Raw genomic sequence first — 72,089 nt, 5'->3', positions numbered from 1 at the left:
TTCTGTCTGGCATATAGGGTCATTGCTACCATCTTTCTAAATTCCATATATATGTGCTAATATACTGTATTTGTGTTTTTCTTTCTGACTTACTTCACTCTGTATAATAGGTTCCAGTTTCTTCCACCTCATTACAAGTGATTAAAATGCATGCTTTTTAATAGCTGAGTAATATTCCATTGTGTATATGTACCACAGATTTCTTATCCATTCATCTGCCATGGACACATAGGTTGCTTCCATTTCCTGGCTATTGTAAACAGTGCTGCGATGAACATTGGGGTATACGTGTATCTTTCAACATATTTTCTGATCACATTGCGGAAAGATTAGATGTCAATTACAGGAAAAATGGAACTATTAAAAATACAAACATATGGAGGCTAAACAACACAGGTTTCAGTAATCAACAAATCACAGAAGAAATCAAAATATGCATAGGAACAAATAAAATGAAATCACGAAAACCCAAAACCAATGGGACTCGGTAAAAACAGTGCTAAGGGGAAGGTTCATAGCAACACAAGCATACCTCAAGAAACAAGAGAAACACCAAATAAATAACCTAACTTTACACCAAAAGCAACTAGAGAAAGAATTGATGAAGAACCCCAGGGTTAGTAGAAGGAAAGAAATCATAAAAATTAGTTCAGAAATAAATGCAGGGAAGATGGTGGAGGAATAGGACGGGGAGACCAGTTTCTTCCCCACAAATTCACCAAAAGAACATTTGAACGGTGAGTAAATTCCACAAAACAACTTCTGAATGCCAGCAGAGGACATCAGGCATCCAGACAAGCAGCCCATTGTCTTCGAAAGGACGTAGGACAAAGCATAAAAGATAAAAAGAGAGACAAAAGAGGTAGGGATGGAGCTCCATCCCGGGAAGGGAGGCTTAAAAAAGAGAGAAGTTTCCAAACACCAGGAAACACTCTCACTGGCGAGTCTGTGGCGAGCCTTGAAACCTCAGAGGGCAACATAACTGGGAGGAAAAAGAAATAAATAATTAAAACCCACAGATTATGTGCCCCATGGTAACTCCAAGCAGAAAAGCAGCGCAGACGCCTTCATCCGCCACTAGCAAGTGGGGGCAAGGCAGGGAGGCGCTGGCTCCATTGCTTAGAGTGAGGACCAGGCCAGAATGCCATGAGGGCAATCTGAGAGAGCTAACTGGAGATAGCAAAGCAGACTGTGGGATAGCTACCCCACGAAAAGGTGAAAAACCCTAACCTAAGACTCCACCAGACCCACTCAGAGAACAAAGGACTGAGCAGAGCTAGCCGGCTATGGACCAGCCCATTTCCCCATCCCCCGCTGCAGACAGTCAAGGGAGGGCAGCCAGAGCTGGAAGGGCGCAATCATGGGCCCAGAGAGGCATCCGATACCAAACTGCAAGCAGGCTTCATTGCTAACCAAGACTTCTTGGGTTTCTGGCCGGTCAACATCTACCTGAGAAGGTGCGCCGGGTGTACACCCAGAAAACACCCTGCCAAAAAGAGCGGCAGGGACTGGGGACGTGATAAGTCGCAGCGACTCCACTTGCCAAACACCTGGTCACCTGAGTTGCTCAAAACAGGGAAGGGGACAAAATGCAGGCCCAGCTAAGTCTGGCCTTTGTGGAGTACCTGACTACCTGAACTTGAATGGCTTAGACCGGGTATGTGCATGCAACCCAGCGCCGGCCTCAGACAGTTCCCGGGAGAGCAACCTAGAGCCTGTGCAGTGTAGACTGGGACAGCACACAAGCCGTGAGTGGGGGCAAACCCAGTGTGGCCGGGACACTACGAGCACTTCCCGCAGACACCAGAGATAATTGTCTGCAGCATTCCTCCCTCCCCACAGCACGACTGAAGAAGTGAGCCTTAAAAAGTGTCCACCACCGCCCATTAGTGTCAGGGCAGAAATTAGACACTGAAGAGACCAGCAAACAGAAGAAGCTAAAACAGAGGGAACCGCCTTGGAAGTGACAGATGGAGAAGTCTAGAGGCTACTGCAAGAATAACACTGAAAGCCAGAAGCAGGAGGCTTACGTCCAAATCCTGAGAACACCAGAGATCTCCTAACTCCAGGGAACATTAATCAATAGGAGCTCATCAAATGCCTCCACACCTAAACTGAAACCAAGCACCACCCAAGGGTCAACAAGTTCCAGAGGAAAAAATACCATGCAAATTCTCCAGCAGCACAGGAAAATAGCCCTGGGCTTCAATATACAGGCTGCCCAAAGTCACTCCAAACCCACTGACATCTCATAACACATTACTGGGCACTTCATTGCACTCCAGAGAGAAGAAATCCAGCTCCACCCATCAGAACACCGACACAAGCTTCCCTAACCAGGGAACCATGACAAGCCACCCATCCAACCTCACCCACAGCGAGGAAACTCAACAATAAAGAGAAATCCACAAACTGCCAGAAGACGGAAGGCCACCCCAAACACAGCAATATAAGAAAGATGAAGAGGCTTAGAAATACCCAGCAAATAAAGGAACAGGATAAATGCCCACCACCCAAACAAAAGAGGAAGAGATATGGAACCTACCTGATAAAGAATTACGAATAATGATAGTAAAAATGATCCAAAATCTTGAAAACAAATTGGAGTTACAGATAAATAACCTAGAGACAAGAACTGAGAACATGCAAGAAAGGGTCAATAAGGACCGAGAAGAAATAAAAAAGAGTCAATATACAATGAATAATGCAATAGATGAGATAAAAAACACTCTGGAGGGCATCAACACTAGAATAACGGAGGCAGAAGATAGAATAAGTGAGTTAAAAGATAGAATGGTAGAAATAAATGAAACAGAGAGGAAAAAGGAAACACAAATTGAAAGAAATGAGGACAATCTCAGAGACCTCTGGGACGATGTTAAACGACCCAACATCCAAATCATAGGAGTCCAAGAAGATGAAGAAAAAAGAAAGACCATGAGAAAATACTTGAGGAGATAATAGTTGAAATTTTCCAACAAATGGGAAAGGAAATAATCACCCAAGTCCAAGAAACACAGAGAGCCCCAAACAGGATAAACCCAAGGAGAAATACCCCAAGACACATATTAATCAAATTAACAAACATCAAACACAAAGAACAAATAATAAAAGCAGCAAGGGAAAAGCAACAAATAACACACAAGGGGATCTCCTTAAGGATAACAGCTAATCTTTCAATAGTAACTCTTCAGGCCAGGAGGGAATGGCAAGACATACTTAAAGTGATGAAAGAAAATAACCTACAGCCCAGATTACTGTATGCAGCAAGGATCTCATTCAAATATGAAGGACAAATCAAAAGCTTTACAGACAAGCAAAAGCTGAGAGAATTCAGCATCACCAAACCAGCTCTCAAACAAATGCTAAAGGACCTTCTCTAGACAGAAAGCACAGAAAGAGTGTGTAAACCCGAATGCAAAACAAGAAAGTAAATGGCAACGTGATCATACTTATCAATAATTACCTTAAATGTAAATAGGTTGAATGCCCCTACCAAAAGACAAAGACTGGCTGAATGGATACAAAAACAGGACCCCAAATATATATTGTCTATAAGAGACCCAACTCAAAATGAGGGACACATACAGAATGTAAGTGAAGGGCTGGAAAAAGTCATTCCACGCAAATAGAGACCAAAAGAGAGCAGGAGTAGCAATACTCATATCAGATAAAATAGACTTTAAAACAAAGGCTGTGAAAAGAGACAAAGAAGGACACTAGATAATGATCAAAGGATCAATCCAAGAAGATATAACAATCATAAATATATATGCACCCAACATAGGGGCACTGTAAGACAAATGCTAACAAGTATGAAAGGGGAAATTAACAATAACACAATAATAGTGGGCGACTTTAATACCCCACTCACACTTATGGATAGATCAACTAAATAAAAATGTGACAACGAAACACAAAGGTTAAATGATAAAATAGACCAGTTAGACCTAACTGATATCTATAGGATATTTCACCCAAAACAATGAATTTCACCTTCTTCTCAAGCGCACACAGAAGTTTCTCCAGGATCGATCACTTCCCGGGCCATAAATCGAGACTTGGTAAATTCAAAAAATTGAAATCATTCCAAGCGTGTTTTCTGACCACAATGCAGTAAGACTAGATCTCATTTTAGGAGAAAAACTATTAAAAATTCCAACATATGGAGGCTGAAAAACACGCTGCTGGATAACCAACAAATCATAGAAGAAATAGAAAAAGAAATTAGAATATGCATATAAACGAATGAAAATGAAAATAAAACAATCAAACCTTTGGGACACTGTAAAAGCAGTGCTAATGGGAAGGTTCATAGCAATACAGGCACACCTCAAGAAACAAGAAAAAAGTCAAGTAAATAACCTAACTGTACACCTAAAGCAACTAGAAAAGGAAGAAATGAAGAACCCCATGGTGAGTAGAAGGAAAGAAATCTTAAAAATTAAGGCAGAAATAAGTACAAAAGAGACCTTAGCAAAAATCAACAAAACCAAAAGCTGGTTCTACGAGAGGGTAAATAATTTCAAAAACCACAAGCCAAACTCATCAAGAAACAGAGAGAGAAAAACCAAATCAATAAAATTAGAAATGAAAATGGAGAGGTCACAACTGACAACACAGAAATACAAAAGATCACAAGAGAATACTATCAACAATTACATGCCAATAAAATGGACAACTTGGAAGAAATGGACAAATTCTTAGAAAAGTACAACTTTCCAAAACTGAACCAGGAAGAAATAGAAAATCTCAACAGACCCATCACAAGTACGGAAATTGAAACTCTAATCAGAAATCTTCCAGTAAACAAAAGCCCAGATCCAGACGGCTTCACAGCTGAGTTCTACCAAAAATTTAGAGAAGAGCTAACACTGTCCTACTCAAACTCTTCCTGACAATTGCAGAGGAAGGGAAACTTCCAAACTCATTCTATGAGGCCACAACCACCCTAATACCAAAACTTGACAAAGATGCCACAAAGAAAGAGAACTACAGGACAATATCACTGATGAACATAAATGCAAAAATCCTTAACAAAATTCTAGCAATCAGAATCCAACAACAGATTAAAAAGGTCATACATCAGGACCAAGTGGACTTTATCCCAGGGATTCAAGGATCCTTCAATATCCACAAATCAATCAATGTAATACACCTGATTAACAAAATGAAAAATAAAAACCATGTGATTATCTCAATAGATGCAGAGAAAGCCTTTGACAAAATTCAACATCCATTTATAATAAAAACCCTCCAGAAGGTGGGAATAGAAGGAACATTCCTCAACATAATAAAAGCTATATATGACAAGCCCACAGCAAACATTATCCTCAATGGTGAAAAATTGAAAGCGTTTCCCCTAAAGTCAGGAACAAGACAAGGGTGCCCACTCTCACCAATACTATTCAACGTAGTTCTGGAAGTTTTGGCTACAGCAATCAGAGCAGAAAAAGACATAAAAGGAATACAAATTGGAAAAGAAGAAGTAAAGCTCTCACTGTTTGCAGATGACATGGTCCTCTACACAGAAAACCCTAAAGACTCTACCAGAAAATTACTAGAGCTAATCAATGAATACAGTAACGTTGCAGGATATAAAATCAACACACAGAAATCCCTTGCATTCCTATACACTAATGATGAGAAAATAGAAAGAGAAATTAAGAAACAATTCCATTCACTGTTGCAAAGAAAGGAATAAAATACTAAGGAATATATCTGCCTAAAGAAACAAAAGACCTATATAGAGAAAAATATAAAACAGTGGTGAAAGAAATCAGAGAGGACACTAATAGATGGAGAAATACACCATGTTCATGGATTGGAAGAATAAATATTGTGAAAATGAATATATTACCCAAAGTAATTTATAAGTTCAATGCAATCCTTATCAACTACCAGCGGTACTTTTCACAGAGCTAGAACAAATAATTTCACAATTTGTATGGAAATACAAAGCAATCTTGAGGAAGAAGAATGGAACTGGGGGAATCAACCTGCCGGACTTCAGGCTCTATTACAAAGCCACAGTCATCAAGACAGTATGGTACTGGCATAAAGACAGAAATATAGATCAATGGAACAAAATAGAAAGCCCAGAGATAAATCCATGTACCTATGGACACGTTATCTTTGACAAGGGTGGCAAGAATATTCAATGGAGAAAATACAGTCTCTTTAACAAGTGGTACTGGGAAAACTGGTCAACCACTTGTAAAAGAATGAAACTAAAACTCTTCCTAACACCATACACAAGAATAAACTCGAAATGGATTAAAGATCTAAATGTAAGACCAGAAACTATTAAACTCCTAGAGGAGAACATAGGCAAAACACTCTCTGACATAAATCACAGCAGGATCCTCCGTGACCCACCTCCCAGAATATTGGAAATAAAAGCAAAAATAAACAAATGGGACCTAATTAAAATCAAAAGCTTCTGCACAGCAAAGGAAACTATAAGCAGGTGAAAAGACAGCCTTCAGAATGGGAGAAAATAATAGCAAATGAAGCAACTGACAAAGGATTAATCTCAAAAATATACAAGCAACTCCTGCAGCTCAATTCCAGAAAAATAAATGACCCAATCAAAAAATGGGCCAAAGAACTAAACAGACATTTGTACAAACAAGACATAAAGATGGCTAACAAACACATGAAAAGATGCTCAACATCCCTCATAATCAGAGAAATGCAAATCAAAACGACTATGAGGTACCATTTCACACCAGTCAGAATGGCTGCTATCCAAAAGTGTACAAGCAATAAATGCTGGAGAGGGTGTGGAGAAAAGGGATCCCTCTTACACTGTTGGTGGGAATGCAAACTAGAACAGCTACTATGGAGAACAGTGTGGAGATTCCTTATAAAACTGGAAATAGAGCTGCCATAAGACCCAGCAATCGCACTCCTGGGCATTATACACCAAGGAAACCAGAATTGAAAGAGACACATGAACTCCAATGTTTATAGCAACATTGTTTATAATAGCCTGGACATTGAAGCAACCTAGATTTCCATCTGCAGGCGAACGGATAAGAAAGCTGTGGTACATATACACAATAGATTATTACTCAGCAATTAGAAAGAATACATTTGAATCAGTTCTAATGAGCTGGATGAAACTGGAGCCTATTATGCAAAGTGAAGTCAGCCAAAAAGAAAACCACCAATACAGTATATTAACGCATATATATGGAATTTAGAAAGATGATAATGATAACCCTGTATACGAGACAGCAAAAGAGACACAGTTGTATAGAACAGTCTTTTGGACTCTATGGGAGACGGCGAGAGTGGGATGATTTGGGAGAATGGCATTGAAACATGTATATTATCATATGTGAAACGAGTCGCCAGTCTAGGTTCGATGCATGATACAGGATGCTCGGGGCTGGTGTACTGGGATGAACCAGAGCGATGGGATGGGAAGGGATGTTTTAGAGGGGTTCAAGATGGGGAACACATGTACGGCCAGGGGCAGATTCATGTCAATATATGGCAAAACCAATACAATAATGTAAAGTAATTAGCCTCCAATTAAAATAAATTTAAAAAAACAAAAGGGGATAAAAAAGAAAAAAAAAAAGAAAGACTCCTCCTCTGATATCCCTAGCCAAAATGAAATAAATAAATAAATAAAATTTTAAAATTCCTTGAATGACCAAATTTCCCATAAGTAATTCAAGAAGAAAGTGAAAAACTTAAATATCCCTAAGTCTCTCAAAGATTTGGAACAAAAAACTCCAGGTACATGTGACTTACCTAGTGAATGTTATGAAATACATAAAGGAGAAATATCACCAAGCCCATACAAATTCTTTCATAAAGTAGAGGAGATTAAACACTTCTCAAATCATCTTATGAGTCCAGCCTTCCAAAATACCAAACTTGCATGAAGACATTGCAAGAAAAGAAAACCATTGACCAATATTCTTCATTAAGCACAAAACATGAAATATTAGCAAATTTAATTCAGCAGTATATAAAGCATTATGACCAAATTAGATCTATCCCATGAATGAAAGATTGGTTATGCATTAAAAATCTCCAACCAGTGTTATTCATCATATGAAGAAAATACAGGATAAAAGCCATATGATTATTTGGATAGGTGCCGTAAAAGCATTTGCCAATATTGGAGAACCACTACCTTAAAAACTCTTGGAAAACTAGGACTACAAACTGACTTTCTTAATCTGATCAAGGTCACCTTAAAACTCCTGCAACTAATGTGATAATGGAGGGAAATCTAATCCCTCCACTAGGGGTGGGGAAGGCTGCTGGCCTTGGATTTGGAGGGCTGCTGAGAGGCCTATCCAGCCAGGAGGCGAGGATCAAGTGGACTGATTGAAGTACCTGCCCCCCTCTCGGGCAGTGGCCCAGATCCAGTCATCTCCCATGGCACCAGTGGTTCCCTGCCAGACACACACCACCTACCAGATAGTCGTGCCCCAGCCCCGTCATCACCCCTGGCTGCACTGTGTCTGTTGACTTGACCCCTTCCAGACACAGAAATAGACCAGCACCCAGCAGGCCAGCAGACACAGGGTCACCTCCCAGTTCAGGGCTCCTGGAAGCTACAGCCCTCTGGAGAGCTGCAAGACCTTTTTCCTGGAGAGGGAAAGCCCATGAGAGTTGTGCCAGCAGAGGCCATGTGACTAGGGGTTTCCTGGAGGGCATTGCCCTTCCGGCAGCCCTTGTGTGAGGCTGTTGCCACCCGTGCTTCTGGTGGGCCTGGGGTAAGCCCCTAGCCTGGATTCCATGCTCTCTGTGTGCCTGCAGCTCCGAGGCCCATCCCCATGCCATCTCCAGTGAGTCCAACAGCAGTCCTCGCTTCCTTCCCAGGTGGCCAAGCACAGCCCACTCTGCATCCCTAGTCTCAGGACTGCAGGACCAGTTCCCAGTCCACCACCATGCAAAGGCACCTGCACATGAACAAAGCACACAGAGATTCCAATGTGCATGCCTCTGACACCTGCTCTCTTTCAGACACACACACACACACACACACCCATGTGCATGACCCTATGCACAAACACACTTACACTCCTATGTGCATGCACCTGACCACATACTCTCTCACACACAGGTACACACACATGTGCTAGCACCTGTGTACAGGCACTCTTTCTCAGGCACACACACATACAGACATGGACTGGCAGATGCACAAGTGTTGCACCTGGCTAGAGACACACGAACACACATGTGAGCTAAGTGTGGAACACCAGAGGGACAGACCAGGCGTGACACAGGGGGGCAGAAACTCCCTTCTGGAAGTTGATGACAAGTACCTGAGCTCAGCAGGATGGTCACCTGTGAGCGTGGCCGGGTTGGCAGTGGCCCAGTCTTAGAGTTGCACAGGGACCGTGGCTCACTTGGGGTTTGCAGGCTTGGACCGGAAACAGTCGCGTTCACTGAGGAGTGTGGCAGTGTCTGTTTGAGCATGCGCACTGAGGAGCTACCCTCCCCCACACCAAGACGCCTCACCACTAAGCTGTTTACCAGGTTTCTGGTCCAAGGCAGGGCTGACTTAGAGCACCCAGACCACATGGGTGTGTGTTCACACAGGAGGAAGGGGTCGACGTGGCACACTAACGCATGAAATTTCAGCAGGGGCCGCCCATTGCCAGAGAGCCTGCAGTCATCGCGGGAATGAATGGTCAGTGGGACCCAATTGAGAGGCAGGACCAGGGTGTGTGTGCCCAGGTGCTCTGCCTATGCTGAGCTGCAGGTCGAACTACAAGCCTGGGTTCTGTAGGGAGGGTTCACTCTTTCCCGCTGCAGAGGGAAGGGGAGAGGGTTCAAGATGGAGTCCGAGGCACACGGCGGAGGAGCCACCAGGGCAGCCGATGAAGACCCAGGTGCCGTGGAATTTGCATAGGGCACAGCACGTGGCAGCCACAGTGTGCCGGGTGGTGCAGGTGGCCAAGATGACCCTGGCGACCCAGCTTGCCCTGGTGATACCTTCAGTCGTGGAGTTCATGGAGGCGCTGGTGACCTGGCTGATCCCAGAGGCCCCAGCACTGCAGGTGAGTTAGGTGGCGCAGCTGGTGCCATTCCACAGATCCTGGGGCCACCTCACGCTCCAGGGCCTGGTGGAGACACTGCACCTGGAACCGCAGTTCTGAGTAACCGAGCCCTCCAGATGTATCCTATTCCAGGAACCCCAGTGAGCCAGGAGGCTGCGGGGTTCAGGGTGTTGGCTAGGGGTGATTTGGGGGTTGCAGGTGGTGCTAAAGTGTAGGAAGAGGGTACTCTGGGGGTCTGGACGATATGGGTCGGGGGGTGGTCTGGCTGCCAGGGGAAGATAGTGAGGAAAAGCAACCTGAAGGGAACCAGAGAGTCGGGCGGTGGTATCCAGGGTGTCTGGAGGTGGCCTTGTGGGAGAAGGCGTGTTTCCATGAGCAGGGAGCCTGTCATACAGGCAAAATGAGTAATGTGGATGGTGGTGGTGAGGAAAAGCAACCTGAAGGGATCCAGAGTGCCATGCGGTGATATCCAGGGTGTACTCAGGGTATAGGTTGGGAGGTCTGGACTTTCTAGGTGGCCTCCTTGTGGGAGAAGGCGTGTTTCCATGAGCAGGGAGCCTGACGTACAGGCAAAATGAGAAATGCGGATGGTGCCTTAACCATATGTCCACCAGCAGACTCACTGTGCCTTTCTCATTAGACACAGAAGCAGACATTGCCCACCACTTCCTGACTCCACGTACTCAACTTCGAAGGCTGATTCAGAAGGAGCTCGAAGTTAATGGCTGCATGCTGGTTCTGTCAGTTCGAAAGGGGGCCAGGGCCAGTCTGGGCCCAGGAAGAGCTATAATGGACGGTTAAGCCTAAAGGAAAAGTGTGGTGCTCTGGGCTTGTTGGTGTGCGGGAACAGAGGGAGGACATGATCCTCTTCCTCCTTATTGGTGGGAACTTGAATTTCATTTTCCCTCCCTTTAGCCAATTGACTGCTGAAGACCCTGGCCTGCTCCAGAGGTCCATCGCTTTCTGTCTGGAGCAGCTTTCCCTGGTGATGCGGTCCTTGCAGCAATTTGGGGCCCCCGTTTCTCAGCACAGAAGAGGGGTTTAAATCTAGCCTATGTTCCCTAACTTCAAGTGTCCCTCCCCAGGGCATTGCTTTCTGCAATAGTTTGATCGGGCTTCATTTTATGCCTGTGCTGCTGCTTGGGGCTCAGTGTCTACCTAGTTTGTTTGGTGATTGTTAACTGCAGAAAATAAAACTGATCTACTGTGCTGTCTCTGACTTTATTTTTAGCTAGTGCACTTCCTCATACTGCATTTGTCTTTCAATCGGAGGGGAGGTTCTGAGATCCAGGTATTCAAGGAGTACAATATAATTGAAGAAAACGTAAGAAGGGGGGAGAATAAGAAAGCTGTATACTGTCATTCAGTATTAATTTTGGAATATTTTCTCATTTTATAGTTATATTAAATGTTAAGATAAATTACCAGAGTCCTTCCCTGGTGGCTCAGATGGTAAAGAATCTGCCTGCAGTGTGGTAGACTTGGTTCAATCTCTGGGTTGGGAATATCCTCGGGAGAAGGTAATGACAATCCACTCCAGTATTTTCCCTGGAGAAATCCTGGGCAGTGGAGCTTGCAGGCTACAATTCATGGGGTTGCAAGGAGTTGGACTCCATAGAGCAATTGCACTTTTCACTTTTCATATAAAACCTGAACGATGTTGTTTTCCAGTCTATAATTCATGTGCAACTATTTGAGCCCCCATGGACGGTAGCATACCAGACTCCTCTGTCCTCCACTATCTCCTGGAATTTGCTCAAACTCATGTCCATTGAGTGGGTTATGCTATCTAACCATCTCATCCCTTCTCCTTTTGCCTTCAATCTTCCCCAGCTTCAGGGTCTTTTCCATTAGTTGGCCCTTCACATCAGGTAGTCAAAGTATAGGAGCTTCAGGATCAGCATCAGTCAGTCCAATGAATATTCAGATTTGACTTCCTTTAGGATTGACTGGTCTGTTCTCCTTGCACCCCAAGTCCCCTCAAGAGTACCCTTGTATCCTGAAACCTTGCTAAACTCACTAATTAATTGTAATAGCTCTTTTATACATCCCATTGGACTTCGTACATAGATAATCATTTTGTCTGTAAATAAACACACCTTTCTTTCTTTCTCAGTGTTGCATTTTAACTGATTTCTGTTAAAATGAAAGCTCCAGCACTTTGGCCACCTGATTTGAAAAGGTAGCTCATTGAAAAAGACCCTGATGCTGGGAAAGTTTGAAGGTAGGAAGAGAAGGGGATGATGCAGGATGAGATGGTTGGATGGCATGACCAACTGGATGGCCATGAATTTGATCAAGTTCCAGGAGATGGTGAAGGACAGAGAAGCCTGGAGTGCTGCAGTCCTTGGGTTTTAAAGAGTCGGACATAACTGAATGAACAGCAACAGGCAGAGGGAAGATGCTGGTGGGTTGTGTCGTTCGGCCCCTCACCATCTGCTGCCTGTGTCTAGTGAGCCCCTTCTGTGTCACACGTTGGAGAAGTCAAAGCTGCATTGTGGAATGTGTGTTCCAGATGGGTCCAGGTTGGGCCAGCTAGTTACCCTTGTGCGTGGTGTGGGAGGCAAATGGGATGGGAGCCTGGGTGCCCTTTTCTGGGAGGCACAGAGACTCAGGGTAGAGTGCCTGTGTGTGGTGAGAGGCAGGTTGGAGCCCTGGGGGTTCGCTGCTTATGACAGCTGACCGGGAGCATCTTTTTGTGCAGACAGGTACTCGGTGGTGGTGGCATTTTGTTGGCCGCCTATAGTCAACTGTCCTGGGAGTGTGCAGCACAGAGATGAACAAAGGCAAGGCCCATTCTGTGTGTGGAGATCCCATTGTTAAAGCTCCACCAGCATCACAGGAAGCCCAAGGGTTGGAGCCTCTTGAGTGACACCTGCACCTCTGTGCAACGTCTAGGGGAGGGCAGGGCTGGGGACAGCCCCTCAGGTGGAGGAGTGGCCTGAAAATAGGTGAGAAGATACTAGAGCACCCCTGTCCTCTCTTGGCCTTGAGATGTGAGGGTCAGTGTTGGCCCAGGAGAAGGAAGGTCCACACCACTGGCCAGGACAGCAGGGGAATCCTGGGCTCGCTCACCCAAAAGGGAACACAAGGAGGGGAGGGCACCTCTGAGCGGAATTGTAGAGAAAGTAGAGTGACCATAGGTCACCACAGCTGGTGTCACCTCCACAGCCCCTCTGATTCCAGGAACTTCCTTAGGGCACATGGCTTTGTCTTGCTTTAACGCTGTTATGTCAGGAAGCCTTACTTTCCTGTTTCTATCTGTCCCTCAGCTGGGACCTTTGTGGATTTGGCTGTCACACCTGTCCATATAGCTAAGGTTTATTATCAGGCAGGAGAGATGTGGCTTCTCTGCTTGGTTTGGTCAATCACTGTCTCCCTACTGAAAAGGCTCATGTAAGCATAGGTAGGGAAGCCAGTAACACTGGCCTCTGGACTGAGTGTTCGAGTCCCCTTCCACCCTCAGTTCCCATATTGAAGCCCTAAGCCCCAGGAGCTGGAGTTTGGAGATGGGCCTTTGGGATGTACTAGGGTCTAGATGAGGTCCTGAGGGTGGTGCCTCCATGGTGGGCTCAATAAGGACGCCCATCAATCCAGACCCCCCAACTTGGGGAAGACCCCTCTTGTTGGAGGTCCTACTCTTCCTCTGCTGCGTGTGTTTTACTTTGAGTTTTGTTGTGGGGAGGTGTTGGAAGGTGTTGGGGAAGGACATTAACACTTATCGCCTTGCGAAGATGTTTAGGAGCCTCGGTCAAGGACTTGCGTGTAGATAGCCACGATCCTTCTCTCGGTGGCATCTCTGTGTACACTTGGCTGTATCCATTCCACACCATCTGGGCCAGCACAGGAGGGGCCCGTATGCTCAGGCACAGTGGGGGGACCTGAAGGGAGGTTGGTTTCATGAGGGAGCTGAGTCCCTCTTGCCTCACGGGGTCTCCCTAGTGGCAGATGTGTAGCCGCACACGCTGGATGGTAACCAATCTGGTGTGAGGAGGCGCCTTTAGGGGAGTCTGTACAGGTGCACTGTACATCCTTTTGCAGAAGGTGAAGGACTTTGTGAGGGGCTCAGTCTCTCTTCAGCTCCTATTGACCTCTGGGAGGGACGTGTGGTGGCCATGGAGTCCTTTGACAGCAGCGTGGGTTTTGTGGGCAGTGGAAAGTGTATTGAAAGAATGCTACTTGTTATTGAAGCCCACAGATCCATTGGAGGCTGAGAGCAGGATGCAGAGAAGGGCGCTATGTCTGGGGCAGTCCCCCAGGCCCTGGGAGCATCAACTGTCCCAGTACAAAGTGCAGAGGCTTTGGCCTTGAGTGGATCCCCACGAGTTGTATCCTTTCCAAGGAGCCTGCAGGTTCACCGGGGTTGTAGGGCAGTGGTTGGCGGAGGAGTGCAGTAAGATGAGCCCTAGAGGCTTCAGAGGCTGCGGAGTAAGAGGTGCCACTGGGTTACAGAAGGGGAGTTGAAGACCAAGGGAGTCCAAAACTAGCAGCCCGTGACCTGCCACCAGATGGAAAGGTGAACTTGTGGGTGGCCTGATGGTCTGTGGACCACAGTTCCCCCAAAGTGATCTGGGGTTAGGTGGGCCTCAGGCAGAGCTGGGGGCCAGAACCGTGATGTCCGCATGAGCTGGCCCTGAACCAAATATGCCAGCACCCTCTCTGTGTCCTCCCTATCCTACCTAGATGTGGACATGGTCAGCAGGTACCTGACCCAGGATGCTGACCTCGACCCTGAAGCTGTTGAGAGGGGGCTGGTGGTGACTGGAAGTAACCTGATTTTGTTAGTGGACAAAAGGACTGGGGAAGGGGTGGTGCACCCACCTCTACCTCTGCCAAGCCTCACCTTTGCACATGTGGGGGCTGCAGGCTTGGGTGAAGCGGGGCTGGGCCACTGCAGTTGTCACGCTGGATGTCCACTTTGATGGACACACTGGAGAATGTAGAGAGGGGAGTGAAGCGCTTTGTGCCCCCTTCTTTTTGAATTCTCAGCTGGAAAAGGGAGGTTGAGGCCACAAGAATGTCCTGTCCTAAGGGGTGCGCCCTTCCCTAGGCCAGGAATTTTGCCCTATTTGCCACTTGATTGGGAGCCTAATTGTTGGCCTCTCCAGGCCATTGAACATCTTCTGATCTCTTGTTTTGATTGGTGCTTAAATACTGGTTACCACAGATAGGAAAACTGAGTTATGTTCTGTGTTTGAGTTTTTTTTCAGCAGCCAGATTTTCTCGCCTTTCTCATTGAGTGAGAGGGGAGGTTCTGGGTACAGATCGTCAAGCATCACAAAGCAACTGAAGGCAATTTAGGAAATGGAAGAAAATAAAAAGTATTTGGGTCCTGTTGTTCAGCATTGGCCACTGTCTACCTTTTGGAATACTTTGATAGTTCTGAGTTGTAGGGGTGCATTGAATATATACAACAGTCATAACAATGAGTAAGGTTTTTAAGGTTTGGAATTAACAGTTTTCTAAGGTTTTCTCATCTAACATCTGAGATTTACCTCTGTCTAAAACTTCTTCAGAGGGAGGTAATAACAAGATGGCGGAGGAATAGGATGGCGAGACCACTCTCTCCCCCACAAATTCATCAAAAGAACATTTGAAAGTGGAGTAAAGTCCACAAAACAACTTCTGAATGCTGGCAGAGGACATCAGGCACCCAGAAAAGTAGCCCATTATCTTCGAAAGGAGGTAGGAAAAAACATAAAAGATAAAAAGAGAGACAAAAGAGGTAAGGACGGAGCTCCATCCCAGGAAGAGAGGCTTTAAAAAGAGAGAAGTTTCCAAACACCAGGAAACACTCTCAATGGCTAGTCTGTGGCGAGCCTTGGAACCTCAGAGGGCCACATAACTGGGAGGAAAAAAGAAAGATATAATTGAATCCCACAGATTACCCGCCAAATGGTAACTCCCAGCAGAGAAGCAGTGCAGACGCCTGCATACGCCATTAGCAAGCAGGGGCTGGGCAGGGAGGAGCCGGCTGAACTGCTTAGAGAGAGGACTGGGCTTGAATGCCGCAAGAACAATCTGAGAGAACTAACTGGGGATAGCAAAGCAGACTGGGATAGCTTCCCCACGAAAAGGCGGAAAGCTCTAGCCTAAGACTCCACCAGCCCTGCTCACAGAACAAAGGGCTGAGCAGAGCGAGCCGGCTGTAGTCGGCCCATCCCCCATCCCCCGCTGAGATAGGCAGGGAGGTCAGCCAGAGCCAGAGGGGGCAACCGCGGCCCCAGAAAGGCATCTGATACAAACTGCAGGCAGGCTTGTTGCTAATCAAGACTTCTTGGGCTCGAGCTGGTCGATATCCCCCTGAGAAGGTGCACCGGTTGTACACCCAGAAAACCGAGTGGCAGGGACTGGGGAGGCGATAAGTTGCAGCGATCATGCTCACCAAACACCTGGTCACCTGAGCTGCTCGGACCAGGGAAGGCACAAAACGCAGGCCCAACTAAGTCTGTGCCTTTGTGGAGTACCCGAGAACCTGAACTTGAGCCGCTCAGACCTGGGAAGTTGATACAACCCAGTGCCAGCCTTGGACAGTTCCCGGCAGAGCAACCTAGAGCCTGTGCAGTGCAGACAGGGACAACACACGTGCTGCAAGCGGGGGCAAACCCAGTGTGGCCGAGAAGCTGCGAACACTACCCACAGACGCCAGAGATATTTGTCAGCAGCGTTCCTCCCTTTCCAGAACGGGACTGAACAACTGAGCCTTAAAAAGTGTCCACCCGTACCCTAGTATCAGGGCAGAAATTAGACACTGAAGAGACCAGCAAACAGAAGATAAAACAGAAGGAAAAACCTTGGAAATCACAGATAGAGAAGTCTAGAGACTACTCCAAGAATAAAACCAAAAACCAGAGGCAAGAGGCTTAAGCCTGAATCCTGAGAACACCAGAGAACTCCTGACTCCAGGGAACATTAATCAATAGGACCTCATCAAATGCCTCCACACCTACACTAAAACCAAGCACCACCCAAGGGTCAACAAGTTCCAGACCAAGACATACGATGCAAATTCTCCAGCAACACAGGAAAACAGCGCTGAGCTTAAATATAGAGGCTGCCCAAAGTCACTCCAAACCCAATGACATCTCATAACTCATTACTGGACACTTCATTGCACTCCAGAGAGAAGAAATCCAGCTCCACCCACCAGAGCACAGACACAAGCTTCCCTAACCAAGGAACCTTGACAAGTCACCCGTCCAACCCCACACACAGCCAGGAAACTACATAATAAATAGAACTCCACAAACTGCCAGAAGAGGGAAAGGCCACCCCAAGCAAAGCAATATAAGCAAGATGAAGAGGCAGAGAAATACCCAGCAAGTAAAGGAACAAGATCAATGCCCGCAGAGGAAGATATAGGAAATCTATCTGATTAAAGAATTTTGAATTTTGATGGTGAAAATGATTGAAAATCTTGAAAGCAAAATGGAGTTACAGGTAAGTAACCTGGAGAAAAGGATTGAGAAGATGGAAGAAAGGTTTAATAAGGACTTAGAGGAAATAGAAAAGAGTCAATATACAATGAATAATGCAATAGCTGAGATCAGAAACACTCTGGAGGGAACAAACAGTAGAATAACAGAGGCAGAAGACAGGATAAGCGAGTTATACGATAGAATGTAGAAATAAATGAAACAGAGCAGAAAAAAAAAACGAATTAAAAGAAATGAAGACAATATTAGAGACCTCTACGACAATGTCAAATGCTCCAACATTCGAATAATAGGAGTCCCAGAAGAAGAAGACAAAAAGAAGGACCATGAGAGAATACTTGAGGAGATAATAGTTGAAAACTTCCCTAAAATGGGGAAAGAAATAATCACCCAAGTCCAAGAAACCCAGAGAGTTCCCAACAGAATAAACCCAAGGTGAAATACTCCAAGACACAAATTAATCAAATTAACAAAGATCAAAAACAAATAACAAATATTAAAAGGATCAAGGGAAAAGCAGCAAATAACACACAAGGGGATACCCATAAGGATAACAGTTGATTTTTCAACAGAAACTCTTCAGGCCAGGTGGGAATGGCAAGACATACTTAAAGTGATGAAAGAAAGTAACCTACAGCCCAGATTACTGTACCCTGCAAGGATCTCATTCAAATATGAAGGAGAAATCAAAAGCTCTACAGACAAGCAAAAGCTGAGAGAATTCAGCATCACCAAACCAGCTCTCCAACAAATGTTAAAGGATCTTCTCTAGACAGGAAACACAGAAAGGGTATATAAACTCAAACCCAAAGCAATAAAGAAAATGGCAACGGGATCATACTTATCAATAATTACCTTAAACGTAAATGGGTTGAATGCCCCAACCAAAAGACAAAGGCTGGCTGCTGCTACTGCTGCTGCTAAGTCACTTCAGTCGTGTCCGACTCTGTGCGACCCCATAGACGGAAGCCCACCAGGCTTCCCCCGTTCCTGGGATTCTCCAGGCAAGAACACTGGAGTGGGTTGCCATTTCCTTCTCCAATGTGTGAAAGTGAAAAGTGAAAGTGAAGTCGCTCAGTCGTGTCCGACCCTTAGCGACCCCACGGACTGCAGACTACCAGGCTCCTCCATCCATGGGATTTTCTAGGCAAGAGTACTGGAGTGGCTTGCCATTGCCTTCTCCGAAGGCTGGCTGAATGGATACAAAAACAAGAACCCCTTATATGTTGTCTACAAGAGACCCACCTCAAAATGAGGGACAAATACAGACTGAAAGTGAAGGGTTGGAAAAAGGTATCCATACAAATAGAGACCAAAACAAAGCAAGAGTAACAATACTCATATCAGATAAAATAGATTTTAAAACAAAGGCTGTGAAAAGAGACAAAGAAGGAAACTACATAATGATCAAAGGATCAATCCAAGAAGAAGATATAACAATTATAAATATTTATGCACCCAACATAGGAGCACCACAATATGTAAGACAATTACTAACAAGTATGAAAGGGGAAATTAGCAACAATGCAATAATCGTGGGAGATTTTAATACCCCACTTACACCTATGGATAGATCAACTAAACATAAAATTAACAAGGAAACACAAACTTTAAATGATACAATAGACCAGTTAGACCTAATAGATCTCTATAGGTCATTTCACCCCAAAACAATGAATTTCACCTTTTTCTCAAGCGCACACAGAACCTTTTCCAGGATAGATCACATCCCGCGCCATAAATCTAGCCTTGGTAAATTCAAAAAAATTGAAATCATTCCAAGCATCTTTTCTGACCACAATGCAGTAAGATTAGATCTCAATTACGGGAGAAAGACCATTAAAAATGCCAACATATGGAGGCTGAATAACACGCTGCTGGACAATGAAGAAATCATAGAAGAAATCAAAAGAGAAATCAAGATATGCACAGAAATGAATTAAAATGAAAACACAACAACCCAAAACCTCTGGGACACTGTAAAAGGAGTGCTATGGGGGAAGTTCATAGCAATACAGGCACACCTCAAGAAACAAGAAAAAAGTAAACTAATGAACCTAACTCTACATCTAAAGAAATTAGAAAAGGAAGAAATGAAGAACCCCAGGATCAGTAGAAGGAAAGAAATCGTAAAAATTAGGGCAGAGATAAATGCAAAAGAAACAAAAGAGACCATAGCAAAAATCAACAAAGCCAAAAGCTGGTTCTTTCAGAAGGTAAATAAAATTGACAAACCACTATCGAGACTCATCAAGAAACAAAGGGAGAAGAACCAAATCAATAAAATTAGAAATGAAAATGGAGAGATCACAACTGACAACACAGAAATACAAAAGATTATTAGGGAATATTATCAGCAATTATATGGCAATAAAATGAATAACCTGGAAGAAATGGACAAATTACTAGAAAAGTATAACTTTCCAAAACTGAACCAGGAAGAAATAGAAAATCTGAACAGACCCATCACAAGCACGGAACTAGAGGCTGTAATCAGGACTCTTCCAGGAAAGAAAAGAAATATACAGTTTTTGTGGATTGGAAGAATAAATATTGTTAAAATCAGTATACTAACCAAAGTTATTTATACATTCAATGCAATCCCTATCAAGCTACCAACGATATTTTTCACAGAACTAGAACAAATAATTTCACAATTTGTATGGAAATACAAAAAACCTCAAATAGCCAAAGCAATCTTGAAGAAGAAGAATGGAACTGGAGGAATTAACCTGCCGTACATCAGGCTCTACTACAAACCACAGTCATCAAGACAGTATGTTACTGGTATAAAGACAGAAATATAGATCAATGGAACAAAATAGAAAGCCCAGAAATAAATCCACACACCTATGGACACCTTATCTTTGACAAAGGAGACAAGAATATAAAATGGACAAAAGACTGTCTCTTTAACAAGTGGTGCTGGGAAAACTGGTCAGCCACTTGTAAAAGAATGAAACTAGAACACTTCCTAACACCATACACAAAAATAAACTCAAAATGGATTAGAGAGCTAAATGTAAGACCAGAAACTATAAAACTCCTAGAGGAGAACTTAGGCAAAACACTCTCCGACATAAATCACAGCAGGATCCTCCAAGACCCACCTCCTAGAATATTGGAAATAAAAGCAAAAATAAACAAATGGGACCTAATTAACATCAAAATCTTCTGCACAGCAAAGGAAACTATAAGCAAGATGAAAAGACAGCCTTCAGAATGGGAGAAAATAATAGCAAATGAAGCAACTGATAAAGGATTAATCTCCAAAATATACAAGCAGCTCCTGCAGCTCAATTCCAGAAAAATAAATGACCCAATCAAAAAATGGGCCAAAGAACTAAACAGACGTTTCTACAAACAAGACATACTGATGGCTAACAAACACATGAAAAAATGTTCAACATCCCTCATAATCAGAGAAATGTAAATCAAAACCACAATGAGATACCATTTCACACCAGTCAGAATGGCTGCTATCCAAAAGTCTACATGCAATGAGTGTTGGAGTGGGTGTGGAGAAAAGGGAACCCTCTTACACTGCTGGTGGGAATGCAAAGTAGTACAGCTACTATGGAGAAGAGTGTGGAGATTCCTCAAAAATTGGAAATAGAACTGCCATATGATCCAGCAATCGCACTCCTGGGCATACACACCGAGGAAACCAGAATTGAAAGAGACACATGTACTCCAATGTTCATTGCAGCACTGTTTATAACAGCGAGGACATGGAAGCAACCTAGATGTCCATCTGCAGATGAATGGATATGAAAACTTTGGTACATATACACAATGGAGTATTTTTCAGCCATCAAAAAGAATGCATTTGAATCATTTCTAATGAGGTGGATGAAATCGGAGCCTATTATACAGAGTGAAATGAAGCAGGGCAAAAGTCAATAGAGTTTTGCGAAGAGAACGCACTGGTCATAGGAAACACCCTCTTCCAACAACACAAGAGAAGACTCTACACATGGACATCACCAGATGGTCAACACCGAAATCATATTGTTTATATTCTTTGCACCCAAAGATGGAGAAGCTGTATACAGTTAGCAAAAATAAGACGAGGAGCTGACTGTGGCTCAGATCATGAACTCCTTATTGCCAAATTCAGACTTAAATTGAAGAAAACTGGGAAAACCATTAGACCATTCAGATATGACCTAAATCAAATCCCTTACGATTATACAGTGGAAGTAAGATATAGATTTAAGGGTCTAGATCTGATAGATAGAGTGCCTGATGAACTCTGGACGTCGGTTCGTGACATTGTACAGGAGACAGGGACCAAGACAATCCCCATGGAAAAGAAATGCAAAAAAGCAAAATGGCTGTCTGAGGAGGCCTTACAAATAGCTGTGAAAAGAAGAGAAGCGAAAAGCAAAGGAGGAAAGGAAAGATATAAGCATCTGAATGCAGAGTTCCAAAGAATAGCAAGGAGAGATAAGAAAGCCTTCCTCAGCGATCAATGCAAAGAAATAGAGGAAAACAACAGAATAGGAAAAACGAGAGATCTTTTCAAGAAAATTAGAGATATCAAGGGAACATTTCATGCAAAGATGGGCTCGATAATGGACAGAAATGTAATGGACCTAACAGAAGCAGAAGATATTAAGAAGAGGTGGCAAGAATACACAGAAGAACTGTACAAAAAAGATCTTCACGACCAAGATAGTCAAGATAACGTGATCAATGACCTAGAGCCAGACATCTTGGAATGTGAAGTCAAGTGGGCCTTAGAGAGCATCATGACGAACAAAGCTAGTGGAGGTGATGGAATTCCAATTGAGCTATTTCAAATCCTGAAAGATGATGCTTTGAAAGTGCTGCCCTCAATATGCCAGCAGATTTGGAAAACTCAGCAATGGCCACAGGACTGGAAAAGGTCAGTCTTCATTCCAATCCCAAAGAAAGGGAATGACAAAGAATGCTCAAGCTACCGCACAATTGCACTCATCTCACACGCTAGTAAAGTCATGCTCAAAATTATCCAAGCTAGGCTTCAGCAATATGTGAATCGTGAACTTCCAGATGTTCAAGGAGGTTTTAGAAAAGGCAGAGGCACCAGAGATCAAATTGCCAACATCCGCTGGATCATGGAGAAAGCAAGAGAGTTCCAGAAAAACATCTACTTCTGCTTCATTGACTATGCCAAAGCCTTTGACTGTGTGGATCACAATAAACTGTGGAAAATTCTGAAAGAGATGGAATACCAGACCACCTGACCTGCCTCTTGAGAAACCTGTATGCAGGTCAGGAAGCAACAGTTAGAACTGGACATGAAACAACAGACTGGTTCCAAATAGGAAAAGGAGTATGTCAAGTTTGTATATTGTCACCCTGCTTATTTAACTTTTATGCAGAATACATCATGAGGAACGCTGGGCTGGAAGAAGCACAAGCTGGAATCAAGATTGCCGGGAGAAATATCAATAACCTCAGATATGCAGATGACACCACCCTTATGGCAGAAAGTGAAGAAGTACTAAAAAGCCTCTTGATGAAAGTGAAAGAAGAGAGTGAAAAGGTTGGCTTGAAGCTCAACATTCAGAAAACAAAGGTCATGGCATCTGGTCCCATCACTTCCTGTCAAATAGATGGGGAAACAGTGGAAACAGTGTCAGACTATTTTTTTTGGCTCCAATATCACTGCGGATGCTGATTGCAGCCATGAAATTAAAAGACATTTATTCCTTGGAAGGAAAGTTATGACCACCCTAGATAGCATATTAAAAAGCAGAGACATTACTTTGCCAAACATGGTCCATCTAGTCAAGGCTATGGTTTTTCCCATGGTAATGTATGGATGTGAGAGTTCGACTGTGAAGAAAGCTGATTGCCAAAGAATTGATGCTTTTGAACTGTGGTGCTGGGAAGACTCTTGAGAGTCCCTTGGACTGCAAGGAAATCCAACCAGTCCATTCTAAAGGAGATCAATCCTGGGTGTTCATTGGAAGGACTTATGCTAAAGCTGAAACTCCAATACTTTGGCCACCTCATGCGACGAGTTGACTCACTGGAAAAGAGTCTGATGCTAGGAGGGATTGGGGGTAGGAGGAGATGGGGACGACAGAGAGTGAGATGGCTGGTTGGCACCACCGATTCAATGGACATGAGTTTGAGTGAACTCTGGGAGTTGGTGATGGACAGGGAGTCCTGGCGTGCTGTGGTTCATGGGATCGGAAAGAGTCGGACACGACTTAGTGACTGAACTGAACTGAACTGAACTGATACAGAGTGAAGTAAGCCAGAAAGAAAAACATCAGTACGGTATGCTAACGCATATATATGGAATTTAGAAAGATGGTAACGTTAACCCTGTATGCTGCTGCTGCTGCCAAGTCACTTCAGTCGTGTCCGACTCTGTGTGAGCCCATAGACGGAAGCCCACCAGGCTCCCCCGTCCCTGGGATTCTCCAAGCAAGAACACTGGAGTGGGTTGCCATTTCCTTCTCCGATGTGTGAAAGTGAAAAGTGAAAGTGAAGTCGCTCAGTCGTGTCCGACCCTTAGCGACCCCATGGACTGCAGACTACCAGGCTCCTCCATCCATGGGATTTTCTAGGCAAAATACTGGAGTGGCTTGCCATTGCGAGACTGCAAAAGAGACATAGGTATATAGAACCGTCTTTGGGACTCTGGGAGAGGGTGAAGGTGGGATGATTTGGGAGAATGGCATTGTAGCATGTATATTATCATATGTGAAATGAATCACCAGTCCAGGTTCAATGAATGATACAGGATACTTGAGGCTGGTGCACGGGGATGACCTGGAGGGAGCATATGGGGAAGAGGGAGGTGGGAGGGGGGTTCAAGAAAGGGAACACATGTACACCCAGGACGTATTCGTGTCAATGTATGGCAAAACCAACCAATATATTAATGTAATGTAATTTGTCTCCAATAAAAAAATAAGAAAGTGACTGCACCTATGAAATTAAAAGATGCTTACTCCTTGGAAGGAAAGTTGTGACCAAATTAGACAGCATATTAAAAAGCAGACATTACTTTGCCAACAAAGTTCTGTCTAGTCAAGGGTATGCTTTTTCCAGTAGTCATGTATGGATGTGAGAGTGCACTATAAAGAAAGATGAATGCTGAGGAATTGATCGTTTTGAACTCTGGCATTGGAGAAGACTCTTGAGTCCCTTGGACTGCAAGGAGATCCAACCAGTCCATCCTAAAGATCAGTCCTGGGTGTTCATTGGAAAAACTAATGGTGAAGCTGAAAATGCAGTACTTTGGCCACCTGATGCGAAGATATGACTCATCTGATAAGGTCCTGATGATGGGAAAGATTGAGGGCAGGAGGAGAAGGGGACGACAAAGGTTGAGATGGCTGGGTGACATCACTGAGTCAACAGACATGAGTTTGGGGAAACCTTGTGTGTATGTGACGGACAGGGAGGCCTGGCATTCTGCAGTCCATGGGGTCTCAACGAGTTGGACATGACTCAGAGACTGAACTGAACAGAAATTAAATGGAAACGTTTTCAATGTACATGGATTGGAAGACTTAATATTGATAAGTTGACAGTACTCACAAAGTGGTCTAAAGACAATGCAATCCTCATCAAAATCTCAACAGCATTTTTTGCATAAATGGAAAATCTCATCCAAAAATTCATAGGGAACTGCACGGGATCCCACCTTCCTGGTGCTTTGTTATTCTGCCCCTAACTTCAATACTATGAGTTCCTCCATGTCCCTCCAGGGAGCCTACCTAATTGGGACAGCTGACTAACACATTGGAGAGAAAATAATGCTAGATTTGGATGTCATTTCTCACCAGATACATTCCGAGTAGGTTAAAAAATGTTAAGTCCTAGAAGTTGTTTTGATTGAACGTTTTCATAATTTTATAATGGGCAAGGCTGTTGGTTGGAAACAAAATTCAGAAAGTAAAATGAAAAAAAAAAGATCACTTAAATCATTTAAATTTAAGTTTCTTTAACTTGCACATAGAAAAAGACCATGTACAAAGATACAATGAAGGAATGTGGAAGGAATGTGTTTTCCAATTATGACCAAGATTCAATATTTCAAACATGTAAAGAGCACTTACCCATCAGTATGAAAAATATTACCATCCCAAATAGAACACTGGTAAACAATATGAATGGGGACTTCTCAAAGAAGAGATACCATTGGTCAAATGCCTTAAATATTGCTCAATTACATTAAAATCAAATGGAAAGTGGACTTGTATTGAGATTTGACTTGAGTGACTAGATGGGCAAAGATGTACAAGATTGAATTTATTCTGTTTGCAGTGGGATGTATGAAAATGATCATTTTCATACACAATTGGTTAGGATGTGAATGGATTCAACTTTTTGGGGGGGCAGTTTGTTAACACATATCAAACTCTTTAAAGGGACTTACTCTTTATCCCAACAATTCCTCTCCTAGATAATCTAGTGCAGAAAAACAACTATAGTAGGACATTCATTTTGGCATTGTCATAATACTTGAAAATAAGAAACAGCATGAAGGTCTAGATGTACATTTATATGTGTGGTTCAAATAGCCATGACATTTAAATTTGTGGATTTTCATATAGCCTGCTGCCCATACTCTGCCTCTTGTGTGTTTGTATAGAGAAGCTTTAGAAGCACAAACAAGTGTAGGAAGCCATCAGAATAAAGCTCCTCCACGAAGGAGAGAAGGCTGCAAGGAGTAGCTGCAGTGGAGCTAAAAGCAGCCATCAATAGGCCTGCTCCCTCCATGGACGATGCAGAAAGGGGAGGTCTCTGGAGCATGAAAGTCAGCTGAGCCAGTGGCCCCCTGACACCTTTGGTCTGGTGTACACTCTATGTCTCCCCCACCGTAGGTTTGAAAGTTATCAGAATCCTACAATAAGAGGATGAAAGACTTGCCAGAACTCGCCTCTACCCCTTGGGTGTCTGTCCTGGCACCTATCTGTTGAGTCCCCAGTGCCGAGTCTACTTGACTGCAAGTCTTCTCGTGTCACCTGGGCTTGGCATGATGAGACCCATGAGCCTGGTCACAGAAGTCAGCTGCTCAGAGCCTGAATTACCCTGTTGGGTGTCACAGACACAGCTGCACTTGGGACCTGTCACAGGAGAATACCAGGGGACCTAGAAACCCTGTTGAGGCTCCTCTTGGATGCATGGCCAGACTTTTCTCTATTCCACCCTGTGATTTTCACATGGCTGCCTTCAGGGCCTTATTGCTGAGATGGAGCCTCGGAGGTTCAGCCTTGGCAAACCCTGGTCAAGGTCATTTGGAAGGCCCAGTTTGCCTGGCTGTGCAGGGAGCATAAGACTGCTTCGGTTAACAGCCCTGACACCCTGAAAGTGAATGAAAATCCCCCCAACTTGGCACAGGGTGGCAAACTCAGCAGGGCTAGCTCAGCAGCCCCGTCCTATATATGGGCTTCTGTTTCAGTGCCAGCCTCAACCTGCTCCTCTGTCAGGGAAGGGGTTTGCTCAATCCCAAGTCTCTGAGGAAACATTGGCTGGCACTCCTGATGCCAGTTAAAGCCCCTTCCAAGGAGCCTTCCTTACTTTCCTTCCAAGCTCCTCATCACCATGACAAGAGTCTTCTGTTCTTGGAGCTCCTACAACACCCATCCGTCTCTCTCCTGTAGTGTGCCAGGAAGTGGCTGTTGTCCTACTCCAAGGCCTTTTCCATTTAATCAGCCCACCAAGAAAAGAGGGATAAAGTTTATCTTGATTCCAGGGCTGGCAATAACTGCCAAGACTCACGTTCTCATAGCCAGATGTGCATCCAGCCTCTCTACCTGGCCTCAAGGCTACCGGTGGAAACCAGTTGTCCTTTTCACCCATCTCTCACCAGGAAGATTCTGAGAATGAAGCCAGGAGCACACTGGAGCCTTGATCCACTGAAGCAAGAGAGTAAAATCTGTGGGCATGAGGCAGGTGAAGGTAGCAAGTAGAGTTTGGGAGTGCTGTTGGAAGAGTGAATACGAACTCCCTTCAGGGACTCCTAGGAACTTGGGAGGACAATTCTCAGAAGTACTAGGTAGAAACAAATGATGTAATTGCCCTTGGGAAGGAGAAATATTTTCCTTTTCCCAGTGTGTTCCTCCCAACCCACAGGCAAGGCAGGGATTTAAAATGAACTATATTTAGAAAAGTTGTTTCCCATTGTAAGCACTGGTTTGAAAATTCATGGGAGATCCCTTGGGGCAGGCCCATCCTTTACCATCAAACAAAGAGAGATAACATCCCTCCTTCTCATATACCTGTTGGTTTAGTGATCAGAATTTCATAACAAAGAAAAAAGAGGTCAGTGTTGTGTTCCTATTGTATTAGAGGACTGTTGTTGTTGTTCAGTCTCTGAGTCATGTCCGACTCTGGGATCCCATGGACTGCAGCACGCCATGCTTCCTTGTCTTTCACTGTCTCCCAGAATTTGCTCAAACTCATGTCCTTTGTGTCAGTGATTCCACCCAACCACCTCATCCTCTGTCAACCCCTTCTCCTCCTGCCCTCAATCTGTGCCAGCATCAGTGTCTTTTCCAATGGGTCGGCTATTTGCATCAGGTGGCCAAAGTATTAGAGCTTAAGTTTCAGCATCAATCCTTCCAATGAATCTTTAGGGTTGATTTCCTTTAGGATTGACTGGTTTGATCTCCTTGCTGTCCAAGGAATTCTCAAGAGTCTTCTCCAATACCACAGTTCAAACATGTCAGTTCTTTGGCACTCAGCCTTCTTTATAGTCCCACACTTACATCTGTACATGCCTGCTGGAAAAACCATAGCTTTGACTATACAGACCATTGTTGGCAAAGTGATGTCTCTGCCTTTTAATATACTGTCTAGTTTTATCATAGCTTTCTTTTCATGGAGCAAGGGTCTTTTAATTTCATCGATGCAGTTACCATCCACAGTGATTTTGGAGCCCAAGAAAATAAAATCTGTTAGTGCTTCCACTTTTCCCCTTCTATTTTCCATGAAGTGATGGGAGGACTGTTCATCCCATACATCCTTTCATCCAGTGGTTCTCAAAATGGTCTACAGGCTAGCATTTTCAGCATCATTGTATTGAATCTCATTCAGTAACAACAGGGAGTTTTGTGGCATTTTAACTTGTCCCATTCCTGCCCCTTTATGGTCAACTTTGCAGTAGCATTGAAAACCAGGGTCTCTTGCATTGCAGGCGGACTCTTTACTAGCTGAGCTATGAGGGAAAACTGTATGTCCCCACTAAAACTTGGACACACATGTTCATAGTACTTTTGTTCAAAGTACATATTCAGTCACACATTGGTTGATCAATTTATACAAAATGCAAACACAACTAGAGTGAAACACGTCTAGGTTGCTTCAGGTTGGGTGTGATGGGAAAGGACAACCACAGGGATGATGAGAACATTCTGTATGTTACTCTGGTGCTGCCTGCATAGGCACACATGACTTTCTGAAATCACCAAGGAACACACTTTAAATGGATGCAGTTCACTGCATGTGCTGCATGCTTAGCACAGTTGATAAAGCAGCTGCTTCCCACAGGACTTTGGGAGGTGGACGACAGGCTGTCTAAGGCTGAAGTTTTGAAGGAAGTGATAGAAAGAATCAAAATGTTGGGGATGTGTTGATGATCTTTCTACTTTCAGAGAAGTCCTACAAAAGAAAGAGGAACTCGGGCTAAGTGGGTGGTCTCCAAGCAGAGATGGGAAGGGATGCAGTTCTTCTAACTGAGATGCTCTCTGCCTGAGACCTGAAACCTTTGGTGATTGAGAGCCCAATAAATCGAAAACCTACAGGAGGAGAAAGCTAACCACTTCTGAAGGCTGAATGCCAGCAATTTGAAAAGTAGTGGAGGCCAACTTAAACGTGTTTCATCTGGATCTAAGCACACTATTTCAGATGGCCTCAAGACAGCTTCTGGTCATTGTCAGAGAAGGGCACAGGCCAGTACAGAGACCAGTAAACAAAAGACTTCAGGCTAAATAACTCTCTAGATTCCCTGAGAGCTCAGTTGGTAAAGAATCCACCAGCAATGCAGGAGACCCTGGTTAGACTCCTGAGTCAGGAATATCCATTGGAGAAGGGAAAGGCTACCCACTCCAGTATGCTTAGGTTTTCTTCCTGGCTCAGCTGGCAAAGAATCTGTGTGAGTTGTGGGAGACCAGAGTTCGATCCCTGGCTTGGAAAGATACACTGGAGGGCATGGGAACCCACTCCAGTTTTTTGCCTGGAGAATCCCTATGGAAAGGGGAGTCTGGTGGGCCACAGTTCATGGGGTCGCAAAGAGTTGGACACGATTGAGTGACTAAGCACAGCACATTAGGAACAAAGTTTGTGAATAAATTTGCCAATCTAGGGGTGGTCCTGAGATGGTGGAGGAATAGGACGGGGAGACAACTTTCTCCCACACAGATTCATCAAAAGATCATTTGAATGCTGAGCAACTTACACCAAACAGCTTCTGAACTCTAGCAGAGGACACTAGGCACCCAGAAAGGCAGTTTATTCTCTTCCAAAAGGTAGGACAAAATACAAAAACCAAAAAGAGAGGCAAAAGAGTTAGGAAAGGAGACCCGTCCTGGGGAGGGATTCGTGAAGGAGTAGATGTTTCCAAACAGCAGGAATCCCTCTCACAGGCGGGTCTCTGGGGAGGTTTGGAATCTCAGAGGGCAACATAACTGGGAGAAAGAAAACAAAAATAACAGAGAATATGCACTTAAGCGCAACTGTCAGCGGAGAAGTACCCCAGATGCTCAAATACACCACAAGTGAGTGGGGGCTGGGAAGGAAGGCATAGACTGCATGCTTAGTGTAAGGACTGGGCCTGAATGCCCTGAGGACAATCTGAGGGAGTTTATTTGAGACAGCAACCCAACCTGTAGGATAGTCAGAGAGAGTTAAAAAAAATTGAGAGAGGGATACACAGAACTTTCCCGAGAAGAGCTCTGATCTAACGAGCAGTCTGGACCCCTCACAGAACAAAGGACTGAGCAAATACCAGAGGAGAGCTAGCAGCATTGGACCGGCTCCTTGCCCGCTGGAGGCAGAGAGACATGTGGGTGACAGCTGGAGCCAGAAGGCAAGGGGCAATCTCAGCCTCAGAGATGGCATCCTCCACCAAACTGTGAGTAGGTGCCCAGTTGCTAACTATGTCTTCCTGGGATCCTGGATGGTTGACATCTGCCAGGGGGTTACAGCCTGAGATCAGCTCTGCAGAAGAGACACAGGGCACACCAAAGACAGTGCTTTCATGGCGCACCTGGGAAAGCAAGCTGCTGGGGCTGGGGAGGTGATTAAGATACACGGCAAAAATGGGAGTCTGTGTTCCCCAAGCACCTGTGGCCTGAGCAGGTCAGGCCTGGGAAGAGAAAAACATGGATGCCCAACAAAGTCTGCCCTTGCAGAGGGCCTGAGAACCTGAACTTGAGCAGCTCAGTCCTGGAAAGTGCAAGAAATGCAGGGCCTACTTTGGAGAGCACCCCTGCAGAGCAACTTGGAGACTGAGCTGTGTAGACTATTAACGCACAGGCAGTCATGACCTGGGGTAAACTCCGTGTGGTACATACACTACAAACACTCCATACATGCCTGTTATATTTGTTTGCAGTGTTCTTAAATAGACAGAAATACCAGACCACCTGACCTGCCCCTTGAGAAATCTGTATGCAGGTCAGGAAGTAACAGTTAGAACTGCATATGGAGCAACACACTGGTTCCAAATAGGGAACGGAGTATGTCAAGGTTGTGAATTGTTACCCTGTTTATTTAACTTATATGCACAATACATCATAAGGAACGCTGGGCTAGGTGAAGCACAAGCTGGAATCAATATTGCCGGGAGAAATATCAATAACCTCAGATATGCAGATGACACCACCCTTCTGGCAGAGAGTGAAGAGGAACTAAAGAGCCTCTTGATGAAAGTGAAAGAGGAGAGTGAAAGCGTTGGCGTAAAACTCAACATTCAGAAAACTAAGATCATGAGATCCGGTCCAATCACTTCATGGCAAATAGATGGGGAAACAGTGGAAAGAGACTTTATTATGGGGGCTCCAAAATCACTGCAGATGGTGATTGCAACCAAGAAATTAACAGATACTTGCTCCTTGAAAGAAAAGTTATGACCAACCTAGATAGCACATTAAAAAGCAGAGAGAAGATGGCGGAGGAATAGGATGGAGTGACCACTTTCTCCCCCACAAAATCAGCAAAAGAACATTTGAACTCTGAGTAAATCCCACAAAACAACTTCTGAATACTGGCAGAGGAAATCAGGCACCCAGAAAAGCAGCCCATAGTCTTTGAAAGGAAGTAGGAAATAGTATAAGAGATAAAAAGAGAGACAAAAGAGGGAGGGACCAACCTCCGTCCTGGGAAGGGAGGCTTAAAAAAAAGAGAGAGAGAGAGAAGTTTCCAAACACCTGGAAACACTCACCGGCGAGTATGTGACAAGCCTTGGATCCTCAGAGGGCCACATAACTGGGAGAAAAAAGAAATAAATAATTAAAACAGACAGACTAAGTGCCCAGAGGAAACTCTCAGCGGAGAAGCATCGCAGACGCTCGCACCCCCAACTAGCAAGCAGGGGATGGGCAGGGAGACGCCATGGCAGCGCTTAGAGAGAGGAAATGGCCTGAACGCCCCAAGGGCAATCTGAGGGTGCTAACAGGGTAATAGCTAAGCAGACTGTTCAGCTAAAAGGCGAAAAGCCTGCGAAAAGGTGAAAAGCTCCAACCTAAGACTCTGCCAGCCCCGCTCACAGAACAAAGGACTGAGCAGAGCAAGCTGGCTGCAGGTGGCCCATCCCCCATCACCCGCTGGGACAGGCAGGGGAGGGCAACCAGCGCCGGAAGGGGCAGCCGTGGCCCCAGAGAGACTTCGCATACCAAGCTGCAGGCAGGCTTCATTGCTAACCAAGACTTCTTGGGTTTGGGCCAGTTGATATCCTCCTGAGAAGGGGTGCCGGTTGTACACGCAAAAAAACGAGCAGGAGGGACCGGGAAGGCGATAAGTCCCAGCGACCACGCTCGCCAAACGCCTGGTCACCCGAGCTGCTCGGACAAGGGAAGGCACAAAATGCAGGCCCAACCAAGTCTGCGCCTATGTGAAGTACCCGAGGACCTGAACCTGAACCGATCAGACCTGGGAAGTGCATGCAACCCAGCGCCGGCTGCAGACAGCTCCCGGCAGAGCAACCTAGAGCCTGAGCAGCATAAACAAGGAAAGCACACAAACCGCAAGAGGGAGCAATTCCATTGTAGCAGAGACAATGCGAGCATTCCCCACAGACGCCAGTGACATTTGTTAGCAGCGTCCCTCCCTCCCCACAGCAGGACTGAACAGGTGAGCCGAAAAAAAAAAAGAGAGAGAGAGAGAGAGAAAAAAGTGTCCACCACCGCCCTCTGGTGTCAGGACGGGAATTAGACACTGAAGAGACCAGCAAACAGAAGAGGTTTAACAGAAGGAATGGCCTTGGAAGTAACAGATGGAGAAGGCTTGAGCCTACTGCAAGAATAAGACTGAAAACCAGAGGCAGAGGCTTAAGTCCAAATCCTGAGAACACCAGAGATCTCCTGTTCCAGGGAGCATTAATTGATAGGTACTCATTGAATGCCTCCATACATACACTGAAACCAGGCACCACCCAAGGGTCAACAAGTTTCAGTGAAAGACATACCACACAAATTTTCCAGCAACACAGGAGAATAGCCCTGAGGTTCAATATACAGGCTGCCCAAAGCCACTCCAAACCAACAGACATCTCAAACTCATTACTGGACACTTCATTGCACTCCAGAGAGAATAAACCCAGCTCCACCCACCAGAACACCGACAAAAACTTCCCAGCCAGGGAAGCTTGACAAGTCACCCATCCAACCCCACACACAATGAAGTAACTACATAATAAAGAGAACTCCACAAACTGCCAGAAGACGGAAAGGCCACCCCAAGCACAGCAATATAAGCAAGATGAAGAGGCAGAGAAATACCAAGCAAGTAAAGGAACAGGATAAATGCCCACCAACACAAACAAAAGAGGAAAATATAGGGAACCTACCCGATAAAGAATTTCAAATTTTAATTGTGAAAATGATTCAAAATCTGAAAAGCAAAATGGACCTATAGATAAATAAAGTGGAGAAAAGGACTGAGAAGATGCAAGAAATGTTTAATAAGGAATTAAAGGAAATAAAAAGAGTCAATATACAATGAATAATGCAATAGATGAGATCAGAAAGACTCTGGAGGGAACAAACAGTAGAATAACTGACGCAGCAGACAGAATAAGCGAGTTAGAAGATAGAATTGTCGAAATAAATGAAACAGAGAAGGAAAAAGAAAAACGAATTAAAAGAAATGAGGACAATATTAGAGGCCTATGGGACAATGTTAAACGCCCCAACATTCGAATCATAGGAGTCCCAGAAGAAGAAGAAAAAAAGAAAGACCATGAGAGAATACTTGAGGAGATAATAGTTGAAAATTTCCCGAAAATAGGGAAGGAAATAATCACCCAAGTCCAAGAAACACAGAGAGTCCCTAACAGGATAAACCCAAGGTGAAATACTCCAAGGCACATATTCATCAAATTAACAGAGATCAAACACAAAGAACAAATATTAAAAGCAGCAAGGGAAAAGCAACAAATAAAACACAAGGGAATTTCCATAATGATAACAGCTGATCTTTCAACAGAAACTCTTCAGGCCAGGAGGGAATGACAAGACGTACTTAAAGTGATGAAAGAAAGTAACCTACAGCCCAGATTACTGTACCCAATAAGGATCTTATTCAAATATGAAGGAGAAATCAAAAGCTTTACAGACAAGCAAAAGTTGAGATAATTCAGCATCACCAAACCAGCTCTCCAACAAATACTAAAGGATTTATCTAGACTGGAAACACAGAAAGGGTATATAAACTCGAACCCAAAACAATAAAGAAAATGGCAACGGGATACTTATTAATAATCACCTTAAACGTAAATGGGTTGAATGCTCCAACCAAAAGACAAAGGCTGGCTGAATGGATACAAAAACAAGAACCCCATATATGTTGTCTACAAGAGATTCACCGCAAAACGAGGGACAAATACAGACTGAAAGTGAAGGGCTGGAAAAAGCAATTCCACGCAAATAGAGACCAAAAGAAAGCAGGAGTAGCAATACTCATATCAGATAAAATAGATTTTAAAACAAAGCCTATGAAAAGAGACAAAGAAGGAAACTACATAATGATCAAAGGATCAATCCAATAAGAAGATATAGCAATTATAAATATTTATGCACCCAACATAGGAGCACCACAATATGTAAGACAATAACTAACAAGTATGAAAGGGGAAATTAATAACAACGGAATAATAGTGGGAGACTTTAATACCCCACTCACACCTATGGATAGATCAACTAAACAGAAAATTAACAAGGAAACACAAACTTTAAATGATACAATAGACCAGTTAGACCTAATAGATCTCTATAGGACATTTCACCCCAAAACAATGAATTTCACCTTTTCCTCTAGTACACACGGAACTTTTCACAGGATAGATCACATCCTGGACCATAAATATAAATTCAAAAGAATTAAAATCATTCCAAGCATCTTTTCTGACCACAATGCTGTAAGATTAGATCTCAATTACAGGAGAAAAACTATTAAAAATTCAAAAAAAAAATAAAAAAATAAAAATGCCAACATATGGAGGCTGAACAACACGCTGCTGAATAATGAACAAATCATAGAGGAAACCAAAAGAGAAATCAAAATATGCATAGAAATGAATGAAAATGAAAACACAACAACCCAAAACCTCTGGGACACTGTAACACAGTGCTAAGGGGAAGGTTCATAGCAATACACTCATACCTCAAGATACAAGAAAAAAATCAAATAAATAACCTAACTCTACATATAAAGAAACTAAAAAAGGAAGAAATGAAGAACCCCAGGGTTAGTAGAAGGAAAGAAATCGTAAAAATTAGGGCAGAGATAAATGCAAAAGAAAGAAAAGACACCATAGCAGAAATCAACAAAGCCAAAAGCTGGTTCTTTGAGAAGGTAAATAAAATTGACAAACCACTAGCCAGACTCATCAAGAAACAAAGGGAGAGGAACCAAATCAATAAAATTAGAAATGAAAATGGAGAGATCACAACCAACAACACAGAAATACAAAGGATTATTAGAGAATACTACCAGCAATTATATGGCAATAAAATGAATAACTTGGAAGAAATGGACAAATTCTTAGAAAAGTACACCTTTCCAAAACTGAACCAGGAAGAAATAGAAAATCTTAATAGACCCATCACAAGCACGGAACTAGAGGCTGTAATCAGAAATCTTCCAGCAAACAAAAGCCCAGGTCCAGACGGCTTCACAGCTGAATTCTACCCAAAATTTAGAGAAGAGCTCACACCTATTCTACTCAAACTCTTCCAGAAAATTGCTGATGAAGGGAAACTTCCAAACTCATTCTATGAAGCCACCATCACCCTAATCCCAAAACCTTGTAAAGATCCCACAAGAAAAGAAAACTACAGGCCAATATCCCTGATGAACAGAGATGCAAAAATTCTTAACAAAATTCTAGCAATCAGAATCCAACAACACATTAAGAAGATCATACATCATGACCAACTGGGCTTTATCCCAGGGATGCAAGGATTCTTCAATATCTGCAAATCAATCAACGTAATATACCACATTAACAAACTGAAAAATGAAAATCATATGATTATCTCAATAGATGCAGAGAAAGCCTTCAACAAAATTCAACATTCATTTATGATAAAAGCCCTCCAGAAAGTGGGAATAGAAGGGACGTATCTCAACATAATAAAAGCTATATGTGACAAACCCACAGCAAACATTATCCTCAACGGTGAAAAACTGAAAGCATTTCCCCTAAAGTCAGGAACAAGACAAGGGTGCCCACTCTCACCACTACTATTCAACATAGTTCTGGAAGTTTTGGCCACAGCAATCAGAGCAGAAAAAGACATAAAAGGAATACAAATTGGAAAAGAAGAAGTAAAACTTTCACTGTTCCTGATGTCATGATCCTTTACACAGAGCACCCTAAAGACTCTACCAGAAAACTACTAGAGCTAATCAATGAATACTGTAATGTTGCAGGATATAAAATCAACACACAGAAATCCCTTGCATTCCTATACACTAATAATGAGAAAATAGAGAAATTAAGGAAACTATTCCATTCACTCTTGCAACGAAAAGAATTAAATACTTAGGAATATATCTACCTAAAGAAACAAAAAACTTGCACATAGAAAATTATAAAACACTGGTGAAAGTAATCAAAGAGGACACTGATAGATATAGGTGTATAGAACAGTCTTTGGGACTCTGTGGGAGAGGATGAAGGTGGGATTATTTGGGAGAATGGCATTGTAGCATGTATATTATCATATGTGAAATGAATCACCAGTCCAGGTTAGACACATGATACAGGATGTTCGGGGCTGGTGCACGGGGATGGCCTGGAGGGAGGATATGGGGAGGAGGGAGGTGGGAGGGGGTTTCAAGAAGGGGAACACCTGTACACCCGGGGTGGTTTCATGTATGGAAAAAGCAACCAATATATTATTGCAAAGTAATTAGCCTCCAATAAAAAATTTAAAAAATTAAAAAAAATAAATAAAAAGCAGAGACTTTGGTTTGCCACAAACGTCTGCCTAGTCAAGCCTATATTTTTTCCAGTAGTCATGCATGGATGTGAGAAGTTGGAATATAAAGAAAGCTGAGCACCTATGAATTGATGCTTTTGAACTGTGGTGTTGGAGAAGACTCTTGAGAGTCCCTTGGATGGCAAGGAGATCCAACCAGTCCATCCTAAAGGAGATCAGTCCTAGGTGTTCATTGGAAGGTCTAATGGTGAAGGTGAAACTCCAATATTTGGACACCTGATACGAAGAACTGACTGATTTGAAAAGACCCTGATTCAGGGAAAGATTGAAGGCAGAAGAGAAAAGGGATGACAGAGGATTAGATGGTTGGATGGCATCACTGACTTAATGGACATGAGTCTGAGTAACTCTGGGAGTTGGTGACGGACAGGGAGGTCTGGTGTGCTGCAGTCCACGGAGTCACAAAGAGTCAGAAACAGCTGAGTGACTGAACTGAAATGAACTGGACTCTCTCCCCCACAGCACAACTGAACAAGTGAGCCTAAATAAGTGACCACCTTTGCCCCCTTGTGTCAGGGCCTAAATTAGACAATGAAGAAACTTGCAAAGAGAAGAAGCCAAAATAAAGCAGAGGGAACCGCTTTGGAAGTAACAGGTGCAACAGATTAAAACCCTGTAGTTAGCATTGACTAAACATGGAAAGGGACCTAAAGTCCTTAAGAAGAAGTATGAACTGGAATGAGGAACTATCTGAAACTGAACTGACCCCACACTGCCTTAAGCAGCTCCAGACCAATTCCTAGATATATGTTTTCTCTTACCATTTTTTAATTTTTAATTCTTTATTACTTCTTTAATTTTCATGTTTATAACCTATTACCTTGCAACAAAAGACCCTACTTTTAAGCAAATTTCATATATATTTATAAACCATAATTTTGTGCTTGATTTTGTTTCGTGTTTTTAATATTGTATTTTTGAAGGTCTAAACTCTACTCTAGAGTTTTAAGTTTGCTTTTTGGTATTTGTTATCAATGTTTTACCTTTAAGAATCTAATCTTCAGTGCCCATTTTTACGTAGGGGTGTGATTACTGGCTTGATTGCTTTCTCCCCTTTTGACTCTCCTTTCTCTCCCCAGGCCACCTCTATCTCTTCCCTCCCTCTTCTCTTCTCTATGTTACTCCGTGAACGTTTCTGGGTGTTCCAGACTGTGGAGAGCACTTAGGGAATTCATTACTGGATAGATTTCTCTCTCCCCTTTTGACTTCCCCTTGTCTTATCTGGTCACCACTCTCACTCTTCTCAGTCCTCTCTTCTCCGTGTAACTCTGTGAACCTCTTTGGATGCCGCTCACTGTGGAGAATCTTTTCACCATTAAGCTAGATGTTTTATTATCTGTGCTATATGGATGGAGAAGTCTTGAGCTTACTGTAAGAATGGAGAGGGTGAGGGTGGGATGATTTGGGAGAATGGCACTGAAATATGTATGTTGTCATATGTGAAACGAATCACCAGTTCAGGGTCGATGCGTGTTATAGGATGCTCGGAGCTGGTGTGCGGGGATGACCCAGAGGGAGGATAAAGGGAGGAGGGAGGTGGGAGGGGGGTTCAGGAGGGGGAACTTATGTACGCCCGGGGCAAATTCATGTCAATATATGGCAAAACCAACCAATATAATATTGTAAAATACTTTGCCTCCAATAAAAAATAAATTAATTAATTAAAAAAATAAAAGCAAAAAAAAAAAAAAAAGAATGAGAGTCAGAGGCAAGAGGCTTTAACCCAAAACTTGAGAACAGCAGAAAACTCCTGACTCCAGGGAACATTAATCAATAAGAGTTCATCCAAAAGGCTCCATACCTGCACTGAAACCAAAGTTCACCAAAGAGCAAAGAAATTCCAGAACAAGACATACCACGCTGATTCTCCAGCAATGCAGGAATATAGCCTTGAGCATTTAAATACAGGTTGCCTAAAGTCACCCCAAACCCACAGACACCCCAAAACACACTACTGGACACTTCATTGCACTCCAGCGAGAAGATATCCAGCCCCACCCACCAGAACACAGATGCAGGTTTCCCTGTCCAGGAAATCTTGACAAGCCAGTAGTCCAACCCCACCCACAGGGAGCAACCTCCACAACAAAGAGGAGCCACAAACTTCCAGCATATACAAAGGCCAGCCCAAACACAGAAATCTAAACAAAATGAAAAGGCATAGAAATAGGCATCAGGTAAAGCTTTAGCATCAGTCCCTCCAATGAACATCCAGGATTGATCTCCTTTAGAATGGACTGGTTGGATCTCCTTGCAGTATAAGGGACTCTCAAGAGTCTTCTCCAACACCACAGTTCAAAAGCATCGATTCTTCGGCGATCAGCTTTCTTCACAGTCCAACTCTCACATCCATACATGACCGCAGGAAAAACCATTGCCTTGACTAGACGGACCTTGGTTGGCAAAGTAATGTCTCTGCTTTTTAATATACTATCAAGGTTGGTCATAACTTTCCTTCCAAGGAGCAAGCGTCTTTTAATTTCATGGCTGCAATCAGCATCTGCAGTGATTTTGGAGCCCAAAAAAACAAAGTCTGACACTGTTTCCACTGTTTTTCCATCTATTTCCCATGAAGTGATGGGACCAGATGCCATGATCTTTGTTTTCTGAATGTTGAGCTTCAAGCCAACCTTTTCACTCTCCTCTTTCACTTTCATCAAGAGGCTTTTGAGTTCCTCTTCACTTTCTGCCATAAGGGTAGTGTCATCTGCATATCTGAGGTTATTGATATTTCTCCCAGCAATCTTGATTCCAGCTTGTGCTTCTTCCAGCCCAGCGTTCCTCATGATGTACTCTGCATATAAGTTAAATAAGCACGGTGACACTGCAATACTTTGGCCACCTCATGCGACGAGTTGACTCACTGGAAAAGACTCTGATGCTGGGAAAGGTTGGGGGCGGGAGGAGAAGGGGACGACAGAGAATGAGATGGCTGGATGGCATCACCGACTCTGTGGACATGAGTTTGAGTGTACTCCGGGAGTTGGTGATGGACACGGAGGCCTGGCGTGCTGTGATTCATGGGGTCGCGGAGAGTCGGACACGACTGAGTGACTGAACTGAACTGAACTGAAAGGAGCATGACAAATGCCCACCAAACCAAACAAAAGAGGAGCAAATAGTAAGTCTATCTGAAAGAGAATTCAGAATAATGATAGTAAACATGATCCAAAATCTTGAAAACAAAATGGAGTTACAGGTAAGTAGACTAGAAACAAGGATTGAGAAGATGCAAGAAATGTTTAGCAAGGGCCTAGGAGAAGTAACAAAAAGTCAATCAATAATGAATAATGCAATAACTGGGACGAAAAGGATACTGGAGGCAACCAACTGTGGAATAATAGAGGCAGAGGATAGGATGAGTGATGTGGAAGATAGAATGGTGGAAAGGAATGAAGCATAGAGGAAAAAAGAAAAAAAAAAGAATTAAATGAAATGAGGACAAACTCAGAGACCTCTGGGACAATTGTAAATGCCCCAACATTCGAATAATGGCAGTCCCAGAAGAAGAAGACAAAAGAAAGATCATGAGAAAATACTTGAGGAGATAATAGTTGAACACTTCCCTAAAATGGGGAAGGAAATAACCACCCACGTTAAGAAACCCAGAGTACCAAACAGGATAAACCCAAGGCGAAAGACCCCAAGACAAATATCAGTCAAATTAACAAAGATCAAGCACAAAAAACAAATATTAAAAGCAGCAAGGGAAAAACAACAAATAACACAAAAGGGATTCCTGTAAGGATAACAGTTGATCTTTCAATGGAAACTCTTCAGGCCAGAGTGAATGGCAGGACATACTTAAAGAGATGAAAGAGAAAAACCTACAACCCAGATTACTCTACCCAGCAAGGGTCTCATTCAGACATGAAGGAGAAATAAAAAGCTTTACAGACAAGTAAAAGCTCAGAGAATTCAGCACCAACAAACCAGTTCTTCAACAAATCCTAAAAGATCTTTTCCAGACAGGAAACACAGAAAAGCTGTATAAATTTGAACCCAAAACAACAATGTAAATGGCAATGGGATCATACTCATCAATAGTTACCTTAAATGTAAATAGGTTGAATGCCCCAACCAAAGACAAATACAGGCTGAACAGATATGAAAACAAGACCCAAATATATGCTGTCCACAAGAGACAGACCTCAAACAAAGGGTCTAAAACTGAAAGTTTGTTCCTGGAAGTGAAGTTCTGGAAAAACATATTTCATGCAAATGGAGAGTGGAAGTGAAGGCTGGAGTGAAGACTGAAAGGGAAGGGCTGGAAAAAGATATTTCATACACATAGAGAACAAAAGAAAGCAGGAGTAGCAATACTCATATCAGATAAAATAGACTTTGAAAGACCATGGAAACAGACAAAGAAGGATACTACATAATGATAAAGAAAGCAGGAGTAGCGATACTCATATCAGATAAAATAGACTTTGAAATAAAGGCCGTGGAAACAAAGAAGGACACTACAAAATGATCAAAGGATCAATCCAAGAAGAAGATATAACAATTATTAATATTTGTGCACCCAACATAGGAGCACTGCAATATGCAAGGCAAATATAACAAGTATGAAAGGGGAAATTAACAGTAACACAATAATAGTGGGAGACTTTAATAACCCACTCACCCCTATGGCTAGATCAGCTAAACAGAAAATTAGTAAGGAAACACAAACTTGAAATGATACAATGGATCAGTTAAACCTAAATAATATCTATAGGACATTCACCCCCAATCAATGAATTTCACCTATTTCTCAAGTGCACACAGAACATTCTCCAGGATAGATCACATCCTGGGCCATAAATCTTGCCTTCATAAATTAAAAAAAGTAAAAAATGAAATCATTCAAGGCATCTTTTCTTTTTTAACATTCAATTCTGTTTACTATCTTTATCCTAAATGTTTTATATTTTATAAATATAATACGCAATGGCTCTGTTATCTTAAAAAAATCTTTAAAATGGAATAACAGCAAAAAGATAGTGTGCTAATATTTTTAACATGACCTCTCGAGTACAGAGTTTAAAAAAAAAAACATTTAAACCTAAACTCTTCTTTTTTTAAAATTTATTTATTTTAATTGGAGGCTAATTAATTTACAATATTGTAGGTTTTGCCATACATCGACATGAATCTGCCCTGGATGTACACATGTTCCCCATCTTGAATCCCCCCTTCCACCTCCCTTCACATATCATCACTCTGGGTCATCCAAGTGCACCAGCCTTGAGCACCCTGTATCATGCATTGAACCTAGACTGGCAATTTGTTTCACATATGATAATATACATGTTTCAATGCCATTCTCCCAAATCATCCCACGTTCGCCCTCTCCCACAGAGTCCAAAAGAATGTTCTATACATCTGTGTCTCATTTGCTGCCTCATAAACAGGGTTATTGTTACCATCTTCTAAATTCCATATATATGCATTAATATACTGTATTGTTGTTTTTCTTTCTGGCTTACTTCACTCTGTATAATAGGTTCCAGTTTCACCCACCTCATTAGAACAGATTCAAATGTATTCTTTTTAACTGCTGAATAATACTCCATTGTGTATATGTACCAAAGCTTTCTTATCCATTCGTCTGCAGATGGACATCTAAGTTGCCTTCATGTCCTGGCTATTATAAACAGTGCTGAACGAATATTGGAGAACATGTGTCTCTTTCAATTCTGGTTTCCTCGGTGTGCACCCCCAGGAGTGAGATTGCTGGGTCGTATGGCAGTCCTTTTTCCAGTTTTTTAAGGAATCTGCACGCTGTTCTCCATAGTGGCTGTACTAGTTTGCATTCCCACCAAAAGTGTAAGAGGGTTCCCTTTTCTCCACATCCTCTCCAACATTTATTGCTTGTAGAAATTTGGATAGCAGCCATTCTGACTGGCATGAAATGGTATCTCATTGTGGTTTTGATTTGCATTTCTCTGATTATGGGTGATGTTGAGCATCTTTTCATGTGTTTGTTAGCCACCTGTAGGTCTTCCCCATATCCTCCCTCCATGTCATCCCCGTGCACCAGCCCCAAGCATCCTGTATCATGCGTTGAACCTAGACTGGTCACTTATGATAATATACATGCTACAAAGCCGTTCTCCCCAATTATCCCACCTTCACCCTCTCCCACAGAGTCCCAAAGACTGTTCTATATGCCTATGTCTCTTTTGCAGTCTCGTATACAGGGTTCAGGTTACCATCTTTCTAAATTCCATATATATGCGTTAGTATACTGCATTGATGTTTTTCTTTCTAGCTTACTTCACTCTGTATAATAGGCTCCAGTTTCATCCACCTCATTAGAACTGATTCAAATGTATTCTTTTTAATTGCTGAGTAATACTCCATTGTGCATATGTACCACAGCTTTCTTATCCATTCGTCTGCAGATGAACATCTAGGTTGCTTCCGTGTCCTGGCTATTATAAACAGTGGTGGACGAACATTGGAGTACATGTGTCTCTTTCAATTCTGGTTTCCTCGGTGTGTATGTCCACGAGTGCGATTGCTGGATCATATGGCAGTTCTATTTCCAGTTTTTTGAGGAATCTCCACATTATTCTCCATAGTGGCTGTACTAGTTTGCATTCCCACCAACAGTGGAAAAGGGTTCCCTTTTCTCCGCACCCTCTCCAGCATTTATTGCATGTAGACTTTTGGATAGCAGCCATTCTGAGTGGTGTAAAATGGTATCTCATTGTGGTTTTGATTTGCATTTCTCTGATTATGAGGGATGTTGAGCATTTCTTCATGTGTTTGTTAGCCATCTGTATGTCTTCTTTGGAGAAATGTCTGTTTAGTTCTTTGACCCATTTTTGTTTGGGTCACTTAGTTTTCTGGAATTGAGCTGCAGGAGCTGCTTGTATATTTTGGAGATTAATCCTTTATCAGTTGCTTCATTTGCTATTATTTTCTCCCATTCTGCAGGCAGTCTTTTCACCTTGCTTAGAGTTTCCTTTGCTGTGCAGAAGCTTTTGATTTTAACTAGGTCCCATTTCTTTATTTTTGCTTTTATTTCCAATATTCTGGGAGGTGGGTCTTGGAGGATCCTGCTGTGATTTATGTCAGAGAGTGTTTTGCCTACGTTCTCCTCTAGGAGTTTTATAGGATCTGGTCTTACATTTAGCTCTCTAATCCATTTTGAATTTATTTTGGTGTATGGTGTTAGGAAGTGTTCTAGTTTCATTCTTTTACAACTGGCTGACCAGTTTTCCCAGCACCACTTGTTAAAGAGACTGTCTTTTGTCCATTTTATATTCTTGCCTCCTTTCTCGAAGATAAGGTGTCCATAGGTGCGTGGGATTATCTCTGGGCTTTTTATTTTGTTCCATTGATCTATATTTCTGTCTTTATGCCAGTACCATACTGTCTTGATGACTGTGGCTTTGTAGTAGAGCCTGAAGTCTGGCAGGTTAATTCCTCCAGTTCCATTTTTCTTCTTCAATATTGCTTTGGCTCTTCGAGGTTTTTTGTATTTCTATACAAATTGTCAGATTATTTGTTCTAGTTCTGTGAAAAATATCATTGGTAGGTTGATAGGGATTGCATTGAATGTATAAATTAGTTTGGGTAGTATACTCATTTTCACAATATTTATTCTTCCAATCCACGAACATGGTATATTTCTCCATCTATTAGTGTCCTCTTTGATTACTTTCAGTAGTGTTTTATAGTTTTCTATGTACAAGTCTTTTGTTTCCTTAGGTAGATATATTCCTAAGTATTTAATTCTTTTCGTTGCAACAGTGAATGGAATAGTTTCCTTAATTTCTCTTTCTATTTTCTCATTATTAGTGTATAGGAATGCAAGGGATTTCTGTATGTTGATTTTATATCCTGCAACATTACTGTATTCATTGATTAGCTCTAGTTTTCTGGTAGAGTCTTTAGGGTTTTCTGTGTAGAGGATCATGTCATCCGCAAACAGTGAAAATTTTACTTCTTCTTTTCCAATTTGTATTCCTTTTATGTCTTTTTCTGCTCTGATTGCTGTAGCCAAAACTTCCAGAACGATGTTGAATAGTAGTGGTGAGAGTGGGCACCCTTGTCGGAGACTTTAATACCCCACTTACATCTATGGATAGATCAACTAAACAGAAAATTAACAAGGAAACACAAACTTTAAATGATACAATAGACCAGTTAGACCTCATAGATATCTATAGGACATTTCACCATAAAACAATGAATTTCACCTTTTTCTCAAGCACACACGGAACCTTTTCCAGGGTAGATCACATCCTGGGCCATAAATCTAGCCTTGGTAAATTCAAAAAAATTGAAATCATTCCAAGCATCTTTTCTGACCACAATGCAGTAAGATTAGATCTCAATTACAGGAGAAAAACGATTAAAAATGCCAACATATGGAGGCTGAACAACACGCTGCTGAATAATGAACAAATCATAGAAGAAATCAAAAGAGAAATCAAAATATGCATAGAAATGAATGAAAACGAAAACACAACAACCCAAAACCTCTGCAACACTGTAAAAGCAGTGCTAAGGGGGAAGTTCAGAGCAATACAGGCACACCTCAAGAAACAAGAAAAAAGTCAACTAAATAACCTAACTCTACATCTAAAGAAAATAGAAAAGGAAGAGATGAAGAACCCCAGGGTTAGCAGAAGGAAAGAAATCATATAAATTAGGGCAGAGATAAATGCAAAAGAAACAAAAGAGACCATAGCAAAAATCAACAAAGCCAAAAGCTGGTTCTTTGAGAAGGTAAATAAAATTGACAAACCACTATCGAGACTCATCGAGAAACAAAGGGAGAAGAACCAAATCAATAAAATTAGAAATGAAAATGGAGAGATCACAACTGACAACACAGAAATACAAAGGATTATTAGAGAATACTATCAGCAATTATATGGCAATAAAATGAATAACCTGGAAGAAATGGACAAATTCCTAGAAAAGTACAACTTTCCAAAACTGAACCAGGAAGAAATAGAAAATCTGAACAGACCCATCACAAGCACGGAAATAGAGGAAGTAATCGGAAAGCTTCCAGCAAACAAAAGCCCAGGTCCAGACAGCTTCACAGCTGAATTCTACCAAAAATTTAGTGAAGAGCTAACACCTATTCTACTCAAACTGTTCCAGAAAATTGCTGAGGAAGGAAAACTTCCAAACTCATTCTATGAGGCCACCATCACCCTAATCCCAAAACCTGGTAAAGACCCCACAAAAAAGAAAACTACAGGCCAATATCACTGATGAACAGAGGTGCAAAAATCCTTAACAAAATTCTAGCAATCAGAATCCAACAACATATTAAGAAGATCATACATCATGACCAAGTGGGCTTTATCCCAGGAATGCAAGGATTCTTCAGTATCCTCAAATCAATCAACGTAATACACCACATTAACAAACTGAAAAATAAAAATCATATGATTATCTCAATAGATGCAGAGAAAGCCTTTGACAAAATACAACATCCATTTATGATAAAAACTCTCCAGAAAGTGGGAATAGAAGGGACATATCTCAACATAATAAAAGTTACATACGACAAACCCACAGCAAACATTATCCTCAATGGTGAAAAACTGACAGCATCATCTTTTAAGATTGGAAATAGCTCAGCTGGAATTCCATCACCTCCACTAGCTTTGTTCATAGTGATGCTTCCTAAGGCCCACTGGACTTCGCATTCCAGGATGTCTGGCTCTAGGTGAGCACCCATCGTGTTTATCTGGGTCATGAAGATCATTTTTGTATAGTTCTTCTGTGTATTCTTGCCACCTCTACTTAATATCTTCTGCTTCTTTTATGTCCATACCATTTCTGTCCTTTAGTGTGGCTATATTTGCATGAAATTTTCCCTTGGTATCTCTACTTTTCTTGAAGAGATCTGTAGTCTTTCCCATTCTATTGTCTTCCTCTGTTTCTTTCCATTGTTCTCCTAGGAAGATTTTCTTGTCTCTCCTTGCTATTCTTTGGAACTCTACACTTAGATGGGTATATCTTTCCTTTTCTCCTTTGCCTTTTGCTTCTCTTCTGCCTTTGAGCTATAGCAAAACTTTTACACCCCATATGCAACACCCTGGGTGAGGTTTTTATATGTTTAGCATAATCACAGAATACAAAGTATGAATGTGAAGGAAGGAGCTTAGTTTTATCATTTCTGTGAGGTTAGGCAAACTACAAGAGAAATAGTGATACATATACTGGCTGTTGCATTCATCACTGTGTGTGTTCAAGCTGGATCTGGACCAGGTTGCGGTCAAGGCTCTTATGAGTACATTTCCCATGGTTCCTGTATTGTACTGTCTCTCACACTTGTGATAATACTTCTTATTATCTGTTGGTATTGTGAGCTGGTAGTTCTGTGATGAATTTTAACCAATGTGATTAAGTTCTGATTGGAGTTCTAATGATACATTCATGTCTTCTCTTTTCAACTACATGTGGATCTTAGGAACCCATTTTATACAACTCTGTATCCCACAAAGGAAAAATGTACAGTGTCTTATTCACAATAAGTGGTCAGTGAAAATTTGCTGAATAAATGAAGGACAAAGTAGTCATGGACAGGATATATGCCTTGGGAAATTGTGAGGTTCAGAGGCTGTGGCCTGTTCTCTTCAATAACCTCAAAGTTGTCAATTATCTTTTTTAGATGTTCACTCTGCTTTTTAAAAAGTTCAAAAGATCACTTAGAGCTAAATTTTGTAATAAAGGTATTTTAAGTTTGATGATTACAATAACTGTCAACAATCAAGTCTATTATTATGGGAAGAACTACCGATTCCTTGGGAGCCTGGTTCAAGAAGGTCATACTGCAAGGAATATCCTAAATTCTTCTGAGCAATGTCCTCCCATCAGATCAAGCTGTGCAGCTTCCTAAGAAAGATGATATTTATTTGGATGTACACCTTACAAAATGCAAAGAAATGAGACTTTTATTATAATCCCAATGAGGACAGGCTACACTTTAAGTCTTCTGTTTTTTTGAACTTGATCAAATCTTGACTCAGACTGGAGGACTCTGGCTGGTGGGACTCTAACATGCCCCTTGGTCTGCCTGCTTCTGCCCTCCTTCTGACCACCAATCTGTGTCACTTCCCCTCACCCCTCATAGTCAGTCCACTGAATGTAAGCAGGAGTGACTCACCAAGTGTTGGGTGTGGATCCCGAGGGCAGAGGCCTCAGTTCTTGGTGCAGGATCTGTGACGTGGGGGTGCCACCTGACTGTGGGCTATCGGGGTGACCAGGAGCTGATCCCCTACGGCTCCTGACGCTTGGTGGATACAGAGCTTCCTGCTTTTTCCTTTTGGACTCAAGGATGTAGAACAAGCAGAGCGCTTCTTTTAAAGGGAAGTAATTTCACACTCAACTCCCTCAGACTGCCATATCTGATTCCTCAGCAGGTCTCTTCAAGAGCACCTGCTGAAGCATCTCCCGCCAACTCCCATTGCCATGTTAACACTTTCAGCACTGCCCTCCTCACCTCCACCCAAGGATTCCCATACAGTTTTGATCTTGGCCCTCTTCTGATTAATATCCTCAAGTCGCTCTCTGTTCCCCACATGACAAAATTGAAACCCTGGGCACAAAATCAAACACCTGTTCAGACGATCTCTTATCACCCAACACACACCTCACAAACGCCTTGTTCTTTAGAAGAGAAACTGTATTGTTTCACAAATTTGGGCCTGCTTACCCCTCTTCCCCCTCGATGCCCTGCCCACCTAGTCTCCTCTAAACCTCTGCATTTCCTGCAAGGCTCCATTCCAGCGTCTTCTCTGTGATGCTTTTCTGACTAGTCCCTATTTGGCAGTACCAGTGTGATAATAAGAATAGCAACAATGTCATAATTACACCACGATCACCACGTCAGTCATTGTTCTAAGTGTTTTATATGTAGTGACTCCTTTAGTCTTTAAAATAACACTGTGAAGAAGGTACTATATCCCCAATTCACAGATGAGTGAGTGAGGTACAGAATTGCCTAAGGTATTGCCAGGACTGACAGCAGGCACAGTCCATCCATGTGGCTGCTCAAATACATATATTTCTTAGTTATAAAGGGCAGTGAACCTCAGCGTTCATCTTAGCAGCAACACTGGCTAGCTGAGTGGAGTTCTTCACTTATTAGCTGGTCGTTGGCATCTTCCTCTGAAAGAGCTGTTCTGGAACCAAATGGTAATACAAACAAAAAGCCTAGAATATGCCATGGGCCACATACATAGAGGCTTCCCAGGTGGTGCTAGTGGTAAAGAATCCACCTGCAATGCAGGAGACTTAAGAAACATGGCTTCGATGCCTCGGTTGGGAAGATGCCCTGAAGGACGGCATGTCTACTCACTCCAGTATTCTTGCCTGGAGAATTCCATGGACAGAGGAGCCTGGTGGGCTACAGTCCATAGGGTTGCAAAGAGTCGGACATGACTGAGCAACTGACACTTGACTTCATCCAAGAAGGTTCCTTTCTCCAATTAACAGATTAGATTTTACCTCTTAGCCCTGGACATCACAATCCCATGTTCATAGAATAGACAAGTTAGTTAAGAGCGTAGACTCAAGTCTTGTCAGAGTTCTCCCACCTACAGACAGGCGAACCTGGCTTCTGAAGGTCCACACCGCAGTCCAGGTCATCCACACCCACTTTGTCCAGTCCTGAAGGCAACCTGGACTGTTACTGCACCCATAAAGTAAAGAAAAGTCTTTTTCCCACAGATATGTTCAGTGATAACCATTGGTCATTTGAGCCTAATTTTTGCTCAGCTTGGATACTTAACAGCTATCATTAACTGACTACCATGTACACTGATGTTGCCAGTCATCAGAAGCAAGAGTTCAGGCAGCCCACCTCCAGCAGAGGTGCTTGACAAGTCAGTTCCCCTCCATGCTCCTCTGCCCCCTTGGCCAGCTGGTAATTTGGAAGACACTGGGCTACTTGAGGGCAGCCTTTGCCTTGCCCACGTCTGCATGCCCAGCATTCAACCCAAGTCTGACACTTAGCAGGCATCACAGAAAGACTTCCTTCCTGCAGTGGATGGGTCAGTCTCCGGGGCCCACTGGGTGGTTTGACATATTCAGACGAGGCAGTTCCGACACTGGTTTCAGAGGAGACACCAGGCTGTGCCTGGTGAATCACCAGAAACCTGACCTTGCAACAGTACTAAGAAGAGGAGCTAAAGCGCAGGTCTCCAGTGCCCTGTGTCTGGGGATTCGCCAGGGCTCAGTTCACTCAGATCTGCAGAGGAGATTTTTGTGGGAAGCGATCAGCAATGAGATCAGTTTTCCCCAGCACACGAGAGGTGAGAAACGCACTGTCACGGGCACCTGGACTTTGCAGACATGGAGGAAAAACAGACTCTGCTCCTGGTTCTGCCCTATGGGCCTTACTCCTGTGGGTGAAGGACACTCACACGCCTGGGTGTCCTCACCTGTCACATGGGCGGTGGCTTTGCTGGTGGTAAGGGAGAGGGTGACCAACTGACTTTTATAGCAGCATCTGGGTTCTGAATTCATGCACTTTGGTCAGGGGGAGGCTCCAGAGTCTGTAGTTTCCCTGAAGTCAGGGGCAGCATCTCATTCCAGCATTGGTTCCACTGATGTCCCAGGTACAGAGTTGGGGAATCCCTCCAGTTTCTCCCGGCCCTTTGCACAGAGTGGTACAACTCTGACTCCAGGAGGGACTTTTCCATTCAAAGTGTCTTCCCACAGACACGAGCCCTTCAGCCAGGAACCCTCTCGTACTCTTAGTGTTCCTCATAGCTGCTCTTAACTGAGCTATGTGGACCCATGAAGGGAAGGTCAGAACGCATCTGGGGGAGCTGGGTGTGAGGCGTGAGGGTGTCGTGACTCTCCTGGGAGGTAGACCAGCCAGGTTTGGCTTTTCCAGTCAGATGAAGGACAGAAATGGTACGAACCTAACAGAAGCAGAAGATATTAAGAAGAGGTGGCAAGAACACACAGAAGGACTGTACGAAAAAGATCTTCACGATCCAGATAATCATGATGGTGTGATCACTCACTTAGAACCAGACATCCCAGAATGTGAAGTCAAGTGGGCCTTAGAGAGCATCACTACGAACAAAGTTATTGAAAGTGATGCAATTCCAGTTAGGCTATTTCACATCCTAAAAGATGATGCTGTGAAAGTGCTGCACTCAACATACCAGCAAATTTGGAAAACTCAGCAGAGGCCACAGGACTAGAAAAGTCAGTTTTCATTTCAATCCTAAAGATAGGCAATGCCAAACAATGCTCAAACTACCTCAAATTGCACTGCCTCACATGCTAATAAAGTAATGCTCAAAATTCTCCAAGTCAGGTTTCAGCAATACGTGAATTGTGAACTTCCAGATGTTCAAGCTGGTTTTAGAAAAAGCAGAGGAACCAGAGATCAAATTGCCAACATCTACTGGATCATGGAAAAAGCAAGAGAGTTCCAGAAAAACATCTATTTCTGCTTTATTGACTATGCCAAAGCCTTTGACTGTGTCGATCACAATAAACTGTGGAAAATTCTGAAAGAGATGGGAATACCAGACCACTTGACCTGCCTCTTGAGAAACCTGTATGCAGGTCAGGAAGCAACAGTAAGAACTGGACATGGAACCACAGACTGGTTCCAAATAAGAAAAGGAGAAACTCAAGGCTGTATATTATCACCTTGCTTATTTAACTTATATGCAGAGCATATCATGAGAAATGCTGGTCTGGAGGAAGCACAAGCTGGAATCAAGATTGCCGGGAGAAATATCAATAACCTCAGATATGCAAATGACACCACCCTATGGCAGAAAGTGAAGAAGAACTAAAGAGCCTCTTGGTGAAAGTGAAAGAGGAGAATGAAAAAGCTGGCTTAAACCTCAACATTCAGAAAACTAAGATCATGGCATCCAGTTCCATCACTTCATGGCAAATAGATGGGGAAACAGTGGCTGACTTTATATTTTTGGACTCCAAAATCACTACAGATGGTGATTGCAACCATGAAATTAAAAGACGCTTACTCCTTGGAAAGAAAATTATGACCAACCTAGATAGCATATTAAAAAGCAGAGACATTACTTTGTCAACAAAGGTCCATCTAGTCAAGGCTATCGTTTTTCCAGCAGTCATGTGTGAATGTGAGAGTTGGACTATAAAGAAAGCTGAGCGATGAAGAATTGATGCTTTTGAACTGCGGTGTTGTAGAAGACTCTTGAGAGTCCCTTGGACTTCAAGGAGATCCAACCAGTCCATCCTAAAAGGAGATCAGTCCTGGGTGTTCATTGGAAGGACTGATGTTGAAGCTGAAGCTCCAATATGTTGGCCACCTGATGCGAAGAGCTGACTCATTTCAAAAGATCCTGATGCTGGGAAAGATTGAGGGCAGGAGGAGAAGGGGACAACACAGGATGAGATGGTTGGATGGTATCACTGATTCCGTGTATATGAGCTTGGGTAAAGTCCCGTGGTTGGTGATGGACAGAGAAGCCTGGCGTGCTGTGGTTCATGGGGTTGCAAATAGTCGGAACTGGTTTGCATTCTACTTTGCAAGCCCTCAATTATTCCACAAGAGTTTAATTTGTGATAAAGGACAGACAAAATGTATTCTTATTTTTGGTAAAGAAATGCCAAAATCTCCTGCCAGCAGCTTATTCTGCATAGGTAATGCTCTGGAGCTGGAAGGGAAGGGTCAGCTCACTGAAGGAAGGTGCAGAGGGTTGAGGGAACCCAGCTGGGGTTTGAACCTGCAGGGAAATGAGCTGCGGCGACAGGAGGCTCCCAGTCTCTGCGAGCTTTCTTGTCGTGAAAAGGAAAACTGATAAAATGCGCCCACTTGCACAAAGTGGGAAAGTCTCAACTGAATCTGTGAGAAGCCTCATTTCAAGAGACTGTTTAGAAAGGGACATGTTTTGCAACTTTCTAAGCAACCACGACCTGCTGAAATGAGGACAGAAATTCAGCAGAGATTAGCACCAAAATTCAGAGATGACATTCAGATTCAGTTCAATTCAGTTCAGTCGCTCAGTCGTATCCGACTCTTTGCGACCCCATGAATTACAGCACGCCAGGCCTCCCTGTCCATCACCAACTCCCGGAGTTCACTCAAACTCATGTCCATCGAGTCGGTGATGCCATCCAGCCATCTCATTCTCTGTCATCCCCGTCTACTCCCACCCCCAATTCTTCCTAGCATCAGACTCTTTTCCAGTGAGTCAACTCGATGCATGAGGTGGCCAAAGTATTGGAGTTTCAGCTTCAGCATCAGTCCTTCCAATGAACACCCAGGATTGATCTCCTTTAGAATGGACTGGTTGGATCTCCTTGCAGTCCAAGGGACTCTCAAGAGTCTTTCCCAGCACCACAGTTTAAAAGCATCAATTCTTCGGTGATCAACTTTCTTCACAGTCCAACTCTCACATCCATACATGACCACTGGAAAAACCATAGCCTTGACTAGAAGGACCTTGGTTGACAAAGTAATGTCTCTGCTTTTTAAGATGCTATCTAGGTTGGTCATAACTTTCCTTCCAAGGAGCAAGTGTCTTTTAATTTCATGGCTGCAATCAGCATCTGCAGTGATTTTGGAGCCCCAAAAAATAAAGTCTGATACTGTCTCCAATGTTTCCCCATCTATTTCCCATGAAGTGATGGGACCAGATGCCATGATCTTAGTTTTCTGAATGTTGAGCTTCAAGCCAACCTTTTCACTCTCCTCTTTCACTTTCATCAAGAGGCTTTTGAGTTCCTCTTCACTTTCTGCCATAAGGGTGGTGTCATCTGCATATCTGAGGTTATTGATATTTCTCCCGCCAATCTTGATTCCAGCTTGTGCTTCTTCCAGCCCAGCGTTCCTCATGATGTACTCTGCATATAAGTTAAATAAGCAGGGTGACATTATACCACCTTGACGTACTCCTTTTCCTATTTGGAACCAGTCTGTTGTTCCATGTCCAGTTCTAACTGTTGCTTCCTGACCTGCATACAGGTTTCTCAAGAGACAGGTCAGATGGTCTGGTGTTCCCATCTCTTTCAGAATTGTCCACAGTTAATTGTGATCCACACAGTCAAAGGCTTTGGCATAGTCAATGAAGCAGAAATAGATGTTTCTCTGGAAGTCTCTTGCTTTCTCCATGATCCAGCGGATGTTGGCAATTTGATCTCTGGTGCCTCTGCCTTTTCTAAAACCTGCTTGAATATCTGGAAGTTCACCATTCACATACCGCTGAAGCCTCGCTTGGAGAATTTTGAGCATGACTTTACTAGCTTGTGAAATGAGTTCAATTGTATGGTAGTTTGAGCATCCTTTGGCATTGCCTTTCTTTGGGATTGGAATGAAGACTGACCTTTTCCAGTCCTGTGGCCACTGCTGAGTTTACCAAATTTGCTGGCATATTGAGGGCAGCACTTTCACAGCACTTTCAGGATTTGAAATAGCTCAACTGGAATTCCATCACCTCCACTAGCTTTGTTCGTAGTGATGCTCTCTAAGGCCCACTTGACTTCACATTCCAAGATGTCTGGCTCCAGGTGAGTGATCACACCATCATGATTATCTTCGTCATGAAGATCTTTTTTGTACAGTTCTTCTGTGTATTCTTGCCACCTCTTCTTAATATCTTCTGCTTCTGTTAGGTCCATACCATTTCTGTCCTTTATCAAGCCCATCTTTGCATGGAATGTTCCCTTGGAATCTCTAATTTTCTTGAAAAGATCTCTTGTTTTTCCTATTCTGTTGTTTTCCTCTATTTCTTTGCATTGATCGCTGAGGAAGGCTTTCTTATCTCTCCTTGCTATTCTTTGGAACCCTGCATTCAGAGGCTTATATCTTTCCTTTTCTCCTTTGCTTTTCGCTTCTCTTCTTTTCACAGCTATTTGTAAGGCCTCCTCAGACAGCCATTTTGCTTTCTTGCATTTCTTTTCCATGGGGATGGTCTTGTTTCCTGTCTCCTGTACAATGTCACAAACCTCTGTCCAGAGTTCATCAGGCACTCTATCTATCAGATCTAGTCCCTTAAATTTATTTCTCACTTCCACTGTATAATCATAAGGGATTTGATTTAGGTCATATCTGAATGGTCTAGTGTTTTTCCCGACCTTTCTTAAACAGAACCAACAACCCTTCAGCAGGCTTTTCTTGTTGCTTTGTTCCTTCAAGAGAGATTTTGTTTTCTTTTACATCTCGGCTCTGCCTGTGTTCTCAGTGACTAAATCAGGGTCGTCTGGATTTCAGAGGTTTTATTCCAGACTGTCGAGGCCCGTGTGTTAACCAGTGATTGAAGAAAGCTTCAAAGTTATCCACTGAGATCACTCTGAGTCTCAGGACCCGCTCTGGGTTGTGATGTGAAGGCGTGTGATCCGAAACCTTCAGGAACATTCTCCTCAGTGGACGGCATGGCTTCCTCTCATTTTCGCCATGTCCTTTTCTTTCTGAGTGGAAAGTCCTGTGGTCCCTGCTATACAGTGAGAGCGAGGGTCCAGCAGCTTCTGAGCAGCGAGGTTGGTGCAGGAGTGCCAATGGCCGGAAGGCCACAGCAGGTCCTTGGTGGGAGCCACGGAGGAAGGTCCTCCCACCATCCACCCTCCAACAGGACTCAGAGTGAGCCCCCAGTCCCCCTCCCCAGGAGCAGTGAAGCTGCTCAGGACCTCCTGCCTGAGCGGGATTTGGGGCACTGGCCTCCTGTGTTCCCAGGGCAGTGGTGCCTTGTGGTGCACACGTGCCTCCAAAACGTGCATCCTGCAGACACACGAGGGCAGAGGCCTTGCCCAGGCACCGAGGAGAACAAACTGTGACCACGTGTGAGTGCACAACCACGTGACTGAATACTGGCAAGTGGGCGGGGAGAGGGGGCCCTCCTGCCCTGTGGGTGGGAATGGAAGTTGGTGCAGAGAACAATCTGTAGAGAACAGTAGAGAACAGTCTGGAGGTTCCTCAGAAAACCGAAAACAGAGTTACGACATGGACCCAGTATCCACACTCCTGGTGAATACCCAGAAAAACTACTTTAAAAAGACACAGTGTGTTCACAGCAGCACTATTTCCAAAGGCCAAGACATGGAAGCAACCTAAGTGTCCACCCACAGATGAATGTTTAAGATGTTATATATATACACAATGAAATATTACTCATCCATAAAGATTATGAAATAGTGCCATTTACAACAGCATGGATTGACCCAGGGATTATCTTACTAAGTGAAGTAAGTCAGAAAGATAAAAGTAAACATCATATAATATCACATATGTGGAACCTAAGATACAACCCAAATGAACCTATCTACAAAACAGAGAGACTCAGAGAACAGACTTGCAGTTGCCAAGGGGGAGAGGGTGGGGGAGGAAAGGGTTGGGAGGTCGGGATGAGCATATGCAAACTATTATATAAAGAATGGATAAACAACAAGGTCCTACTGTTATAACACAGGGAACTATATACCACATCCTGCAATAAGCCATAAAGAATATGAAAAATAATATGTATGAGTGTAACGGAATCACTGTTCATTGAAGAGCAGAAAGTAACACAACATTGTTCAGTTCTGTTCAGATCAATCGCTCAGTCATGTCTGACTCTTTGCGACCCCATGGACTGCAGCACGCCAGGCTTCCCGGTCCATCACCAACTCCCGGAGCTTGCTCAAACTCACATCCATTGAGTTGGTGGTGCCATCCAACCATCTCATCTTCTGGGGAACATCAGCAAGAACCCAAAAATGAGACCCAAACCATGACCATCTCTGCCAGGGACAACACAGAACCTGAAGCCCCCAGCTCACTGTCTACCTCGAATTTAGACCTATTTCTGGGAAACGACACTTGCCTTCTTTCCTAGACCTTTAATGAGGGAGGCTCTGTCACCTTTCCCATCCAGCCATTATTTCTGGGACTTCCTCTTTAGGTCTACTTCCATTTCCCTTCTGTATTTCATCACGACCTTCCACACTGTAAAGCCATGTCCTCCCCTAGAGGTAAGGTGTCAGATCTCTGGTCCTGCAGCTCTTGTCAGGCCCTCATCTCCCGCTCCTGGTGGGTTTGCTGACCACACTCCCCAGTCTCTGTGCTCTGTGCATCTCTGCATGTTCCCAACACGTAATTTCACAAAGGTCCTGCCCTGGGTTGACAGGTCTTGATGGGAAAAGAGGAGTCTGGTAGGATGCTTCAAGGGGATTGGGGCCTAGAGTTGCATTTCAGATCCCTTCCCCCACCAACATGCAATTTTCTCCCATCACATCATCCAAGGACAGTGTCTGGGACTGAGCTTGGGTGGTGAAGGGGCTAAGACTTCAGATGATTATGCTGATAAAGAGAGGACGAGGTCTCGAGCTACTGAGTGGCCATCAAGGCTATCACAGTCTGAAAAAGGCTCTTCATGCCTCACCTGAGACCCCGGGATCCAATTGTTCCTGGTGTTTGTCTGTTTCTGCCCTCAGTGTAGTTTCCTCCCATGAGATGATCTCAGTAGATCAAGCTCTTCCTTGAGACATATTTTGTTACAACCATATTTATTATTCTTTACCTTTCTTTGGGTTCCTGTCTTACCTTTCCAAGACATGAGGACAAGATGCAGAGATATTTCTTTGTGTCCATGATGAGACTTGGCCTGCTGTTTTGTGTATGTTAACTGGTGTGATCAAGAACTTTTTGAAGCGTGGGATAAATTATCTATGGACTGGGTTTTAGGAAAATAATTTTTCTCTGTGTTCTTTTGTATCTCAATGTTTACATATACATAATAATTTTTGAAACTGTTTTATTACCTTTACAGATGGCCTGAGTCCATCAATGTGTAAGATAAATTTTTTTTAAGGAAAATGTAGGTGAATTTTAGGATTAACTGCAATAGCATGTAGAGAACACTCTGATAAGCTGTAACCCTTTATAAGATGTAAAATATCAGGAATGCTCCAGACAGAGGTGATCCAGGAATGCTGCTCTGTGTGTTGGCGGCTCTTCCTGTCCCAGGGTCCCAGGGATCCTTGGGGGGCATACCTGCCAGGTCCCCCAAGGCTAAGAATGACATGTCCGGGTGGTGGTGGGAACTGACCTTCACACTTGAGCAGGAGGAAGTCAGCACCAGGGCTGAAGGAGGCACTGAAGAAGGTTTACCTGTCCAGTAGGTTGCAGGATAGGCACTGCCTGTTGAAGCTGTCCATTGTGCTGGCACTGCGGAGGGCAGGGAGGGAGGGTGGTGGGGGTCACCTCAGGCGAGACCCTCACCTGCAGCACTGGGAGTGGCCTGCCGGCCTCTCCTACAGGGGAGTTCTGGGGGTGCTGTCCCCCTGCCTGTCTCCCTGCCGGGACCCCATGGGTGCCAGATTCAGTTGTCACAAGACACCCCTATCCCCACCATGAGCAGGGGCCACCCAGCACAGCTGCTTCTGGGGGTTACCCAGGCAGGGCGAGTCCCTGGAGAGTGTGGGGAGTGTTGTCTCCAGCGCTGTGTCCCTCTGAGTAGGCAACCAGCACTCTGGGAGCAGGATCTACACGCTGTGGAGTCTTTCACTTCCCTCGGAGTGCCTGCCACCGGGACAGGATGAGGCAGGGGCTCCCAAAACTTCAACACTTGGGCTCTAGGCTCTCCCACAGCCAGCGAGCGGACGGGAGGGGCTGCTCACTCAGTGGCCAAGAACAGGAGTGGGTGATCCGCAGCTGTCACTCTGGGCCTCGCTGATCAAGAATGAGTTCACGTCATGAAGGCTTAGCTAACAGGTGTTTTCCGAGGCTACAAGACGCCAAGGTGCCTTCCAAAAGCCTGGAAGAAATCCCGGTATGAGTTGCTGGCACAGGAAGGATCCTGACATGAAAACCTTGCACTGGACCGAAGACCTTTGGTGGGAAGGGGACAGCGTCCTGACAGGACAAGTCAGAGGCAGGGTGGGCGGCCAGCCTCCAGAACCCTTTGCTAATTTGGGGGCGGGACAGATGGGATTATCCTGGTGGACAAGCAGAGGTGACCCATTCAAGGAGAATAGTAGGTCTGTGACCACAGGGATGTGCCCAATTTTCTCTGCCTCTGAAAGGAACACCATGTGCAGCCCTTACTCTGGCAGAGAGACAGGAGGCTAGAGGGGACGGCCGTGTACCTGAAAGGGCCAGGGGGCAGGCACCAGCTCGGTCCAAGCCACAGGGGCCCTCACACAGCGGAGTCCCCTTACATGGCCCTGAGCCCGCAGCAGGAACCAGCTGCCACCTTTTTTCCATCTGGAAAGCGTGGCAGGGGTGGGTAACAGTGCCCCATGGTTGGGGGAGTGGGTGGGTGGGTGGACGGGGTTGGGGGTCAAGATGGGGCATGGGGAGTGGGGTGGGGATGCACCTGTACAGCTGGCATCGCCTCAGCAGGTCCTCTGTGCTGAAGAAGTAGCTGTGAAGACCAGCAGGGGCACAGCAGTTAGCTGGCTTCAGGGCAGGTTTGTACTTGGCAGGCCAGGCCTGAGCTCTGCAGACCCATCCCCCATCCCTGGCCCCGGGGGTCGTGCTCTGTACAGGGCCCAGAGTTGGCAACTTTCTGCCCGGGGCCAGCTCCCTGTGGGCGGGGAGGCAACCGCCACACTCCCATGGGCTGAAGGCGTCATGCCTGGGCAGACCTCCCCTGGCCCAGGTGTGCCTGCTCCACCCAGGGCTTTGCTGCGGAGTGCACAGTTGGGTCCAGATGCGGGAATTTCTTTACAGGACTAACCCTCTGGAGGGCCAGAGGTGGGAGTTCAGACACGCAGCCCAACTCCACGACTCCTCGGTCAATGCCCACCTGGGACCCCCTGGGGAACCCAGGCTCTGGTCCAGGAGTGGGAAGGATGACGGTGTCCGCCCTGGACCCCTTGACGGCCTGAGTGGAGCCCCAGCTCTTGATGTTACTGGCCCGACAGTTTGGAGGAAGTCCCATAACATCTTTCTCTCTTGGCCCATCTCTCTTAGAAGCAGGGGAAGTAATGAACCTGCACTGGGGATGCACTTGGTTCCCCAAGCCCCACTCCCAAGAGCCAGAAAAGGCTTGGGGACCCTGCATGACTGGCCCCTATGCCTGGGCCTGGCTGCAGGCCTGGCATCATCTGTCGCTAGGACCCAGTGACTCAGGATGTGGCATGGTGCGAATTAGGGCCTTGAGACACAGTCCAGGAGGGACAGGGCCGATGACAGTGTGAGCAGAGAAGGACACGGCAGTGGCTGGGATGACACTCACTCACATCTTACTACACTTCTCATCACTGGACAGGATCTTGGTCACGTCTCAGTCCCCAGAGGTGATGGACTGGATGTTGCCATTGCTGTTGTTGCAACACAGATGGGGGATGCAAGATTGGGAAAGGGGCTGGATCCCAGCCTCCCTTCTCAGTCTGGGGCCCTCAGAGGTGAGGTGGTGAGGAGGGCCTCCCTGGGGTGACCCCTCCTCCTGCCCCACCCTAGCCTCCTCTGGCCATCCCCAATTCTCTGAATGCTGCAGTGATGGGGCAGGATCCATGGCACGATGCTGATCAACAAGCGACTAGATCGCCAGCGACTCCCACAGCGAGCTCTGTGTCTTAACCACCAGTGTTTCATAGGCTGATGACAGTGTTCCTTCACAGCTTGTAAATCTAGTTAGTGGGTCATCACTATAGGGGGATGAGGAGAGAGGAAAGAGATACATGGGGAAGTGGATAAGACAGGGCAGGGAAAGAAAGAATAAAACTAGGAAGGGACGGGGAGGAAGGGAGGGAAGGGCACTTTGTCATCATCACTGTTCTTCACAAGGATGGTCTGAAGGCATTTTCCTGCGTGTTGCACATTTGCACACGTGATCTATCACCAAGTGCCACCCAGAGCAGAACGACTGTGACAGTAAACCATAACAAAAGGAGAAAGAAGTGGCCGCCCCCACAGGATCAGGGTGCAAGATGCCAAGGCATGAGCCACACGGGGGCCAGGGAGTGGGAAACAAAGGGGTGGTCTTGGGACAAGGGACAGCCAGTGGGGGCAGGGCCCATAGGGAGAAGCGGGGAGCCAGGGGACCCACAGGGCAGTGGGGGCTGAGGGCCTCAGGGGAGGAGCACTCCTCGGGGGACATGCTTCCTGCTGGGTGACTAGCAGGCACCCAGCCCTGGAGCCTGCCCCATCAAGGCTACTCCATCTGGGGCATTCTTGGAATTTTTCCTTGAAGATTACCTTTGGGATCATGCCATGAATAGGAAACTACTTTACACTCATGGGATAGTTTTAATAACTTTTTAAAAAACAATTTTATTCACATGTCCTGATCCTGAATAGCTCTGGACCTGCTTCAACAGGGACCCACCTACCGAGGCCTATGGTGGTGCAGATGGGAGGCCAGCACCGCTTGCCTTCCTCCTAAGAGCAGTCTTCCTGAAGGGAAGCACTGGGGGGCACCCCATGGGGAGAAGGCAGGCCTCCAGGTGACCCCCTGCAGGGGGCGAACTTGCTGGCTGCCTGCTCTTTCTAAACGCACCTGGGATTGGGGTCTCTCCTAGGAGGGGGCTCACCTGGGAGGGGGGTCTCACCCTTACCCTTTGGTCCACCTTCCCCACCCTCTAGGCTACTCAAGCTTTGACTACCCCCTTTCCTGCCAGGCTTCCCACTCCTGCTACCCTGGATCACTTCCGTGCTCCCTTCTGTCCCTTCCTAAGACTGCTGGCATGTTTCCTACCACCACACCACTGACCCTTCCCAGGGAGGCTCCATGAAAAGGATACAGCACCAGCACTCCACGTCTAGGCCTTACAGCCAAGAGTGCTACATCTCCACCAGGTCCTGGGGCATGTGGTGCCCGTTCACCTCAGGGACAAGCTCTTTCATCATATCATCTTTCATCATGGCTTTTCCTCTGCCAGGCCCACCCTGGCCTTCAGGGGCCCAGTGACCATCCTCACGTTCAGCGCTGCCTGAACCACTCTGGAAAGGACACATTCTGGAGCTGTGCTGGTCATCTTGGCCCTCTGCACCACCAGCACCAACACCCGACGCCTGCGGCCTGATGCATGGCAGCCGTGCATCTCCCACAGATGCCAGCACAAGGGTGGAGGGACTGAGCCCCTCATAAAGTCCCTCCCCTTCTGCACAAGGTCACCAAAAGTGTGCCTGTGCAGACTCCCCTCACAGGCCACTATGGAGACCCAGTGAGGCTGGAGGGACTTGGCTCCTGCACAATGCCACACTCCTTTCAGGTGCCCATGATACAGCTGTGCACACGGGCCCCTCCAGTCCTGGCCCATACCACGTGGGATGGAACCCACCAAGTGTCCATAAGGATGCCACCGAGACACAAATGATGGCTTTCCAGTATCAAGGCCTAAAGCTAGTTCCACAATGCAACTTTGATTTCTCCAACCTATGCTGCAGAAGGGTCTTACTAGAATAAGGTGGGAGTCGAGGGCAAGGGACCAAGCTACACAACCCACCAGCGCCCCCCCTCTGCCCACTCCACATCTATACCTGTGCTCTTTGACTGGAGTGATAGCTAGCACTATGGTCCATGAGCTGGTTCAGCTGCTTTCCATGTATTTGTCCATCATGTCAGTTTTCAGACAGTATGGTTATGTCGGTGTCCTGTCTCCCATGATGCAGGTCTCATCCAAACAAATCACACACTCCCACTCATTCACCAACACCAGCAGCTTAAGGTCTTGCACATTTTGGTTTTTGCATTTCTCAAAACTATGATGACTGCAGTGCTCCATCAGGCACTGGACTTAAGTTGGGTTTGAATGGTGAGATCTTCAAAGGATAATGATAATGACAATGATGAATAATGTGTGTGACACAGACAGTGACCGAACTATGAAGGAAAGAGAGTGTATGATAGAATGAGTTTCACAGAGAGCTTAACACTGTGACAGGTGAATGATTTTGAGTGAGTGTGACAGAGGGAATGTGTGATTGGAACAGGAATTTAAAGGGAAAGCGTGTGACAGGAAGAGATTTGGATGCAGAAGCCATGACAGAGGGAGTGTGTGGCAGAGTGTCAGAGATACATTCTAAGAGAGATAGGGTGTGAGAGAGAATATGTGTGATGGAAAAAGCATTAAAGAGTGACGCAGGAATATTATAGAATGAGTGTCTGTGACAGATAACCTGACTCAGTATGAGAAAATAAATGTAAGAGAGTGTGTGAAAGAAAATGGGTCTGTCACACATATCAGAGTGTGACAGGGAATGAACCTGACAGTGGGAGGCAGCAGCCTGGGCAAGTAAATCAGTTCGGGGAGCCCATACTTCCCCCCAGGTGGCCATGCCCAGGTCTCCATCTGGAGGAAGTCAGCAAATTGAATGCTCAGCTGCCCAAGAAGCACTGCTGTTGAAAAAGATAGTGGATGTGATGAAATTCCAATAGAACTTTGCAAATCCCTGAAGAAGGATGCCATCAAGGATTTGCATTCATTATGTCAGCAAATCTGGAAGACCACAGGACTGGAAAAGATCAATCCTCATCCCAACTGCCAAGAAGGGTAGTACCAAAGAATGTGTTAGCCATCAGACAATTGCACTCATCTCCCATGCTAGTAATGTCATGCTTAAAATCTTGCATGCTAGGCTTCAGCATTGTGTGAACCAAAAACTTCCAGATGTCCAAGCTGGGTTTAGAAAAGGAAGAGGAACTAGACATCAAGTTGCCAACATTCACTGGCTTATATAGAAATCAAGGGGGTTTCAGAAAACCATCTCACACTATTTCCTCGACTAGGATAAAGCCTTTGACTGTGTGGATCATGGCAAACTGTGGAAAGCTATTAGAGAGATGGGAATAGCAGACCATCCTACCTGTCTCCTGAGAATCCTGTGTGCGGGTCAAAAAGAAACAGAGTCCTGTATGGAAAAACTGATTGGTCAAGAATGAGAAAAGAGTATGACAGAGCTGTCTGTCACCCTATTTGCTTAATCTATATGCTGAGCACATCATGAGAAATGCCAGGCTGAATGAGTTACAAGCCACGATCAAGACAGGTGGGAGAACCATAAACCACCTGAGATACACGGATGATACCACTCTAATGGCAGAAAGCAAAGAGGAACTAAAGAGCCTCTTGGTGAGGGTGAAGGAGGAGAGTGAAAGAGCTGGCATGGACTAAATAACTAAGATCATGTTATCAAAAACTAAGATCATGTAATCTGGCCCCATCATTGCATGGTAAACAGAAGGGGGAAAGGTGGAAGTAGTGACAGATTTCCTCTTCTTGGGCTTCAAAATCACCGTGGGTGGTGACTGCAGCCATGAAATTACAAGACGATCGCTTCTTGGCAGGAAAGTGATGACAAAACTAGACAGGGTGTTGAAAACCAGAGAAATCATTCTGTGACAAAGGTTCATAGAGTCAAGGCTATGGTCTTCCCAGTGATCACATACACTTGTGAAAGCTGGACCATAAAGAAGTCAGAGCACCAAAGAATCTGTACTTTCGAACTGTGGTGCTGGAGAGGACTCCTGAAAGTCCCTTGGGCAGCAAGAAGATCAAACCAGTCAATCTTAAGGGAAGTCAACCCTGAATATTCACTTGAAGGATGGATGCTGAACCTGAAGCTTCATTATTTTGGTCATCTATGGGAACAGTTGACTCACTGGAAAAGTCCCTGATACTGGGAAAATTTGAGGGCAGAAGGAGAATAGGGCGTCAGGTGATGAGATGGCTGGACGGTATCAGGGATGCAATGAACATGAACTTGGGCAAACTCCAGGAGATGGTGAGGGACAGGGAGGCCTGATGTGCTGCAATCCATGGGGTCGCAAAGAGTCACACAGGACTGGGTGACTGAACAACAACAAAAGCTGCCCAAGCCACGTTCTTGCCATTCAGATTCATGAGTAATAAAGCTGATATTTAGGTTGAAACACATGGCAAGGGGGATGTGTCAAAGGCTGCAAAGGCTAAGCTGCACCTGTTTGAAAGGAGTGGGAAAGGACAGGCAGCAGGTGTGAGTGGGTGGTGTCAGTGAACTTGTAGAGGAAATGATTCAGGTGGTCCAATTTATAAAGCCCCACACTTTCGTTCAGGCTTTCAAAAGACAGGTGATGCTACTGGTAAAGAATCTTCCTGCCAAAGCAAGAGATACAACAGACACAGGTTCAGTCCCTGGATGGAGAAGATCCCCTGGAGAAGGGAATGGGAACCCACTTCAGTATTCTTGCCTGGGAAATGCCTAACAGAGCAGAGTCTTGTGGGCTAGAGTCCATGGGTCTCAAAGAGTCAGACATGATTAAGCCCACACATACATACTTCTGATCCAGGAGAAAACAGAGGTTAGAGAAGTGCTTACAATTCAGGACAGATCGAGAAAAAAACATGAGGGGTTCAGTGGACAGGAATCCACGTGTCAATGCAAGGGACACTGCTTCAATGCCATTCAGGGAAGATCCAACATGTCATGGAGCAACTGAGCCTATGCCCCACAACTACTGAGCCTGTGCTCCAGAGCCCGTGTTATGCAATAAGAGAAGCCACCACGATGAGAAGCCTGTGCACAGCATCTAGAGAGTAGCTTCCATTCCCTGCAACTAGAGAAAGATTGTGTGCAGCAAGGAAGACCCAACACTGGCAAAAATAAATAGAATAAACAGGAGGAGAAGAGAGTAGGCCAGCTTCTCTGACTAAAGGGCAGTGTGGAGTTGGACTAGGGATCCTGTACAAAAGCCAAGTGGGAAGTATAGCCTGGCAGGTGCTTACAGATGACTAAATGAGCTCTCTATCCCAGGTTCCTCTGTGGGAGCTGCAAAGCGGGAGCCGTGAACAGGCATTGTTAGTTTTAGTTGTTGGTTTGGCAGATATTAATAGGGTTCACCATAATCCTTGGAGAAAGCCGTGTTAGGGCAGAACAAGATTCACATGGGTATGTAGAGTAGGTCAGACATGTGGGAGGAAAGCCCAAGGAATGTACTGAGCAATGGTCTAGTGTGTTGACTTCCTCTGTCATCCATACACAAGGAGAAACTCATGAATTAACCAAATGCACATGAGGGTCTGACATTAGAACAGAAGGACAGTCAGTGGGACCTCTAGGTGGCTCTGACTCCCGCCTCCACAAGCGACACTGTGAGGACACTGTCATACACCATCACTGAGTGGACTGGTCACAGTTTCCTAGGAGCACAAATGCTGGATTTCAGGAATGTGCAGGCTTCACTGGATTCAGTTGTGCCAAGCTGCTCCCTGCTATGGCTGCACACTTCTGCATTCCTACTATATCCTGCGACCTTTGGGGGTTTCCTCTTCTAAAATTAGCCTACTTGTATCCTTTGCCCATTTCTACAAATTGGAATTGCAGTTATCTACTTGATGATCAGCAGGATATGAAAACTGTCAGTATATTCTTGATATTATTCTGTTGTGGGCTTAAAACAATGTTTAGGAAGTACTCCCCCACTCCTAGTTCACAAGGATATTTTCTTATATTTTCTATAGTAGCTTTAGTTATTTCATAACTCAAGGAACATTTTTTGCTGGACACCATTCCAGATCTCCATGGAGATTACAGTCTAGCCAGGAGAGACAAGATGGGAGAACAAGATGTTGGAGGAGTGGGTGGACATGGAGCACATCTCTCTCCATGGATACATCAGGAATACACCTTCAGACACAGAAGTGCATGGAGAACACAAGTTGAGAACAGACAGAAGGATCTGACCAGCAGAAAAGTGTATAAAGAACCACGCAAAACTTGGTAGGATAAAGGAACTAGGGGGAAAAACAGGAGTGTTAGTAGGATTAGAACTGCTCTCAGCAGGTGGGGGGAACTGATACATGGGTCCGATACACACATTGGGGCAATTGTCTGAGTCACAGGAGAAACATTTAAGGCTGGGAGTGAAACAGCTGATCTGTGGCAGCCTAAATGGAATGAGAATCAGACAGTCCTTGCTGCTGCCATAGATAGCGCAAACAGGACTTCCCTGGAAGGCATAGCCTTTCTGAGCTGGAATTTAAGGAATGTGGAAAAATCCCAGGGCGAGGGCTGCTGTTGACTGCAGAGAGATGAATCAAAGTGATGTGAAGGAGGAGATTGTGGTGGGAAATACCTATGGAGGAAAGTCGAGCAGCCATGGAAGCAAGGCGATACTGCAGAGTCACAGGTATGGGGTGCAGCCATCACCATAGCTTCTCTCTCCCCACACGCCAGCATCAACAGCTGAACAATAGAGAGGCTGGCCCATCAAATGCCTGATCTGCTGAACTACAGAGTAGGACGCCACCTAGGGTACCCCTTTAAGTGCCTGATGCACTGCCTGACGTGCTGAACAACAGAGAAGGACCCCAGGCACAGGAGCCCAGTAAGTGCCTGAATGGGCAGAGCTACGGAGAAAGACTGGCCAAAGAGACCTTCTGATCACCAGCTACAAGGGGCTCGAAAGAAGACTCAGATAGAGCCATAACCAGTAATGGCATAACCATGCCCCGACCAGTAATGCTGAAGAGGCTGAAGTTGAACGGTTCTTTGAAGACCTACAAGATCTTCCAGAACTAACACCCAAATGACATGTCGTTTTCAGGATAGAGGTCTGGAATGCAAAACTAGGAAGTGAAGAGACACCTAGAGTAACAGGCAAATTTGGCCAGGAAATACAAAATTAAGCACGTCAAAGGCTAACAGAGTTTTGCCAAGAGAAAGCACTGGTCATCACAGATAGCCTCTTCCGACAATATGAAAGAAGACTCTACAGAAGGACATCACCAGATGGTCAATACCGAAATCAGACTGATTATATCCTTTGCAGCCAAAGATGGAGAAGCTCTATACCGTCAGCAAAAAGAAGACCAGGAGCTGATTGTGGCTCAGACCATGAACTCCTTATTGCCAAATTCAGACTTCAATTGAAGAAAGTAGGGGAAAGACCATTCAGGTCTGAACTAAATCAAATCCTTTACAGTGGATTATACAGTGGAATTGACAAATCGATTTAAGGGATAAAATCTGATAGATGAGTGCCTGTAGAACTATGGACATTAGTGACACTGTACAATAGGCAGGGATCAAGACCATCCATCAGAAAAAGAAATGTAGAAAGGCAAAATGGTTTTCTGAGAAGGCCTTACAAATAGCTGAGAAAAGAAGAGAAGCTAAAGGCAAAGGAGAAAAGAAAGGATATACCCATTTGAATGCAGAGTTGCAAAGAATAGCAAGAGATATAAGAAAGCCTTCCTCAGTGAGCAATGCTAAGAAATAGAGGAAAAGAATAACATCATCAAGATGGCGGAGGAATAGGACGGGGAGACAACTTTCACCCCCACAAATCCATCAAAAGAACATTTGAACGCTGAGTAAATTCCACAAAATAACTTCTGAATACCAGCAGAGGACATCAGGCACCCAGAAAAGCGGCCCACTGTCTTCGAAAGGAGGCAGGAAAAAAACATAAAAGATAAAAAGAGAGTCACAAGAGGCAGGGACGGAGCTCCGTCCCGGGAATGGAGGCTGAAAAAAGAAAGAAGTTTCCAAACACCAGGAAACACTCTCACTGGCTAGTCTGTGGCAAGCCTTGGCACCTCAGAGGGCAAAATACCCGGGAGGAAAAAGAAATAAATAGTTAAAACCCACAGATTACGTGCCCAACGGTAACTCCCAGAGAAGAAGCAGCACAGAAGCCCGCATCCGCCACTAGCAAGCAGGGGCTGGGCAGGGAGGTGCAGGCTGCACTGCTTAGGCCTGAATGCTACAAGGGAAATCTGAGGGAGCCAACTGGAGACAGCAAAGCAGACTGTGGAATAGTTACCCTGCGAAAAGGTGAGAAGCCCTAATATAAGACTCAGCCAGACACATTCACAAAACAAAGGACTGAGCAGAGCTAGCCTGCTGAGGACTGGTCCATCCTCCATCCCCCACCAGAGACAGGCAGGGGAGGGCAGCCAGAGCTGGAAGGGGTCAATCGTGGCCCCAGAGAGGCATCTGAAACCAAACTGTAAGCAGACTTCGTTGCTAACCAAGAATTCTTGGGTTTCTGGCCGGTCAACATCCGCCTGAGAAGGTGTGCCATTTGTACACCCATAAAACCAAGCGGCAGGGACCAGGGAGGCGATAAGTCACAACGATCATGCTCGCCAAACACCTGGTCACCAGAGCTGCTCAGACCGGGGAAGGGCACAAAACGCAGGCCCAACCAAGTCTGAGCCTTTGTGGAGTATCCGAGTACCTGAACTTCAGTGGCTTAGACCTGGGAAGTGCATGCAACCCAGCTCTGGCCTCAGACAGTTCTTAGCAGAGAACCCAAAAGCCTGTGCAGTGTAGACTGGGACAGAACACACGCTGTGAGCAGGGGCAAATCCACTGTGGCCGAGACACTTCGAGCAATGCACACAGACGCCAGTGATATTTGTCTGCAGCGTTCCTCCCTCCCCACAACACGACTGAACATGTGAGCCTAAAAATGTGTCCACCACCGCCCCCTAGTGTCAGGGTGGAAATTAGACACTGAAGAGGCCAGCAAACAGATAAAACTAAAACAGAGGGAACCATCTTGGAAGTGACAGATGGAGAAGTTTTGAGACTACTTCAAGAATAAGACTGAAAACCAGAGGCAGGAGGCTTAAGTCCAAATCCTGAGAACACCGGAGAACTCCTGACTCCAGGGAACATTAATCAAATGGCTCCATACATACACCAAAACCAAGCAACACCCAAGGGTCAACAAGTTCCAGAGCAAGACATACCAGGCAAACTCTCCAGCAACACAGGAAAATAGCCCTGAGCATCAATATACAGGCTTCCCAAAGTCACTCCAAAACCACAGACATCTCATAACTCATTACGGGACACTTCATTGTACTCCAGAGAGAAGAAATCCAGCTCCACCCACCAGAACAACGATACAAGCTTCCCTAACATGGGAACCTTGACAGGCCACCCATCCAACCTCACCCACAGCTAGGAAACTCCACAATAAAGAGAACGCCACAAACTGCCAGAAGACAGAAAGTCCACCCCAAACACAGCAACATAAGCAAGGTGAAGAGGCCGAGAAATACCCAGCAGGTAAAGGAACAGGATAAATGCCCACTAACCCAAACAAAAGAGGAAGAGATAGGGAACCTACCTGATAAATAATTCCAAATAATGATAGTGAAAATGATCCAAAATCTTGAAAACAAATTGGAGTTACAGATAATAACCTGGAGAAAAGGATCCAGAAGATGCAAGAAAGGTTTAATAAGGATGTAGAAGAAATAAAAAAGAGTCAATATACAATGAATAATACAATCAGTTCAGTACAGTTCAGTCGCTCAGTCGTGTCTGATTCTCCACGACCCCATGAACCACAGCACGCCAGGCCTCCCTGTCCATCACCAACTCCCAGAGTTCAGTCAAACTCATGTCCACAGAGTCGGTGATGTCATCCAGCCATCTCATTCTCTGTCGTCCCCTTCTCCTCCCACCCCCAACCTTTCCCAGCATCAGAGTCTTTTCTAGTGAGTCAACCCGTCGCTTGAGGTGGCCAAAGTATTAGATGAGATAAAAAATACTCTGGAGGGAACCAACAGTAGAATAGAATAAGTGAGTTAGAAGATAGAATGGTAGAAATAAATAAAACAGAGAGGAAAAAAGAAAAACGAATTAAATGACGACAATCTCAGAGCCCTCTGGGACAATGTTAAACACCCCAACATCCGAATCATAGGAGTCCCAGAAGAAGAAGACAAGAAGAAAGACCATGAGAAAATATTTGAGGAGATAATACTTGAAAATTTCCTTAAAATGGGGAAGGAAATAATCAACCAAGTCCAAGAAACCCAGAGAGTCCCAAACAGGATAAACACGAGGTGAAATACCGCAAGACACATATTAATCAAATTAACAAAGATCAAACACAAAGAACAAATATTAAAAGCAGCAAGGGAAAAACAACAAATAACACACAAGGGGATCCCCATAAGGATAACAGCTGATATTTCAATAGAAACTCTTCAGGCCAGGAGGGAATGGCAGGGCATACGTAAAGTGATGAAAGAAAATAACCCACAGCCAGATTACTGTACCCAGCAATGATCTCACTCAAATATGAAGGAGAAATAAAAAGCTTTACAGACAACCAAAAGCTGAGAGAATTCAGCATCACCAAACCAGCTCTCCAACAAATGTTAAAGGACCTTTTCTAGACCAGAAATAGAGAAAGAGTGTATAAACTCAAACGCAAAACAGTAAAGTAAATGGCAACGGGATCATACTTATCAATACAGTCTCTTTAACAAGTAGTGCTGGGAAAACTGGTCAGCCACTTGTAAAAGAATGAAACTAGAACATTTCCTAACACCATACACCAAAAGAAACTCAAAATGGATTAGAGAGCTAAATGTAAGACCAGATCCTATAAAATTCCTAGAGGAGAACGTAGGCAAAACACTCTCTGACATACAGGATCCTCCAAGACCCACCTCCCAGAATATTGGAAATAAAAGCAAAAATAAAGAAATGGGACCTAATTAAAATCAAAAGCTTCTGCACAGCAAAGGAAACTCTAAGCAAGGTGAAAAGACAGCCTTCAGAATGGGAGAAAATAATAGCAAATGAAGCAACTGATAAAGGATTAATCTCCAAATATACAAGCAGCTCCTGCAGCTCAATTCCAGAAAAATAAATGACCCAATCAAAAAATGGGCCAAAGAACTAAACAGACATTTCTCCAAAGAAGACATAAAGGTGGCTAACAAACACATGAAAAAATGCTCAACATCCCTCATAATCAGAGAAATGCAAATCAAAACCACAATGAGATACCATTTCACACCAGTCAGAATGGCTGCTATCCAAAAGTCTACATGCAGTAAATGCTGGAGAGGGTGTGGAGAGAAGGGAACCCTCTTACACTGCTGGTGGGAATGCAAACTAGTACAGCCACTATGGAGAACAGTGTGGAGATTCTTCAAAAAACTGGAAATAGAACTGCCATATGATCCAGCAATCGCACTCCTGGGCATACACATCGAGGAAACCAGAATTGAAAGAGACACATGTACTCCAATGTTCATTGCAGCACTGTTTATAATAGCCAGGACATGGAAGCAACCTA

This window comes from Moschus berezovskii, chromosome X (genome assembly GCF_049115385.1).
Source record: "Moschus berezovskii isolate FMDL1 chromosome X, NW_MosBer_1.0, whole genome shotgun sequence".
Taxonomy (NCBI): Eukaryota; Metazoa; Chordata; class Mammalia; order Artiodactyla; family Moschidae; genus Moschus; species Moschus berezovskii.
The sequence above is the reverse complement of the archived record's forward strand: the minus strand, read 5'-3'. Positions refer to the sequence as shown.